Source organism: Eleutherodactylus coqui, chromosome 11 (assembly GCF_035609145.1).
Source record: "Eleutherodactylus coqui strain aEleCoq1 chromosome 11, aEleCoq1.hap1, whole genome shotgun sequence".
Taxonomy (NCBI): Eukaryota; Metazoa; Chordata; class Amphibia; order Anura; family Eleutherodactylidae; genus Eleutherodactylus; species Eleutherodactylus coqui.
In genome coordinates this window covers 86,038,605-86,110,693 of record NC_089847.1, presented here as the reverse complement: position 1 = coordinate 86,110,693, position 72,089 = coordinate 86,038,605, and the positions used below count along the sequence as shown (strand labels likewise).

At 46.3% G+C, this 72,089-nt stretch overlaps 1 protein-coding gene across 1 annotated transcript; it reads left to right on the top strand.

The window, feature by feature from the left end:
* Window positions 1-28,002: 28,002 nt before the first annotated feature.
* Window positions 28,003-41,895, top strand: LOC136581738 (GTPase HRas-like; the record flags this gene model as incomplete). Its single annotated transcript, XM_066582362.1, has 4 exons — window positions 28,003-28,208; window positions 36,087-36,246; window positions 38,488-38,612; window positions 41,226-41,895. Coding segments are annotated over 3 exons (486 nt in total), but the record flags the coding sequence as incomplete, so codon positions are not given.
* Window positions 41,896-72,089: the final 30,194 nt, after the last annotated feature.

Genomic DNA, 72,089 nt, shown 5'->3' with positions numbered 1-72,089 from the left:
GCGCCATCTTGTTACACGCAAAAAATTAGGTTCTGCTCCATCTTTCTGTGTTTTGCGTAGCAAATGCCCCTCATAGAAGTCTAAAGTCATAGGTGCGCAAATATGCCAGGGGAATGCGTAAAACACTGTGCAAAACTGCTAAAAAACACATCTGGACTTCATTAGGATAAATAGCCTTTTAATCCATGGAAGGGGGTGTCACGTGACCTGGCCCTGTGTGCACAAAAAGTACAGTACTAGGCATGACTGCAAATCAACCTCAACAACCTTGTTATGTGCAAATACGTTGCATTGGAGAGAGCTTTTGCGTATACGCTCATGTGAAGCGGCCCTTAAGGTAGTATTTACTGCTTCTGTATGTATATTCGAAAATATCTACACCACATATACATTACACATGTACATTATTCCCATCAGTGTGAATAATGTGCAGCAGATATTACAAACATCACCACTTCTACTATTCTGCTCCCTGTTAGGAGGACCCAGCGGTGTTTGGCCAACTGGCTCAGGAAGCACCACCTCTACGACCATCCGAGAGAGACTGCGGTTCCAACATGTACTCGGCCGGGGAGCCTACGGGAAAGTCGTGCTGGCAGAGGACACCGCTACCTGCCAGCAATTCGCAGTGAAGGTCATCAGGAAGAAAGCCCTGCTAGCGGAAGTGGAGATGGCGGATGTGATGGTGGAGCACCGTGTTCTGCAGCTTACGATTGGGAGTCCCTTCCTCGTCCATGCAGAATTCGCATTTCAGACCAAGGTATAGTTGTTATCGCACATCTGCAAACTCCACCGCTATGTGCCCCGTAGATGTGGACTTTGTAATATAACGTCATACTAACCAACCTCCTTATATGTGTTAAGGACCGCTAGGTCACATTAACCTTTCAAGTCTTGGGTTCCAAATCAATTCGTATCCGCTGCAGCACGGAGGCCAAGAACCACACCAGAGTCGGTTTCTAGTTCTCCTCAGATACGGAGAGAGCCACGGCAAGTATATAGCTCACTCTGCTTAAGGCGTACATACTCTGAGCGTTTATTGACTGAGTATAGTTCTAAATACAGGAAAGGAATACGTCATCATTAGTCATGGGGTTAATTTCATTGGGTTAGAAAAAACATCAAGAATTGTGCTTTGTTCAACAATCAGCGCAGTGAGAATAAATATGTGAAATGTCCTTCAAATGATTACTCCTCCCGGACGTTATCCCGTCCTCCCTTGGAGTTTGGATGATCGCAGCGTCTTATCAGCACGATTTGCTCTTTTCCCATAGCTCAGGAGTGGGGGAGTCTCTTCTGATAGCGACTGTACCAGGCAAATGTTCTCGGATGAATAGAAAAAAAACAAATCATTAGACATTGCACCGAATGCCATGCTCTGCAAGTTATTTCTGCTTTAATTATTGTTTCACTACACACAAGCTTATTTACATCTTATAATGCTCCATTTTGTATCTAGTGGCCATTTTGAGACAGATTCTTCCATTGTATGGACCTGTACCTTCTCATATGTCTCTTCTACATTACAGACGCACGTTCTACTCGGACTGGAGTATCTGAGCTGCGGGGACCTGGACCAACTCCTGCAGTCGAAGGGACGGCTCGATGTCAACAGCACCAGATTCTACGCTGCAGAGATGGTGTGCGGCATCCAGCACCTCCACGCCAAGGGGATCATCCACAGAGATCTGAAGCCCGAGAACATCCTGGTGGCTGAGACGGGCCATGTGAAGATCACAGATTTCGGTCTTGCCTTGGAGAACATGCACGGAGACCGAACGGCCACCGATCATGCTGGGACCGAAGGCTATATTGCTCCTGAGGTGAGAGGAATAGACTCTTTATACTATTTTTTGCCATAAGTGTATTAATGTTCTTGGGTCATGGATCCTGGAGACAGCAGTCCAGGGATGGTATAGAGGACTGCGGTCTCAGCGCTCGCCTAGTGCAGTGCCCAGATCCCATGTAATGATGTAAAACTTATTTCCCAACTTACTGTTTACTGTTTATGGCAGATGGACGCCGGAGAGGAATACAACGCCGCCGTCGATTGGTTTTCATTTGGAGTCATCATGAATAAAATGATTACTGGCGAGCGTGAGTATAAACCAAAACTCTTTAAGGAGTCCACCTCCGGAGCGAAGAACATCATCTTACAGGTAAGAGTGTTACTTTTATTTCTTTGAGTTCTAATGTTGTAATAATTTGTGATGCTTTTATTGCCTTTTCTAGTCAGATTCTTGTAATTATAGTCAGTAATAACAGTGACATTTCTCATTTCAGCTCCTCAAAAAGAACCCGGCCAAGCGTCTCGGAGTCAACAGAAACATCCGAAAGCACCTGTTCTTCCAGCTGATCGACTGGGACTCTGGAATCCCTTAGAGTGCCCCCACCGCACATCCCTGAGGTAAGTAAATGAGCAGAATTGTACTAGATCCTGGATGGTGAGGGACTCCCTCCCTGATCTACTACTGATTGCCTATCTAGAGGATGGACCATCAATAGTTCACAACTGGAAAACCCCAAACTTCTAATATTGATGACTTATTCTTAGGATAGGTCATCAATATTAGAACAGTGAAAAGTGAGCGCTGCAGCATTTTCCTTGTATATCAGGCACAGCGTCATATATCGTTTAGTGGTTATGCCTGGTATTGCAGCTCAATCCCACTGATTCGAATGCAGTCAGCAAACACGTCCGTAGTTTGTCTTACATGGGAAAACCCTTCTCACCATAATCAGAATAGTATTTTCTTTTCTTGCAGTCATCTAAACCTCAACATCTTCAGCCATTCCACCTGGACGCCGTGGAAGCAGCAGAGGCCAAGGACTTCTGCCCATCAGCTAAAGACCAGGCCATGTTCAGAGGGTTTTCATTCTCCAACTTGAAGACCCTCTTGGACTCCGGCTTTACAACCACCAGAGCGAGCGGTCCTCCTGAGCCCCCATGAGTACATCAGGAGAAAAGACACCGTGGGACCCCTTAGGAGTGTGCCAGCAGTACCACCCAGCTGGCGGTAAGTACCGGCGCCACAACATCTGCGCCATGTAGAATCATAGACATGTGCACTATACTAAAGACCTTAAAAATACTGTTTTTTTCTTACCAGTAGATGGATTTCCCCGAACCAATGACAGCAGCAGCTGATGGTGCTGCCACGGGTGAAGGGGAAACACATTGGTGCGCGATGGCCGGCTATTAAGGGGTGGAAGGAGGCCGGATTTTTTTTTTTTTTAAACATCCTGGCAACATACACTGTACATGTTTGACAGCTGTGTGCAGGGTTTGTATGGAGTGGGCTCGGGAGCGGAGCCTGCTCCATATATTGAGGCTGTCAGCTGTCTATAACATCTCACACCCAGCCACAACAACCCTGATTGGAGATAACTCTAATCGCTGTTGTTAACTATTTAATTCTGACAGCGTCATTTAAATGGTCCAATCGAAATTTACATTGCCTGAATGCCCCTCCCCTCCCAGTAATAAGATTGCAGCATTCCATTTGGATGTCTTATTGTTTAAGTGATCAAACGCTCACAAGTTTAAGTCTCCTTAGGAGCCTAAAAAAAGATTCAAAATCAGTTGAAAAAGTTTTTTTTAAATACTAAATATTAAAAGTTTTTAAAAAACCCTTTATAATATTAATTTAAAAAAACTATTTTTAGTATTGCCACGCCTATAAAAGTCTGATCTATTAAAATAGTGTAATTTTTTTGCCTGCATGGTGAACAACACTAGAATTCCACTTTTTTGTTCACCCCATCTCCAAGAAAAAAGTGTAATAAAAAGCGATCAAAAAGTTATATGTACCCCAAACAGTAGAAATAGAAACCGTCAGTTATCCACAATAAACGAGCCTTCACCCAGCTGCATCAACGGGAAAATAAAAAACTCATGGCGGCAGAAAATAATTAGTTTAAGAAGATATTTCATTTTTTCAAAAGTCGCCCAACAAAAGCTACTTAGATTTGGTATCACAATCATACCGACCCACAAAATAAAGTTATCATCTCATTTTTATGCAACCTGTGTAAAAAACACACTTGAAAAATAATATTATTGCTTTTTTTCCATTTAACGCCACTTAGAAATCGTCAGTAAGTTTTTCAGTACATCATATGGTCCACTAATTAAAAAAATAAAAATTGCCCTGCACAAAACAAGCCCTCAGACAGCTACAATGATGGGAAAAGGTCTTGCAATTCCGACCCCAAGTATCAGTCACACTACAATTTACCAAATATATCAGAATATTGCAATGGATTCCTCATAAATTCTAGCGCCCCCTGCAGGCATCCACTTGTCGCTTCTCCTAGGTTTTCCCTTGCCACAGGGAGAACTTACAGGGATTAGCCCAACAGGCCTAAAGAGAGGTTAGTGGCGGCCAAACGCATTTAACCCCGGAATTAGTACTACTATCTATGTTCCCCGGGTCATTGGCGCAGGCCAAAAGCTCACTACTGAGATTTTTCATATTAGCAGCACGACAGGTGATTCCCAGAAAATGGAAATCCACAGTCCCACCTTCTCGGACAATGTGGCTGGAAGCCTTAGATAAAATCAGACATCTAGAAGAGCTATATGCTAGAGATGAGATGAAATATAACAAATATCTGACGGTGTGGTACACTTGGAATCAGCTCCGAGACTCACAAGAAGTGGCCGCATGGGTGGCAGACGGAACTATTCCGCTCCCCCGACCACGCCCACAACTGGCTGCCGCGGGCCCCCTGGATTGGAGAGCTGCCACCTAAACCATTTAAATTAGCAGAAGTGGAACAAGTCGGTCCCCCTTCCCCCCCCCCCCCTTGTCCTAATCCTCTCTCATCCTCCCCCCTCCCCCCCTTTTCTTCTTTCTTTCTTTAACTCTTCTCTTAGAGTGAAAACGCAAGTTGTGTAGACATGTTTTAGATACCTGTTTTATAGGATAACAGTTGCGGATGATTGTAACATGTAACAGCAATAATACTAATCCCGGTGGCCAAGAGGAGGCCCGCCGAGGGCATACGAATGTTATAAGAGATTTAAAAGTATAGAGTTTAACAACAATTTCATTGTAACAAATGTGATTTATTTTGACAAGAAAAGAAAGTTTTATATATAATGCAAAAACCAATAAAGACATTTTGAACCATAAAGAGAGGTTAGTGTAGTGTAGGGTCCCATCTACAAGAGGTCGCCTTGACGTGGCAGATGGGCTCACATGTTTTGATCAAAATGTGTGCTAAGAACCTCACAAGATTATGTGTCAGTAAATACAACAATAATGTCATGTAACGTCAGATATTGAGTGCTTGCAGTAGTGCTGCAGCTGCTTGCATTTGCTTGTATTGTTTCAGCCATTGTGTACATGAACTTGCGCATTCAATTTGTTTGTAGGAAGTGTGGACTACATTTGTTAATGGTTCAGTCTACAAAGATAATACTACAAGTCCCAGCAATCAGCCAAACTGTACTGACAGGACTGGAAAACGTGAATGTCATAGAAGGGGACCGTTCAATTAAAGAAGCTATGCTTAAAAGGGTTGTCTGAGTTAAGGAAACCCCTGTCACCGGGTCCCCCGTTTATCATCCGGCTCTGATCTCCCTGTGACATCACTCTGCATGCTGAGCCCATCTACAAACAAGCTGCAGCAGCCAATGACAGTGCTTGGTGATCATGGCTGAGCGCTGTAATTGGCTGCTACAGCAGGTTTACGGGATATCACAGCTGCCTGTAAACAGACAGCGGAGACCAGAGCTGACCACAAGGGACGAGCAGTGAAGGTGACTACTGATTTGTGGGGACCCAACACCTTGTAATCAGTGGGACCCCACTAATCAGGGGAGAAGTTTCAAACTTAGCACAGACCCTCTAATCACTAAACAGTGAACAATTCTCTGTAAGATCTCTGCTTGCTGTCTGTGAATGGGAATCTCTCTTGTGCCCTGATAGTTTGTTCTAATGTATCAGTTTGGAGTTGAAGCTGTGGAGATCAGAGACTGTCTAGTAAACCCTCAGCTCTGAGAAGTATTTGTACCCCCTGAGGAGACCGCAAGGTAAAACATGTCAGGGTGGCTAAGGGTTAGATTTTAATAGGGTTTTCGTAGTGCTGAGTTTCTAATCTCTACATAGGTTTTTGGAAGTTGACCATCCAGGCCTATATTTTAGGCCGAAAATCACGTAAACAAGATGTAGTCCTGACCAAAGCACGTCTGCAACTCCCGTTTTAACGCCCGTTTTGACGGCCTAGGTTGCGGTGCATATACGCCGCAGCCCCGGGATACCATCAGCTGGGAGTTTAGCTCTGCTAAACTCCAACACCCTTCCCGCCCCATTTCTGCCCCCTGCTGGCTTACAACAAGGGGAGGGGGTGGGAACTTAGCAGAGCTAGTCCCTCCCCCTCTGCTCCAGCCTATGGGAGCAGTCAGCAAAGGGATACTGCTAGACTCCCTCCCACCTCCCTTCTCCAGCAACTGTTATAGGCTCCCATAGGAGGCTATGGCAGTGGCTGCCGTTACAGAACTAACTTTTCTGGCTGGCGTAAAAACGTCTGGCAGGAATGCATACCATATGAGCTATATTTGCCGGCCAGATGTCTATATACATCGGGTATACGCCCATCTGAACTCCTACATTGGAAACCAATGCAACAGATGGGTAGCGTATATCGGGCCGCTGTGATATACGCTCGTGTGCAGGAGCCCTTAGTGTGTATATGCACAATTACACACATGATACTAATTGGTGACTGCTGGTCACATCTCATTGCTACCACCATTTGCCCCTTTATTTTAAATATCTTTCAATGTTGTCTTTGTTTTTTGAATAATAAAGTATTTAGATTATATTTCAGGGGATATGACCGATAAGTGTTCTCTGGGAAATGACCCTCTGATTGTCAGCGTGGTCGTTTTCAAAATTTTTGTTGAACTCCTCCCCCGCGGCCGTTACTCCTCATGACTCCCATCCTCCACCTGTCATTAGTACTTCATCCTCTGCTGTCATCACTACTACTCCCATTCTCCACCGGTTATTAGTACTTTATCCTCTACTGTCATCACTACTACTCCCATCCTCCACCTGTCATTAGTAATTCATCCTCTGCTGTCATTACTACTACTCCCATCCTCCACCTGTCATTAGTTTCATCCTCTACTGTCTTCACTACTACTCCCATCCTCCACCTGCTATTAGTACTCCATCCTCTGCTGTCACCAGAGGCACAACTAGAAGCTCTTGGGCCCCGATGTGAAATCTGTAACAGGGCCCCCTATCTACCATGTGCCATTTATAATACTGGTGTTTTGGTCTCCTGGACCCGGTAGCAATTACTACTAGAGATGAGTGAGCATACTCGCTAAGGGCAATTACTCGATCGAGCATTGTCCTTAGCGAGTACCTGCCCGCTCGGAAGAAAAGAGTCGGGTGCCGGCGGCGGGCAGAGAGCGGCTGGGGAGAGCGGGGAGGAACGGACGGGAGATCTCTCTCCCTCTCCTCCCCCTGCTCCCCCCTGCTCACCTGTCACCCGCGCCGGCAGCCGAACCTTTTCTTCCGAGTGGGTAGATACTCGCTAAGGTCAATGCTCGATTGAGCAATTGTCTTTAGCGAGTATGCTCGCTCATCTCTAATTACTACCTCTGCACCCCCTATAGTTACACCTCTGGCTGTCACTACTACTCTTATTTTCCACCTATCATTAGTACTACATCCTCTGCTGTCACTACTACTCCCAGCCTTCACATGTCATTAGTATTTCATCTTCTGCTGTCATCACTACTCCTGCATCACATTTTGTACGCAAGCTAGAGGTAGTACAATAGGGTACTAGAACCTTCATGCCCACCCGTATCACATATTGTATCCAAGCTAGAGGTGGTACAACAGGGTACTAGAACCTCCATTCCTGCCTATATCACATCTTGTATCCAAGCTAGAGGCAGTGCAATAGGGTATTAGAGTCTCCATGCCCGCCTATATCACAGTTTACATCCAAGCTAGAGGCAGTACAACAGGGTACTAGAGCCTCCATGCCTACCTGTATCACATCTTCAATCCAAGCTAGAGGTGGTACAACAGGGTACTAGAGCCTCCATGCTTGCCCATATCACATCTTATATCCAAGCTAGAGCTGGTACAACAGCGTACTAGAGCCTCCATGCCCGCCCGTATCACAACTTGTAACCAACTTAGAGGCAGTACAACAGGGTACTAGAGTCTCTATGCCCCCCATATCACATATTGTATCCAAGCTAGAGGCGGTACAACAGGGTATTAGAGTCTTCATGCCCGCCCGTATCACAATTAACATTCAAGCTAAAGGCAGTATAACAGGGTACTAGAGCTTCCATGCCCACCTGTATCACATCTTCAATCCAAGCTAGAGGCGGTACAACAGGGTACTAGAGCCTCTATGCCCCCCATATCATATCTTGTATCCAAGCTAGAGGCGGTACAACAGGGTACTAGAGCTTCCATACCCCCCCCCCCCCCCCCGGATCATATCTTGTATCCAAGCTAGAGGCGGTACAACAGGGTACTAGAGCCTCCATGCCCATCCGTATCACATCTTGTATCCAAGCTAGAGGCGGTACAATGGGGTACTAGAGCTTCCATGCTTGCCCATATCACATCTTATATCCAAGCTAGAGGCGGTACAACAGGGTACTAGAGCCTCTATGCCCGCCTGTATCACATCTTGCATACAAGCTAGAGGCGGTACAACAGGGTACTAGAGCCTCCATGCCCACCCGTATCACATCTTGTATCCAACTTAGAGGCGGTATGCTTTTTTTTTCTTCTCATGCACGTATAAAACACAAGAAGGTCTGAATACGTTAATTTTTGGTCTGTGAAAACGCTGTGTATTTCATGGACCAAACCTGTATACTCCCGTGTGAATGAGCCCTAAATGTAACCATTCCCTAACTTGGCTATAGAGCTTAATGCACTATGATGAGGTTTTGCTGGATTGCATACAAAACGTGTAAATGGGCAGGAGTTACACAGGATGTATAATGCACCAAATGGCAGGGCCTCAGCAGACTTGTTATGGTTTATGTACCTTTTTGCCTGGGTAGGGCTGTCACAGTTGTGCCACCACTTGTGAGTTGCTGAACAGAGTGGTGTGGAGGTGTGTTCTAAAGCTTGGGAGCTGAGATGGCAACGGCCACCTCTGCCAAGCGCTGGCTGTGTCTCCATCCTCTTGGGAAAGTGGGCTGGATTTGGCCCGCGGACCTTGAGTTTGACACTTGGCTTAGAGTGTACCTGTTATGTGGCCAAGAAATGAAACATGAAAGTTTTACAGGCTGCAGACTCCCACGGCGCGCGCCCCCCCCCCACTGATAGGCTGCAGCTGTGACCTCTCACAGCTGCAGTCTATCAGTCTCTGCCGGCCAGCGATTACCAGGGGGAGGGGCTACTGCGGCTCTATTCACCTCCGGAGCGCTGGATGCACAGGACCTGGGAGAGGACCTGTTACGGCACTCTGCCCCCGAGCGCCAGGTGGGGTGCCCTGAACTTCCCGCACCCCACTGTCCCTGCCTACTTGCCTCGGCCCTGGCTAACCCACTAACTAACTGACAAGCAACTAGGGCAGACTGGAACAGACCTGACTAGAGGCTAGCAGAACCAATAACTGGCAGTGAGCTCAGGTCACTGCCAGCCTTTTAACTTAAAGCCTCCGCCCAGGGGCGGAGAGTGGGAGGAGCCGACTCTCCCACTGTTTCATATGGAAGGTGGAGGAGAGCGGGCGGCACCCTACGGGCGGACACGCCCATGCTGCTGCACGCTGGCTGCTCCACGCCGTCGGGAGAGCCCCAACAGCACAGCTCCGGGACGCCGAAGCCGACCTCGGAGCGGCGCGCGCCTGCCACGGGACCCAGCGCCGCCCTGCATGGTAACATTACCCCCCCTCTGACGGGGGACCTCCGGGCCCCAGGAAACTCGACCAGGCTTATCCGGAAAACGACGGTGGAACCGCCGTACCAACACGGGAGCGTGAACATCACGTGCGGCCACCCAGGAATGATCTTCTGGTCGAAACCCCTTCCAAGCCACCAAATAATGTAGGATTCCTTGACACTGACGAGAGTCCAGTATCTCCTGGACCTCGTATTCAACTTCATCCCGGACCAAGGTGGGCGGAGGGGGACCGGAGGTGGGCATAACCGAAGGGACAAAAGGTTTCAGTAGCGACTTATGGAATACCCTGTGAATCCTCCATGTGGCTGGCAACCCCAGCTCGTAGGCGAGTGGGTTCACCACACGTGTGATGGCAAACGGCCCCACGTAACGTGGCGCCAACTTCAAGGACGGGACCCGCAATTTGAGATTTTTAGAAGACAGGTATACCTTCTGTCCCACCCTGTAAGGTTCAGACACAGACAGACTCTTCCCACTACGCAACTGCATACGGGCCCCCGCTGCCTCCAAGTTTCTCTGTACCTCTTTCCATACTCCCCGAAGCGTATCTGTGGCGTCATCAGCTGCCGGACAGACCGACGGAGTAGGGATTGCTGTAAGGAAGCGAGGATGCTGACCGTATACACTAAAAAATGGAGACACCCCAGTGGAAGAACAAAGGCGGTTGTTTAGTGCAAACTCTGCCAACGGCAGGAACTCTTCCCACTGATGAGCCTTTTCACTAGCAAACAACCGTAAATATTGCACTAAGTCTTGGTTCTTCCGCTCAGTCTGACCATTAGTCTGCGGGTGGAACGCCGAAGAAAAGGAAAGCGATGTTCCCAGGTTCCTGCAGAAGGCACGCCAAAACTGCGACACAAACTGAAACCCGCGATCAGATACAATATTTTGGGGAACCCCATGTAGGCGAATTATTTCCTTTACAAAAATTGTGGCGAATTCTTTGGCCAAGGGTAGCTTTTTTAACGCCACAAAATGTGCCATCTTTGAGAACCGGTCGACCACCACTAAGATAGTGGTGCACTTCTGGGATTCTGGTAGGTCCGTGATGAAATCTACTGATAAGTGCGACCATGGGCTGGAAGGAACCGGTAGCGGTCTCAGAGGACCCTCCGGAGGACGCCGCCGACTATAATTGCGAGCATAGACCGAGCAACCCCTCACAAAGTTGCGGATCTCCTGAGACATGCCTGGCCACCAGAAGTGTCTGGAACAAAGCTCCAGGGTCCCCTGGAACCCTGGATGCCCGGCGAGAACCGACGAGTGAGACTCATCCATGACTCTAGGGCGTAGGGTCTCTGGCACAAACCATCTGCCCTCCGGCACCCCCGAAGGAGCGTCCTGCTGAGCATCCTGTAGTTGAGGGACGAAGTTAGACTTTACAGCTGCCACCACCACGCCGGGGCCCAAGATATTCTCGGGAGTCATGGTCTCACTATCCGGTACCCCGAAACTCTGTGACAGGGCGTCCGCCTTCACGTTCTTCTCTCCTGGGATATATGTCACGACGAAATTAAACCTGGCGAAGAACAATGCCCACCTGGCTTGACGGGCTGTGAGTCTTTTCGCATTGGCGAGATATACCAGATTCTTGTGATCAGTATATACGGTAATTGGGTGTCTAGCACACTCAAGATGGTGTCGCCACTCTTCCAGAGCCCATTTGATAGCCAATAATTCACGGTTACCCACATCGTAGTTGCGCTCTGCTGAATTGAACTTTCGCGAAAAGAACGCACATGGGCTATAGCCAGACCTCCCACTGACTTCCTGCGACAATACTGCTCCTGTCCCCACTTCAGACGCGTCTACCTCAATAAAAAAGGGTAGTTGTTCGTCCGGCTGTATTAGCATCGGGGCAGTCGTGAATGCCTTTTTTAGACGGCTAAAGGCCTCAAGGGCTGCAGGCGACCACTTTACCAAGTCGGCTCCCTTCTTAGTCAGGTCGGTCAGAGGTTGAGCAATAACTGAGTAATTCCTAATGAATTTGTGGTAAAAATTTGCAAAACCTAGGAACTGCTGGAGAGCCTTGAGGTTGTCGGGTCTGACCCATTGGGAGATTGCTGCTACTTTATCAGACTCCATCTGAATCTCTGTGGGTGAGATCACATAACCAAGGAAGGATACTTGTTTAGAACCAAATGTGCATTTCTCTAACTTGACAAAAGGTTGATACTCGCGTAAACGGGTCAGGACCAACCTCAGGTGCCGCACATGTGAGTCCCAGTCAGGCGAGTATACCAGAATGTCATCAAGATAGATGACCAGAAATACCCCCAGGAAGTCGTGGAAGACTGCGTTCATAAAACCCTGAAACACAGCGGGGGCATTACAAAGTCCAAAAGGCATGACCAGACATTCAAAATGTTCTAATGGGGTGTTGAACACCGTCTTCCATTCATCTCCCTCTCTAATGCGAATGAAATTGTAAGCCCCCCGCAAGTCCAGTTTGGAGAACCAGTGGGCCCCTACCACCTGATTCAACAAGTCAGGAATTAGGGGCAAGGAGCACTGGTTCTTCACAGTGATTTTATTCAAGGCCCGATAATCCACACAAGGCCTTAGTGTCCCGTCCTTCTCTACAAAGAAGAGACCTGCCCCGGCGGGGGACCTGGACGGCCGGATATGTCGGTTGGCCAGAGCCTCCGAGACATAGGACTTGAGGGCTTCATGCTCACGGCCTGACAAATTGAAAATGGCTCCCTTAGGGATGGGACTGTCGGGAACCAGATCAATCCCACAGTCCCACTCCCTATGAGGAGGTAGAGCCTTAGACAGTTTTTTGGAGAATACATCCTGAAAGTCTGACAAACACTCCGGAATGAGCACAGTATCTGCGGAGCACACAGCTATGGTAGACAGGTGATTATGACAGGATGATCCCCAATGAGTCAATTCCCGGGTGGACCAATCAAATTGGGGATTGGGCAGTGCCAACCAGGGCATACCAAGCACCACATCAACCTACATTTTTTCCATAACCAGGAAAGACAGTTCTTCCGAGTGGAGGATCCCCACCGTGAACTGTAATCTTGGGGTCCTCCATCGTACCAAGCCTGTAGAGAGAGGGGTAGCATCAATACTGGTAAAATGAATTGGCGTCTTCAGCGCCACAAATTCCGCCATCAGAGAACGGACAAAACACAGACTTATCAAGTTAGCGGCTGCTCCGGAATCAATAAACGCCTGCCCTGATCGGGAAAAATCCCGGAATCTAACATGACACGGTACCAAAAGTTTAGGAAGTACCTGAAGTCCTAGGCGATCCTCCCTGCAATCGCCTAGGACTCGGAGTTTTCCGCTGGTTCCGGCTGCGAGCGTTGAGACCTCAGTGGGCAGGTTTTCACCCGATGTCCAGCTTTCCCGCAGTAGAGGCAGAGACGATGCAACAAACGGATCTGGCGTCGCTCTTTGGGGTCCAGCGGATCCACCTCCATCGGCTCAGGCACAGAGACTGGTAAGGAGGGTGAGGGACCAGGGCAACCGACCTCCCTGACTCTACTGATCTGCCTGTCCTGCTTCCTAGATCTGAGCCTCCTATCTGCCTTCACCGCTAGCTCCATAGCCTCCCTTAAGGACCCGGGAACGGGATGGGAAATTAACAGGTCTTTAACTGCGTCCGAGAGGCCCTGCAGAAAAACGTCTTTCAGCGCGCTATCGTTCCATGTCGTATGCCCCGCATAGCGTCTGAAGTTGGAGCAATAATCCTCCACACAAGACGACCCCTGCCGCAGCGCCAACAACCGCGAAACCGACCGAGCGGGGTTGGCGAAGATACCCCTGAGTTCCTGAAAAAAAGGAGTCCACAGAATGCAGGCAGGAGGAACCCTCGGGGATGGAAAAAGCCCCGCAGCAGGGACATTATCAGCCCGACCCTCTGAGCCTCCGACCCGGAAGAACGGGACGCATCCGAAAAAACAGGCGACACGCCTGTCGGAAAACAAAAAAACTTGTTCCTCTCCCCAGAAAACACCTCGGGAAGAGGGCACTTGGGATCGGGGCTGGTTGAGGCGTCCGACCCCTGCGACACCCCCCGCTGCTCCTGGGCCACCATGCGGGCAGATAAATCCTGGATCACAGGCACCAGGGCCTGCAGCTGGTTCGTGAGGGAACTGATCGCCTCCATGACAAACAGTTTTAAACGGCCAGGGCCAGTTATTATGTTACGGCACTCTGCCCCCGAGCGCCAAGTGGGGTGCCCTGAACTTCCCTACTTGCCTCGGCCCTGGCTAACCCCAGGCGGACAACTGGGCGGCGGTCCCTGTACTAGCTAGGGACCTGGCCACTACCACGATGGAACTAACTAACGGGGGACAGAGTGCTGACAGAAGAGGCAGGTGTAACAGACCAACAAAACTTACTAGGTAAATCAAGGCTGGAGGTGGAGCTCACAGGCAAACGAAAGGATACTGACAAGCAACTAGGGCAGACTGGAACAGACCTGACTAGAGGCTAGCAGAACCAATAACTGGCAGTGAGCTCAGGTCACTGCCAGCCTTTTAACTTAAAGCCTCCGCCCAGGGGCGGAGAGTGGGAGGAGCCGACTCTCCCACTGTTGCATATGGAAGGTGGAGGAGAGCGGGCGGCACCCTACGGGCAGACACGCCCATGCCGCTGCACGCTGGCTGCTCCACGCCGTCGGGAGAGCCCCGACAGCACAGCTCCGGGACGCCAAAGCCGACCTCGGAGCGGCGCGCGCCTGCCGCGGGACCCAGCGCCGCCCTGCATGGTAACAGGACCTGTGGCTGCAGATCACATGACCAGGCTCTGGTCATGTGATAAACGACGGGGAACTTTCCATTACAGGCTGCCCAGAGACTGCTGCAGAGGTGAGTAGAGAAGGAATTATAATTATATATGTATAGCTGGTATAGGTTATACCAGCTGCACATATATAATTATATACAGGGAATACACAGGTTACACCAGCATGGGACATGCCACTATATACAGGGGGATACACATCCTGTATATAGCTATATGTAGCATGCTGGTGTAACCTGTGTATCTCCTGTATATAATTATATATGTGCAGCTGGTATGGGTTATACCTCTCCTGTATATAATTATATATGTACAGCTGGTATAGGTTATACCTCTCCTGTATATAATTATATATGTACAGTTGGTATAACCTGGGTATATACATGCATTATAATACAGCACGCCATGCTTTTTCCTCCGTGAGTGGAAAACCGCAATTGCTTTCCGCTCGTGTAAAGAAAAAAACGCTTTTCCATAACATGCTATGGCCGGTACATGCTGCGGAATCCGTAGGCGGATGCCCGCTCCATATTCCGCAATGCAAATCCAGCCGTGTGCAGCCGGCCTTACGCTAATTTTACACGAGTGAGTCTGATATTGGGCCGTGAAACTCAAGTTAAAACCAGCTCGCATCACATCATCAGATTCTCGTGCGATGCAGAGAAAACCAAAACATCGCTCCTGTGTATGATTGTATTCAAAAGAATGGGGTCATATTCATGTGCGATTTGTGGTTCTTGCAACGGACAAATCTCACGCAATTTTTGCGGCCGTGTGAAAGTAGCCTAAGACATTACCAACAGGTTTTTACGTAGTCAAGGAAAGGAGTCCTGATGAGAAGGCTTACGTCAAGGGGCTGCATCATGTTTGTAAATTAGCACAGTTTAGGTATAGGTACGGGTACAGATGGAGGGGGGGGGGGGGCCCAGCTGAACTTTTGCACTCGGGCCCCTTAGGCTTTAGGTACGCCCCTGGCCTCCATCGTCATGAAAATTGGGATTCCAAGTGTGCCTGAATGAATGCAGCAGCGGTCATACTTGTGTCATTATTTCACCAGTTCTGCTGCCTGTGAAAGATACTAGAATGCAGCCAATCCTCTCAAAATCTGTGCTGCAGAAAGTGATGAAAGTGGGCAGTAGCCGCCTCACACCTCACCCTCTTGGCATCACCTGTCTGACATTACATCTCTAGCCCCACTTAGACTATCATCTCATTTGTGCCATTATAGCGCATGACCTCGCTGACACCGCTTACAAAGTATCACTCACCTCATCGATGACACATGCAGCTCATTACCTTACAGCAAGAGTTCTTGCCAGTATTATACCATTGTTGTCAGGGGTAAGCTGTACTGGGGAAATGGCAGCAGCAGAGTCTCCCTGCCTCCTGGTCCACTACACAGACACACAACGTGGCAGTGACGCGCTCTATCTTGCTTTCTGACTTTAAAAAGTCCTGAATGTTCTAGAAATCTAGATAGGTAAGTGAAGAACTTGGACAATGCAAAAAATGCACATAAGGATGCAATGCCAAGTTTGGTTAGAGTCCGCTACCAAAAACAACCCTAGCGATGGTGTACCCTACATTTATGGTAGATATGCCCCCATGTGCCTTCTGTACAAGTGCCAGCGTTGTTCTAACATTACCTTGCATTATAACTGGTCATGCAGCTGTGAACTTGTATTTTCTAGGGAAATGAACAAAAAGCTTTGAGATGAGAAGGATGTGTTTGACGAAGAAAGCTGGATACCCTCCGGAAGGACCTGGCGGACCCCCTCCTGGTGCCCAGAAGTTGCTGCTGCTGTTGCCACTCCAGCTATGCTGGCAGTGCCCATTGTGATGCTGCATTACGATACAGGGAGGGGAGCTGATGGGATTAGCAATGTGATTGTATAGCTGTAGTATATAGTAGTTGATGTGTATATGTAAATACGTTTTAGTATCTGTATATCTGCATGGAGACCCCTCTTCTCACACATGTATATGGAGAAGTGATGAAAACCTTTCTGTATTGTACATAATTAGGTCAAAGCTTTAGGCTGTAGATGGCAGCGAACAGACGTGCTAATGGCGGATAGAACAATTTACCCAAAGGGCCTGAGTTTGCAAACCGGAAAAAGACTCCATGTAATCCACCGCCCGCTGGACTATGTTTTACCTCAGAATCATATTGAACATGCTTCCATTACAACTAAGGGTTTTAAGAATTTTTTTATTATAAATAGTTTTTAATATTTTCATGTTTGCTTTTTATTCATTGAGGAGAAGTGTAAAAACGTAACCAAAAGGGCGGCATATGGCAAATACCGCTCTATACCCTTGTACACACAGAGCTGTTTGGGGGGGAGTGGGATGTTATTTACAGGGGTTCTGATGACGTAGATGGTTATAACCTATCCTTGGGATAAGTCGCCAATATCGCGTCCGTGGGGGTCCAACTCCTGGCCACCTCACTGTATACCTATGTGACCTTTATACCACGCACAGTGCAGGTTATTTCGTAGTGGCGGTGCCCAGTTTTGCAGGTCGGTCCCATTCGCTTGGATGAGACTGAGCTGTGCTAAGTCCTTCTGACCAATGAGCGTGACGTCTCAGGCCAAGGAAGAGGCCGTGGTGTTCTCCTGAGTGGTGTGGCCATCTCAAATAGCTGATTGCCGAGGATGCTGGGAGTTGCATCCTTACTGATCTGATATTGATGACTTTCTGTATCTAAGTTCTGGAAAACCCTTTTCACAAAAAACAAATGGTGTCCTGTGTGATCAAGCTCTTGCACAGCATTCATGCTTGGAGCAATGGCTGGTGACAAATTATTACCTTTTCCACTTTTCTGACATTCATCTAAAGTAGTAAGTGTATCAGAAGTTGGAAGGATTTTGGACACCAGTATACAATTTAAAAAAGGAATACAATCATATAGATACAGAACTTTAGTTCTCCTGCAGAGACCTGGTTAAATGATGATATTCTGGCTGCTTGTTGCCACCACTAGGGGGAGCTTACTGCGTGTGGTTTTATTAACGAGACAGTATAGTATGCAGTAGGCTCATAAGGCTGCATGGCAATCAGAATGGCTATGGAATGGATCTAGAACAGAAAAACAGACTTCTGACTTCTATAAAGATCTACAAAATAAAATCAAAAGGGTGTTCAAAGATGGACGCTTCTCCTTTTCAAGCCTGCAGTATTTCAAGTAACAACAATAAAACCTAGTGATTGAACAATACATCTGTATTGTGTTTGGGAATACTCAGCTGCGGTCAGACTGCTCATTCACATGTACACTGGACTTGGCCAAGTGTGTATATATACATACATACGATTGTTATACATGTCAGCCCAGGCAGAATTCCTAGGAGTCTCCCGATTTCCTAAGCCTCTTTACCCAATCACCTCTCTGTTTCGCCCAGTGTCATACTACAGAGGCTGAGCATGTCCCCAGCCCTGGCATCCCCCACACACAAGCCCTCAGCGTGCCAACACTAGCTTCACTATGATGTTAGGACAGTGGTTTTTATTCAGTCTGGTGATATTCATTCACTACTTGGTGGTCATGATGTGGAGGTATTGTTGGTTTTTAGATACTGTTTTGTTCAATAGCCGTATATAGATACTGTATGATGGTAATATTTGTTCTTGGTGTAGCAGCAACAATGTTGTTCATCTTCTCTCTCATGTACTTTATTCTCCATTGTGTCTCCATGTACTACTCTTGCTGTAGGATAGCCATGGCCCTTATATAAGCCACGTCATGAAAAGGCCAATCACATTCTTGCTGTGACCAGAGACTCGTCCTGTGAAAGTCTCTCCCAGGTTGACATCTCTGGATTGTGCATATTGAAATCCGATATGCCTCATCCCTCAGTAGACATCATGGCGCTGTTTGGGTTCCCCCCACACACGGTAGATCATCCGCCGATCTTGTCCACTTCAATGTGTACAGCTGGTTTAAGTTTTAAAAACGCCTTTACCTGTTCAAAAGTGGACAACCCCTTTAACGAAGTATTGATGGCCTATTCTCAGAATAGATCAATAGTTTATCAGTAGCCGACTGTGTTCAGCGCGCTCTACTTCCAGCTCCATTCACTGACCCGTTGACTCTGCAGACATCCTGAGGATAGGACATGGTCTACTACCTGGGACTCCTACAGATCAGCTAAGTCGTTAATAGTTAATTGGCCATCAAAAGTTTAAAGGTAGATAATGCTTTCGCCCAGATACCAATGTGGCTCTGCCAATCATGCATTAATGTATTGTGGTCCCAAGATGAAATGTAAAGCGATGGCCGCATACACGGTGATTTCAAAAATGGTTTTTCCTTTTATTTCCTTCACAGATGGTGATACAACGTTTCGACTTGCGTCTTTTTCAAGTATGCACTCCCCCCCCATACACTGCACATATATATACCAAAACATTTAATCACATATCCAATCACAACCTGTCTTGCCATGATCTCTCCTCCTCCTGCACATGTTGTATGTAATTACTGCCATGGCGCGCCTCCGTGTCAATCCAGCGTCTCCATTTACTTCACTGCAGCTGTGCAGCATCATCATCCAGGGACTTTCAACAAACTTTTTTGTCTAGGGATTTTCAACAAACTTTATTGTCCAAGGACTTTCAACAAACTTTATTGTACATGGACGGCAGACAACAGAGCCTCCAAAAGGCAATATTACCTCATCATTGCAACAAGGAACCACTATATTTAGGAAATCTATTAGGAGATCGCTCCAAAGTACTGCCCCACATGTCCAAATCAGTAGTAAAACATAGATATTCATAAATGCATTTATGCTCGTAATTTGCTATACCCAATAATGGTAATATTCCATAATGGGTATATCAAGACACGCATTATCCACTAGATACTATACAGATATGCAAAAATAAAAATGGCTAAATGCATTTTATATATCAAACATCAAACAGCATATAACGCATATATGTAGATAAATTGAGGAGACGTAAGGTGGGCACGGAGGTCGCCATGTCGGAGAGACCACGTAATATCTATGACAAGACAAAAAAACAATTAAAATCCACATTTAAAAAAATATATATAACAGGAGAAAGATGCTGATACAGGATATAGCTGGTTACAAGAATGGGCCACATTCATATTCTTGGTTCAGACCCTTAGGGGTTAATGTGTCTAATAAATGGATCCAGCGTAATTCTTTTTTCTTCAGTACACTAACCTGGTCACCACCTCTAATTGATGGAGGCACTCCATCGATTACACGAAATTTCAATTGTGATACAGAATGACCGACATCGTGGAAATGGCGCGGGATGGGCAGATCAAGTTTGTTAGTGCGTATAGTACTTTTATGTTGTCCGATCCTACATCTTATCTCTTGGATCGTTTCTCCTACATATTGTAGCCCGCAAGGGCATGTAATTAAATATATTACATATGAGGAAAGACACGTATAGCGATCTGAGATTCTAAACCTAGCACCCGAACGTATTCACAGAGAGGGCAGCACAAGTCGACTGAAAATTTGAAAAAGCCCTATTCACAGACGTGACTTGGTTAAAAGTAATAAATTTTATTAAGTTTTATCTAAAAAAACACGATTGGGCACAACAAAAGACACAACACAAAATCTAAGTTGTAATGGAAAGACGTTAACCCACCAAATAGTGGATAGAAAAATGATTGGTGGGTTTCAAAATTACAACTTGGTATTACTTCTGATACTCCGTATTTCTTAATGTCGCACGTCACTTAGGAATACAGTCTGCATGGGGGCTGTTCATGGATTTCCCAAAAACCGGAACCCCAATTAGATATCTGTAGTTTTATTAATATAATGACAGAATTCGACCAGAGATACTCAGGTTGCGGAAACGTGATGTTCAACCTGAGGAAGTGAATATCTCTGTCAAAAATACTGCCTGGTGGGCTGAAAAGTTTTTAACGGCTCAAAAGGACAGTATGTCAAGGAAATTGATTTTAGTCAATTTTTATTCCTTATGGCCAGTACTCCTACTCATGGCGACAATGTTTGAGCAGAAACTTACAGATTGCAAGAAAGTGATATTCAACCTAAGAAGATAGTTATCTCTGTCAGAGCTTGTTGCCTAGTGAGCTGAGACTTGTGAACGGCTCAAAAGGACAGTGTGTCAGAGATTTTAATTTTGTCAATGTTTTTTACTCATTATAAACAGTACTCCCACTCATTATAAACAGTACTCCCACTCTACGCGTTTCACCACTGAGTGTACGTGGATCCTCAGGAGACTTAGTACTTAGAGAGTAATAATAACAACAATAATGTTTACAAAGTTATGATGGTAAACAATTAGGGTATCACTCCATAGATAGAGTATCACTAAAATATTTAATCCTCAATCAGGAAATGAGCTCTTAGCGTTCAATTTGAGCTAGTAGGGTTTAACCTCGGTGAGGGGATAGATAAAGATTGTAGGTACGAGGTTCATTTCTTTCAAATGTTAAACCCTTCTTCTCTATCAATCCTACTTTCAATAGTCCCATGCCAGATGTAATGGTCAATAGGATCTCCTTACAATGAAAGTAGGGATAAAGAGTACTACATGCATGAGATTACTGGGTTTGGAATTTTGGTCTGGAGGTAATAACTCTAACAGATCCAAATCCCCTATAATTGAGTGAAGGAGGTTTCAAGCCCTAAAGTCCTTAACTACTCATGCAAATACAAGCAATGAGGCCGTTAGCATAGCAGGACAAGGAGTCAATCCTCCCTAGGCACAGAGGAGTATTTTTCCCTACACCCTCCTTTCTTTTTTCTATCTTTTTTCCCCCTTTTCCTCTCTCCCAGTAAGCTCAAGGTTACTGCATGGACAGCAATCCCTACAGAAAGATAGAGTGCTCAAGAGGTCAGAGCATGGCCTCCATCAAGGCGATGGGAACTAACCTATGTCATGCTCTGACCTCTTGATCCCTACTTTCATTGTAAGGAGATCCTATTGACCATTACATCTGGCATGGGACTAATTGTTTACCATCATAACTTTGTAAACATTATTGTTGTTATTATTACTCTCTAAGTACTAAGTCTCCTGAGGATCCACGTACACTCAGTGGTGAAACGCGTAGAGTGGGAGTACTGTTTATAATGAGTGGGAGTACTGTTTATAATGAGTAAAAAACATTGACAAAATTAAAATCTCTGACACACTGTCCTTTTGAGCCGTTCACAAGTCTCAGCTCACTAGGCAACAAGCTCTGACAGAGATAACTATCTTCTTAGGTTGAATATCACTTTCTTGCAATCTGTAAGTTTCTGCTCAAACATTGTCGCCATGAGTAGGAGTACTGGTCATAAGGAATAAAAATTGACTAAAATCAATTTCCTTGACATACTGTCCTTTTGAGCCGTTAAAAACTTTTCAGCCCACCAGGCAGTATTTTTGACAGAGATATTCACTTCCTCAGGTTGAACATCACGTTTCCGCAACCTGAGTATCTCTGGTCGAATTCTGTCATTATATTAATAAAACTACAGATATCTAATTGGGGTTCCGGTTTTTGGGAAATCCATGAACAGCCCCCATGCAGACTGTATTCCTAAGTGACGTGCGACATTAAGAAATACGGAGTATCAGAAGTAATACCAAGTTGTAATTTTGAAACCCACCAATCATTTTTCTATCCACTATTTGGTGGGTTAACGTCTTTCCATTACAACTTAGATTTTGTGTTGTGTCTTTTGTTGTGCCCAATCGTGTTTTTTTAGATAAAACTTAATAAAATTTAGCACCCGAACGTGCATGATAGAAGCGATCTCCCTTCACCATGTTGTTACATGCAACACAATTGAGACATGGATAATTCCCAGGTTTAAGGGGAGCAAATGTGGATTGTGTGTTAGTCTTAGTTTTTTTATACAGAGAATGGACAAGCTTGTCCTTCAAATTCTGACTCCTTTTGTATGACATTAACGGAGGATGGAGGAATTCCTCCGAAGTGTTGTCCAAACCCACAATGGGCCAATGTTTCTTGAGGATAAATTGTATCCTCCTACTGATGGGACTATACGTGGATACAAAAGGTATCCTTTCAAGCTGTCCCCTTCTATCCTTGGGTATAAATAATGTCCGCCTATCTACTGTCCTTGCCTTGTCTGCCGCATCCTTTACCAGCTCCACGGGATATCCCCTCATCAGAAATTTATCACACATTTGATTTAATCGAAAATCGATCATTCTGTCATTTGTATTCCTCTTGACCCTGAGGAGTTGACTCCACGGTAGTGACTGGATTGTGGACTGTGGATGAAAACTATTGTAGGCCAATATGCTATTCCTGTCTGTAGGTTTTACATATAAATCGGTTTCAAAGCCAGTATCCTTTCTAGTTACAAGGACATCCAGAAATTCTATATATTCCAAAGAGTGCTTTAGTGTAAACTTGAGTTCCGGACGAACCTGATTCAGTTCATCATGAAATGAGGACAACTCCAATTCTGAGCCCCTCCAGATTAAGAAGATGTCATCTATATAACGGTGCCAGGAGACCACCAGGGGCCAGTGGGCCGACGTATACACATGTTGTTCTTCAAACATGTCCATGTATATGTTTGCATACGTCGGCGCCACATTCGACCCCATAGCGGTCCCCTGGCACTGCCTGTAGAATTTGTCCAGGAACACAAAGTAACTCCTAGATAGAAGAAACTCTAGCAATGTCAAAATGATATATTCACTCTCTGCCGAAAAGCCTGCATGCATAATTTTATGTCGTACTGCATCTATACCTCGTTCATGTGTTATACAAGTGTACAATGAGCATACATCTAGTGAGGCCAGAATAACATGTTCTGTCACCTTTATGTTGTCCAATTTGGACAGGAAGTCCCCAGTGTCCCTAATATATGACCTGCCAGATGTTGCAAATTTATTTAGGATTTTATCCAAAAATATGGAAATATTGGAAAACATTGACCCCTGTCCCGACACAATTGGTCGTCCTGGGGGATTAATCAGGGTTTTATGTATCTTTGGCAGTACATAAATTGTAGGGACACTGGGGAACTCCATATACAGAAAATTATAGAGTGCCTGGTCAATATTGCCCTCCGCTAGGGCGTCCATCAAAATTGATCGCAAGGATGCTTGATATTGTATAGTAGGGTCCCCGGGTAGCAACTCATATACTTGAGTATCACTTAATTGCCTAAGAATTTCATTTTCATATGTGGATGAGTCCATCACCACCACTGCCCCGCCCTTGTCCGCTGGCTTGATGGTGATGGACTCATCCACAGACAGGGCCCGCAGGGCCTCACGTTCTTTCTTTTTCAAATTCTGTTTACATACAGTTTTAGACCCATACTGACGTAATTTCTGGACATCACGGTTAACTAATTCCACAAATGTCTCCACCGCAAAATTCGTGGATGGAGGTGTAAACCGGCTTCTGTTGCGTAGTCCCACCTCCTCCAACCGAAAAGTTTCAGAGGAGGGGGGCAATGCATCGGGAGAAGACCCTATCGGCTCTGATGTCCGATGTGCAAAAAAGGACTTGAGTCTCAGACGTCTAAAAAAGCGCCTGAGGTCCAAGTCCAGGTCAAACCAATCAACCCTTGGGGTCGGGCAAAATGACAATCCCTTACACAATACATCATGTTCTACCACTGTTAATTGTTGAGAGGAAATGTTCACAACTAGATTTACTTGGGATCCAGCTGTGTCCGTCTGTTGTTGGAGCGTGTCGTTCTGTTGATCAGACCTCTTCCTTCTCCTGTGATGTTTGCTGCCCCCTCTCCGTAGGGGCCTATTGTGTGTTCTTTCTTCTTTCCACGACCCGCTGCTCCTTGACCTAAAAAAAACGACTTGTTTGTTAACATCACTCATGGCATCATCGGTGGATTCAGACCCAGCAGATGTAAAGCCAAAATTGGCTGTGTCCGGGTCCTGTCTCCTTTTTATCGATCTCCTGTTGCGTTTAACTCTGCGTGTCTCAGAATTGCCCTTCGTGAAATGCCAGCCATATACTTTGCCTCTATCATAATCGTCCAGATCTCTGAACCATTTAGTCCGTTTCACTGACTCAATATCCTCTCTGTATTTTGAAAGTGAGGTATCTATCTTCTTTATGACCAGACCCCAGTCCTCTGATGTAGTCTTCTGTTTAATCTGGTCCTCTATTGCTTTAATAGACACAAGACATGCAGCTGCTTCAATTTGTAAATACTCAACATTCAAGAGCATAATGTCCAATGAAAACCTATTTGAGATGCTTTCAAATTTTTGGCAAAATTGAGCATTATCAGGTAATAACGTTGGCCTCAGGTGTGAACGTAGACCACGCGATATCCGTTTAACCTTATAATATTCTGCCAGCGTGACCATATGCAGATTTAAAGAGATATAACGTCTTTTCTCAATTTCCCATTTCCTCTGCAAGCCCTCCAATGACGGAGTGCTCAGGAAGGTACCATCAAAACTTGTGCCAGCTAATATCCTGGTAGAATCAGCATCAGAAAACCATACCATCTGTGTAGACTCTGGAACACCGCTCTCCAGACCAATATCCTCCATAGTGTCCAAATCGTAGGTGCACGCTAACACGGATCCAATGCAATCAAGTATGTAAATGGATGTCAGCAGCACACTTTTAAACACCCGCAAGGGATGGACACACAAATGCAAAAGCCAGCTATATCCTGTATCAGCATCTTTCTCCTGTTATATATATTTTTTTAAATGTGGATTTTAATTGTTTTTTTGTTTTTTTGTCTTGTCATAGATATTACGTGGTCTCTCCGACATGGCGACCTCCGTGCCCACCTTACGTCTCCTCAATTTATCTACATATATGCGTTATATGCTGTTTGATGTTTGATATATAAAATGCATTTAGCCATTTTTATTTTTGCATATCTGTATAGTATCTAGTGGATAATGCGTGTCTTGATATACCCATTATGGAATATTACCATTATTGGGTATAGCAAATTACGAGCATAAATGCATTTATGAATATCTATGTTTTACTACTGATTTGGACATGTGGGGCAGTACTTTGGAGCGATCTCCTAATAGATTTCCTAAATATAGTGGTTCCTTGTTGCAATGATGAGGTAATATTGCCTTTTGGAGGCTCTGTTGTCTGCCATCCATGTACAATAAAGTTTGTTGAAAGTCCTTGGACAATAAAGTTTGTTGAAAATCCCTAGACAAAAAAGTTTGTTGAAAGTCCCTGGATGATGATGCTGCACAGCTGCAGTGAAGTAAATGGAGACGCTGGATTGACACGGAGGCGCGCCATGGCAGTAATTACATACAACATGTGCAGGAGGAGGAGAGATCATGGCAAGACAGGTTGTGATTGGATATGTGATTAAATGTTTTGGTATATATATGTGCAGTGTATGGGGGGGGAGTGCATACTTGAAAAAGACGCAAGTCGAAATGTTGTATTACCATCTGTGAAGGAAATAAAAGGAAAAACCATTTTTGAAATCACCGTGTATGCTGCCATCGCTTTACATTTCATCTTGGAACTTCTGGATCTGATCGGGTCAGGATCTGTAAGGTGGCTTTTGCATTTGTGTGTCCATCCCTTGCGGGTGTTTAAAAGTGTGCTGCTGACATCCATTTACATACTTAATGTATTGTGGTCAGTAGAGATGATTTAGGTACAGATTTTGATATTGAGATTGTAGATTCACAGCAGATTTCACTCCATTCATCCCAAGGAGTGAAGTTCATCATGTATGAATATACCCTTATAATCGTAAAGCGGAAAAGTTGAGTAGTTGCTCATAGCAAACAATCAGGTTTTTCCTTTTTTTGGCTATACTGTATTTATTAGGCTCTTTTACATTTACATTTTGCATAGTTTTTTTTTCTGTTCTGTGTGTATCCATAGACCTCATTACCTTTTATGCATGCCAAAACACTATATTCCATGTGTCAGTGCAATTCAAGTGTATTCCCTAACGAAAAGGAAATGTCACATGAGATAAGACTAAACTCTTGCTGTTTTGTGAGTTAGTATTATACCAGGGTTTATTGTATAGGTGTCAGTAATTGATTCGGTGGTTTTCATTCTTTGTCATACACTTCTGCCATACCTGAAATTAACCACAAGATGTCGCTGTGCACTATAAAACATCTATCTGTTCCCTGGAAGGTTTTTTACTAACATATAATTTTTATAAGGTTGATTTTTAAACAATGAAAAAGGTGACTGTACAAACAAATCTAACAAATGTAGCTGCTAACGTATAAACAAGGAAAAGAGCATGTTAACAAAACATAGTCAAACAAGGTGGAATCAGTTTCCTGACTGAGCAGATATCTTATGGCCCTTTTACACGCAACGATTATCGCTGAAACAACTTAATGACTTTTTTGTATAAAATGCTGAACATTTATATGTGCAGATAATCATCTGTAATCTCTCCATTTCCCTCGTTAGCTGAAGGGGGGCGGGGTGTTTATGTGATAAACTCTGGCCAGAGGACTTTAATTAGTGTGAAGAATCTGCTTTGTCTCCTACTGACATGAGTAAACAAGTAGTCTGTCTTTAAAATGGCAAACAAACACCTCTCCACTCAAGTGATTAAAGGGGTTGTCCCGCGCCGAAACGTGTGTTTTTTGTTTTTTTTTGGTTTTTTTGTTTTTTTTTTTAATTTCCACGGTGAAACAGAAAATAAACTATATGAAATATCTTCAAAACGAGAGCTCATAAAAAAAAAATTTGTGGTCCTATTCGTGTTCAGCACACCGAGATGATACAGATTAGGAGCTTTTTATGTCAGAAACCGTTTCAGTGTTAACCAGTGTAATCATTGCATGTAAACGGGCCAGTGTTGTCAGCAGTGTGTGTCTGTCTGTCTGTAATATAATGTATGCATATATGTGAAAAAACGTTTGCTCCAAAGGTTGTCAATAGCCAACGTCAAAACATATACTGAACATAACCCGGTTTCCTCGAAAATAAGACAGGGTCTTTATATTATTTTTTGCTCCATAATATTCATTTTTTTTACATGGACAGCTGGTTGGGCACTATTAAAATTGTTTTTTTTTTTATTTAACTGTAACTTGGACTTATTTTTGGAGTAGGGCTTATATTTCAAGCATCCTCAAAAATCGTGAAAAATTTATGTTGCATTCTCAAAAATCCTGGAAAATCATGCTAGGGGTTAATTTTGGGGTAGGTCTTAATTTTAGGGAAACTGGGTATATCATTTTGCGTTACTTTACAGTGCTTCTACAAATGCAGCTGCAGACGAGTTGGGCTTGACTAAATTGCGTAGATTATGAAATGTGTCCTATTCTTCAGTCTGTGGTAAGTAATAAGTAAGGGCATGTTTTGGTTTCTAACTAACCCGTACTTTACCATTTAACATTTCAGGATTCCTACAGAAAACAGGTTGTCATAGATGGAGAAACTTGTTTGCTGGACATCCTGGACACAGCAGGTCAAGAGGAATACAGTGCAATGCGGGACCAGTACATGAGAACAGGAGAGGGATTTTTATGTGTATTTGCCATTAACAACACCAAGTCTTTTGAGGATATTCACCAGTACAGGTGTGTGACCCAGAACCTCAAGTGACACTTAGCCCATAAAACCTTTTCACCACCAATACATTGCAGCTTGAAATCCTCAAGTAAGGAGCTCTGTGAATCTCCTTGACTTTGCCTTCAATGTTCCTCTGCACATACCACCATTATACAAGCCACCATGCGTGAATGTACAATATAGATTACCCATGCAAATGCTATAGGGCCCTTGGCGAGCAAGAACCAGATCATGGTTGGTCCCATGCCCTTTGCTGCTTGGCAATAGTTACTGCAACGTTCACAGAAGTGCCGCCCGAAAATCTGTCCAAAGGTCATAGAAAGAGGATGGAGAGTGAAAATAGTACCGAGCCCTTCTGTAGAGGTTGATATCACCAAGACCTTCCTGCATTCTGCAGAAGTATATCAGCACATGTACTTATTGTATAAGGTAAAGAGCCTTAAAATTGGCGTGACGTGAGAATATTTGGTTACAATATAGATAATCTCAGAAAACCGTAGACTAATCTTGGTCCTGCCAATGTAATACTAGGCATGGACACCCATATTATTAATGGCCCTGAAAGTGACCCTACATATTGGATATGATCTAATGTGGGGCGGAGCCTGAACGCTGAGGAAAATGGCCGTGTGAGAGTGCAGCTCCTCCGGCAAGACTCCTCTGCAGGACCTCTAGCAGCAATCAGCAGCGTTGAGATGAAGAGAGTCGGGAGGGAGAGGGGATCGGAACCCTCAGGGACCCCGCGGACGAACAGAGGGCAGTCCGACATGCAGCGGTATCTTAAGGAAAAGGGCCCCCGCTCTCCGCTGTTTCCAGCAAAGATGGCGCCGGCTCAGCAATCGGCTGCACCTAACAGTAAGGAGGGGGAGGAGGGAGCAGCCTCGGACAGTGAGGATGGAGAAGCAGTGTCCAGGGGCTTCATGAAGGAGCTCCTCACGAAAGCACTGAGCCCCATTATGACTGAGTTAGGAGAAATTAAAGAGGACATTAAACATCTAGGTAGACGAGTAGAGGACCTGGAGTTGTCCTCCTCTGCCATTATTACACATGCCACGGAAATAACACGCACCCTAAAAGAACATCACAACCATATCAATAGAGCCCTCTTGATGCAGGAAGATCTAGAGAATAGAAACAGACGGTCTAATATACGCATCAAGGGGCTGCCAGAGACATGGGCTGCGGACTGCCTTAACAAGGTGACCAAAGAAATCTTTGCACTCCTCCTCGGAGCGGAGAGAGCGGCCCCCATTGTGATCGAAAGAGTCCATAGAGCCCTTAGGCCCCTCCCGGCGTCTGCGGAGCCACCACGGGATGTCATTTGCAAAGTCCTCGCATTTCAAGACGCCTTTGCAATCCTAAGGGCTGCCAGAAATCACAGGGACTTGAAATATTCTGAGGCCCCTATTCAGATTTTCCAGGACTTGGCCCCGTCAACCCTAGCAAAGCGCCGCCTTCTCCGTCCGCTTCTAGAGGCATTGAGAGAAAGGGGGATTAAATATGCCTGGTTGTTCCCCTTCGGCCTGGGCATCACTCACAAAGGCCGGCGGCTGAATATCCGCGATCCGGAGGACCTCCAGGCCTGTTGGCAGTTCCTTGAGATGGAGGCACTGGACCTTCCATGCTGGCTCCCCCTGCCTGAGCTGCCAAGGTTCACGAGCCTACCTTCAACAGCCGATTGGAACATGGCGCCCCCAGCTAAATCACCCAAGAACAAAAAGAAAAAGAGTCGTGACCCCACACCGGCGGGTGACTGAGGAACTTTTCGGGCCCATTTGTCTCCTGGAGAAGTGGCCTCCCCCGCTAGGCCTCTGCTTGCTGGACTGAGACACCTGTGCCGTAGCAGAGCAGAGTGACTTCAGCCCTTAACAGGGCAAACAGCAAAATTGGGGTCTACCCCCTATTGTTACTCAATTTTATTACCTTGTCATTTCCACCTAACTTGTTGAGATGCATTGTCTTACCGTCTGTGGAACTTCGGTAGTTTTACTAACCTCCAAGCTTTTGACTTGTAGGCTTATAGTACCCATCTGCTCTTTCTCTCCTTCCCCTTCTCCCTCCCCCTCTACTGTTTTCGCTTAATCAAACGTTACTGTTGATTTCAAGTTGTAAATTTTTAAATGGTCCTTAGGAGTCGCCCAGGGCAGGCTTAGTGCATTTCGGTCCCCATCTGGTTAACTGAGAGTTCCAGTGGTCACTTCTGTGACGGCTACCGTTCTGCACATCGCCCCCCACTGACCGTCCTAGGACAAATTGGTCTTTTCCATTTCTCATACTTTGCATTTATATTGCAGTGTTTTTATCCCTTCTGTGTATTCCTACCCTCCTTCAGTGTCTGACCCTATCCCCCTCTCACAACCGTCCTCCCCCTTCCGCTGATAAAGTGTTTTCTGATTTGCTAAACATTCTGTTCCTTCCCACAATAGTGAGTCGCCCAAACTGACGATGATCCCGCCAGTACCTACCGGGGACGACCGCTTCCGCCTTTCCTCGTTCAACGTGAAGGGACTCAACTCTCCTTTTAAAAGACATAACGTAGCACAACTCCTGAGAAAATACGGCACCAAGATCGCTTTCTTGCAAGAGACCCACTACAAGGAGGGTAAGTGCCTTGCATTACCGGGTAGACAGTTCCCACAGGGCTTCCACAATCCTCATCCGACATCTGCCTCAAAGGGAGTCTCTATCTTATTCCATAGGTCAATCACATTTAAATGCGATGCACAGCACACTGACGGAGAGGGTAGAGCCATCTTCTTGAGAGGACGCTTAGATAATTTTAAAATTACCTTGGCTAATTTATACACCCCAAATTCGAATCAGGTGACGTGGTTGTTAGGACAATTGGAGACCCTTAGGGAATTCGCAGAGGGCCCCATCATTCTGGGTGGAGATCTGAACCTGACGTTAAACCCCCTGCTCGACTCATCAGTCGGACGCTCCCAGATCTCACATCCCAAGCTGAGACGCCTATTACGATGTCTCTCAGAAATGGGCTTGGTGGACGCCTGGCGTCAGTGCTCACCATCCGCGAAGGACTTCACCTTCTTCTCCCATGTTCATGCCTCTTTTCAAAGGCTGGACTACTTCCTCATAGCCTCTAACCTTCTCCCACTGCTAATAGACTCCTCTATCGCCGCCACCACTGTGTCCGACCACGCACCACTACACTTAGATCTCAGACCCTTTTGTAACTCACCTCGGGAGTGGAGATGGAGGCTGAACACCTCCCTCCTTGATTCCGCAGACGACAAAGCTGAGATTGAAAGACAATTAAAGGAGTTCTTCGAACTCAACATGGGCGGGGATCAATCGGCCCCAGTGGTGTGGGAGACACACAAAGCGTTTATTAGAGGAGTTCTGATAGCTCTCGGATCCAGGAAAAAGAAAAGCCAACAAAAAGAAATAGACGACCTACTGAAACGTATTTCCAAATTAGAATATACTACTAAACTCTCTGCCAGCAAAGAGAACCTTTCCACACTCGCAGACATCAGAAAAGAACTTAATCTCTGCCTAGAAACAAGATTTAACAAACGATGCCTATACCTTAAACATATAGCCTTCGCCCAAGGAAACAGAGGCAGCAAGTATATGACTGCCATGATTAAAAAAGCCCGCTCTAGGAATCAAATTGACTCAATAAAAACACAGTCGGGCACTCGAGCCACTTCCTCTATAGATATCGCTGCGGAATTCCAACAATTTTATTCCCAACTTTATAATTTACGACCGCAACAGGACCAAAACGACAACAGCGAGATTAGTAAACCAATAGAGGATTTCCTAAAAAAGCTACCCCTTCCCAAATTAGATTCAGAATTAGCCAACCAACTCATGGCCCCCGTAAGGGAAACGGAAGTTGATGGAGTACTGAATTCCTCCCCCCCAGGCAAAAGCCCGGGCCCTGACGGTCTGCCCCTCATTTATTATAAATCTTTCCGCACCACGTTGGTACCACACCTCACAGAAATGTTTAATGCCCTCCTGAGTGGCGGCAGCCTCCCGAGACAGACTCAAGAGGCCCACATCACGTTGATCTTGAAAGAAAATAAGGATTCGGAGTTGTGCGGCAGCTACCGTCCCATTTCCCTAATTAACCTGGATGCCAAGTTATGGGCTAAACTCCTTTCTAAGCGTATGGAAGCCCTCATTCCTAATCTGGTGGATAGGGAGCAGGCCGGTTTTGTGAAGGGGAGGGAGGGGAGGGACAACTGCATCCGTGTCCTTCACGCAATGCAGTTCGCCCATACAAACAGAATCCCACTCGCCTTAGTAAGTACCGATGCCGAAAAGGCGTTTGATAGAGTCGACTGGCAATATATGAAAGCAGTCTTGCTACACTACAATTTCCCCCCTTCCTTCGTCGCGGCCATCTTCTCCCTATACGCTGAACCGTTTGCTAGATTGAAAATAAATAATATTCTCTCACCCCCCTTCGAAATAAAAAATGGCACGCGCCAAGGTTGCCCCCTGTCTCCCTCCCTCTTTGTCTTGGCACTGGAACCTCTGCTCCTACAGATCAGGGTGGATCAGGAGATACGGGGACTCACAGTGGGGGACTGCTCTTTGTCTGCAGCCGCTTTTGCGGATGATATCATTTTTTTAATCACAAACCCGGAAACGGGCCTTACCAGACTTGTTGCCTGTCTGGAACAGTTCGGAGCCCTTTCGAACTTTAAAATAAATTTTAGCAAATCTACGGTTCTGAATGTCTCGATCCCGAGAGCTCGCTGTGCGACTCTAATGGCGGACTCCCCGTTCTCCTGGTCCAACACTGCAATAGACTTTTTGGGAGTGAGACTGACAAGGAGGTCGGATGACCTTTTCGAAGCCAACTTCCCACAATTAATTACTAAAGTTAAAACCCTGCTACATAATTACGACCTCCCCTATATCTCCTGGTTCGGGAGAAAAAACATAATTAAATCCTACATACTCCCATTGATCCTATATCAGATCCGGTCACTCCCGATCCACCTGCCAACTAAATTTTTCAATACCCTCCGCAAGATGTTTACCAAATATATTTGGAGACAGAGGAGCTCCAGGCTGCCGTACAGCCTTTTGATAAGAAGGAGGGAGGAGGGAGGGATGGGGCTGCCGAGCATCTCCGACTTCTATACCGCATCACACATCAGCTACTGGGCGAAATTGACCATGCCATCGGGAGACCCCCTGCTGTTCCGGATGATTAAAGCTATATATGGCCCCACCTTGTTGGAATCATTATGGTTCCCCAAAAAGTCTGTCTATAGGAAAAGGGGCTACTGCCTGCTTCTGAGGGGCCCCGCCGAGGCATGGGATTCCTATGCAGAGGTGTTGGCGCCATCTCCTTCCCCAATCGCCCCACTATGCACCCTCCCAACACTGATGGGCCTCCCGTCAGATCCCTGCTCTGCCAGTCTCTGGCAAAAACTCAGTAGTAAATGCGTAGGGGAGCTTCAATCTCTATCCCATCTAAACCCTAGGGAGATAGTGGAGACTCTACTGCCCGACCAGCCACTGCTTTACCTTCAGAGTGCTCAAATGGGGGGTGTAATCAAAGACTTCAAGAGAACCCACACATCTACAAGACCCCACACGGCATTTGAGAGGGCGGTGGGGATGGGCAGCACATCCGCTGGACGAATAGCGTATCTTCGCAAGCAGTGCTTCCCGCCTTCCCTATCTTATAAGCCAGCGTTCCTCTCCTCATGGGAGAAGGAGCTTAATATAACTCTATCCTCCTCGGACACCCAGCTAATTCTAAAACTAGCACATGGACTATCCTCATGTATAATTAACCAAGAAGCACACTATAAACTACTAGTCCGCTGGTATAGGACCCCTCAGTGGCTAGCCGACCATAAGCTTACATCCACCAACAAATGCTGGAGATGTGATAATGGCCCAGGTTCATACCTACATATATGGTGGACCTGTCCACTCTTGTCGACCTTTTGGCAAAAGATAGCCGACTCCTTGAAAAGGATCCTACCCAACTTTACACTCACTCCTGAGGCAATGTTTTTGTGGAGGCCCTCGGGGGAATTTAGCCCATTGAGGCACAGACTACTAGCGCATGCAATTGACGGAGCGAAGGCACTTATCCCGCCTCTGTGGCTGCAGAAGTCTCCGCCTCTTTTTTCCCAGTGGAGAGACAGGATGGACCGGACCTATAATCTGGAGGAACTCTCCAGCTGGTCAAATGGCTCACATGAAAAATTCTTGGAGATATGGGGCCCATGGCGTAAAATACGCTCTGAGATCATCCCCCAGACCCACGGAGAGGAGGAGGCGGAGGCCGGAGTCTCGGCCTAAGTATATCTGGAGAGTTCCCTTTTCCATTGAGAGGAAATGCACATACAGAATGCTCCCTAGCCCCCACCCCTGATCTACCTTTCCCCCTTCCCGTCCTGCCCATCGTCCCCTCCCTCCCCCCGTCTTGTTAGTCATTGTTTGTCCACCCGCTCGCCGAGTTAGACTTATACTTAGGCTTAGAGAATAGCACTGGATTCCCTGCAATGTGTGGCGTATTCCTGTGAGCTGTTCACTAATGGATCCAGGAACTCTGACTCGCCTGTTTGTATATGCCATGTACGTTCTTGTTAAAACTCAATAAAACTTTGGATTTAAAAAAAAAAAAAAAAAAAAAAAAAAAAAGGATATGATCTAATGTGTATCTGCAGATTTGTTGGTGATATGTCTGCGACTGTCCCATTGATTTGAATGGGGTTTGTAAAAATCCATGCACTTCCTGGATATATGGAACAAAGAGTTTTGCAACAACTCTGATGTAGTTGAATTTTTCCTAACTGTTCCTTGACATCTGATCAGGGAAACCAGATGGGTAGGTTACATTATAAACCCACCCAGTCATTGATGATATACCACAACAGTAATGTATCTGGTAGACTCTTTTATCTCAAGCACTCCATCTGCCATTGAACTAAGATACTTGGTCAGCTGAACTGCGTGAAGAAGTTTATAACGTGACTGCTGTCAGTCAACAACAACTTCTGTATGTGTAGTCCCCATAAAGGTCTTACCCCATTTGGCAACCTCTTCTTGGTTTGAAGCTACTGAACCTCAGGGATTAACTAAATTCACTAAATAACTGCAATCAGATGCCAACTGCTGGGGAAACCTAATATTTAGCTGATGAATGAGCGACTATGTAATACACGGCCATGTTCATTATCTTAGAATGGGACCCGACTTTTCCAGTAGCTTGCTCTGCTCATAAAGGGTGCTCACGTGTGGGGAACACTTTGATGCCCACATCCATGCCTTACTGGGGCATCAGGATAAACTTGTAGTCTAGAGTCTCCAAAGCAGGGGTGTAAAAACTCCTTTTCACCGAGGGCCGTATCAGCCCTATTGCCTTCAAAGGGTCATTTGTAATTGTAAAAGTGTATAATAGTAGTGTTCCCCATAGTGACCACAGTAGTAATATGGTCCCCCATTGTGGCTCCAGTAGTAATGGTGAACCCCATAGTGGCTCCAGTAGTAATGGTGTTCTTTATATTGGACCCAGGAGTAATAATTTACCCCCATAGTAATCCCAGTAGTATTAGTGACTCTTTTGTCTTGCCCTCCCTTCTCTATTGTCTCTGGCCAGGGAGCATCCATACAGGCATTCCATTGGTCCGATCTGCAGCTGAGTCTGTGACCGCTGACTTCTCCCCTTGGCATCTGAACTGCATACAGGACGGCGCCCTCAGACATTGGAGGAAGAGGTCAGCGGTCACTGACTCTGCACTGCCCCACCAGGCCAGAGATGCAGGCTGGGTGAGTGGAATGCCTGCTGGGTCACTGTCTGGCCTTCAGGCCTCAAGTTTAACTTGTGTGCTCTAAAGCCATCGGTTAATGTTAATGCAAGTCCTTTTTAATATTTTACACAGGGAACAAATAAAACGGGTAAAGGACTCTGATGATGTTCCAATGGTGTTGGTGGGGAATAAGTGTGACCTCCCAGCTAGAACTGTGGAGACCCGACAAGCCCAGGACCTGGCCAGAAGTTATGGCATTCCTTACATTGAAACCTCTGCTAAAACCAGGCAGGTAGGAGCAGGATGTATTTTGCTTTATTGGTAATGAGATACAATCTGACTGGTATGGATGACTGTTTTACTGTTTTACCGATGGCTGTAAGTCTTTGTTCACACTGCTAGAATTTTCAAACCATGTCTGGTCCTGTACAGCTAGGAAAGGAGTCACACTTTTATTTATCCATCGACCTAAGTGCAAATTGAGGGACACTTGGGAAATAGTGACCTCCATAAGTAATTTCCAGCTGTCATTCAATAGGAAGCCTTATCAGGGAGCGACAAAAAAAACTGAACTTTAGTAAAGCAACATTTGATCAGCTGAGAATTACTCTTGGCAACATCAAATGGGACAACATCCTCAAAAATAACAGTACAGGAGACAAATGGGAGAAGTTAAAAAACATCCTATTAACCTTCTGTGAGCAGTTCATACTCCAACCTCATGTGGCTCAACATGACCATAAGGGGGCAATAAGTAAAAGCCTTTAAATGACTAAAACAAGTGGACAGTGAAAAAGCGCTAAAAAAACCTGAAAAAAACAAATTATGTAAGAAAAAGATAAAACCTGCAAAGGAGGAGGCAGAAAGACTTATTGCCAAAAAGAGCAAAAAAACCCTTAAACTACTTTTCAATTACATAAATGGAAAAAAGGATTTGCCCTGAAAGCACTGGCCCTTTAACCCCTTAAGGACATGGCCCCTTTTTTTTGTTTCCTCCATTTTCTACAGTGTATACAATGCAACAAAATGACTATTCGCCCCTCCCCCCAACCAAGGGTTCTAATAGAACTAAGTGACATGATAAACAGACCGCTATTTCTTACATCTTGGGACTCTAATTAGACTGGACAATCACTGGATTGGCACATTGCCAATGTGGTTCAAATATGCAAAAAGGGGTCAAGAAGGGAATCTGGTAACTACAGGCTGGTAAGTCTCACTTAATTGGAAAAATATTCAAGGGGTTTCTGAGAGATGCCATCCTGGAATACCTCAAGGAGAACAACGGAATAACTCCTCACCAGCATGGGTTCATGAAGGGTCGATCATGTCAGACCAATCTGATCAGCTTCTACGATGAAGTAAGCTCTAGGCTGGACCTGGGAGAGTCTTTTGATCTTGTATATCTGTATTTCTCTAAAGCATTTGACACCGTGCAACATAATAGGTTGATATACAAAATAAGACAGCTCGATCTGGGCGAAAATGTGTGCATCTGGGTTAAGAACTGGTTCAGAGATAGAAAACAGAGGGTGATAATAAATGCTTCGTACTCCGATTGGGCCACCGTCGCTAGTGGGGTGCCACAGGTTCAGTATTAGGCCTCATGTCCACGGGGAAAATCAGGCCCGCTACGGATTCTCCATGGAGAATCTGCAGCGGGTCCCTTCTGCCCCGCGGACATGAGCGCTGAAAATAAGAATAAATCAGAATTAACTCACCTCTCGCACGCTCCGGATCCTTCCTTCGCTGCCGCGTCATCTTCTCTGCGTCGCGGCCGGATCTTCTTTCTTCGGCCCGGCGGATGCGCAGGATGACGTCGGTGACTTGCCCCGTGCATGCGCCGGCCCGAAGCAAAATGATCCGGCCGCGACTGAGAGAAGATGGCGCCGCTGCGAAGAGAAGAAACGGAGCGGGTGAGTAAAATCTGATTTTTGTCTCCCGTGGATCCGGACGGCTTCCATAGGCTTCCATAGAAGCCCGCGGGAGCCGTCCCCACGGGAGACCCGCACGAAAATGGAGCATGGTCCAGATTTTTTCATGCTCCATTTTTTTTAAAATCACTTTTATTGACCATCCGCGGGTATTTATCTACCCGCGGGTGGTCAATGCATCCCTATGGGGTGCGGATCCGCGGGCAGGAGAAGAGTTAAAATCTGCTGCGGATTTTAATTCTTCTTTTGCCCGTGGGCATGAGGCCTTAGGCCCCATTCTGTTCAATATATTTATCAATGACCTGTTAGAGCGGCTGCACAGTAAAATGATACAAGATAATACAACGGAGGACAATGTGCGGCTACAAAAGGACCTAGATAAGATGGGGGATTGGGCAGAAAAATGGCAAATGACGGTTAATGTTGATAAATGTAAGATTCTCCACATGGGCAGGAGAAACAGATGTTACCAGGTCTTTCTGGCAGGTTTTATACAAATCTGTATACAGGTGTGTGTGTATATAATATTATTCTGCCCTTCCAACTGGTGTCCTGGATTGTAAGTGGTCTTGTACCTTGGTGTCTCCTGTATCTCGCAGGGAGTAGAAGACGCCTTTTACACACTCGTGCGAGAGATCCGGCAGCATAAGTTGCGGAAGCTGAATCCTCCCGATGAGAGCGAGAAGGGATGTCTGAACTGCAAGTGCGTTGTATCCTGACCCTGGTAAGCAAGTCGCCAGCCGCTGTTTTCTAACAAAATGTTCATAAATGCTCCCCACATTCCATAAATACAGAATTTTGTTTTAAAACCTTAAGTTGACCCTCTGGCTTCTGCACAAAATTGTATCTCAGGACAGGAGGAGAATGGTATATTACCTGCTGCCAGATTTAGGCCCCATTTTCAGCCTTTCGAGATGGCTGATGCAAACGTCAGACTAACACTACCAATGCACTGTGGGGATTAGATAGACTAATAATGTACTGCACATGCTCGGATTGGCCACAGCAGATCACGTGATCAGCACTGGTCAATCAGCAGATCACGTGATCAGCACTGGTCAATCAGCAGGCAGTACAGAGTGTGCCTTAGCTAGTGAGAAAATTGCTGCAGCCGTCTTTGATGCCTGAAAATGGGACTCAAGACTTGGGGATCGGAGGGGCAGCAGAGAACTGCAGATAATATACCCTTTTGTCCCAGGATAGAATTTAGTCTTAAATCCAAAAGGGTCACTTTAACAAAAGTACAGTTTAATGTAATAGATTCATTTGGCCACATAAGGGAGCTATATAATTATTCTTTCTGTGGAGAAACTGGACCGATTTATCAACCTGTTGCTGCTGTAAAACACAGTGCGTGCGTGTGTGCGTGCGTGCGTGCGCACCATAGAAACATACTATATGGATGCTGTGGGATTCTTGGAGAAAAAAAGCCCAGTGGTGGTTGCAAGGACTTGAGCGAAACTCCTTATATTCATAGAAACGTTTTTTTTCGTAAATAAGAGGGTGGAAAATTGGCCCAAAGTTCATGAAAATTAGATTGGAAGGATAATTGCAACACCCCAGAGGGGTTACCCTGGGCACCTGGCTAACATGAAGAGCTGGGATAAGGGATAAGTGTTGTCTCGTCACGGTGGTACTTACCAGGCTCTGGTCCCTGAGGGATGACATGTTGCAAAGGCCAGAGCAGGATTGCAGGCCAGTTTCGACACCCCTATGATAGAGAATGCCAATAAAAGGGATGGGGGGGGGGGGGGGGGGAGTAGTTGTACAAATCACTTGTGACGCCACCATTCCCACACACCGGTATTCTATGCGGTGGAGAAATGAACCCAGAGACTTTAGTACCTCGGGTCCCCAGGAACAGTTAGGGCCCGGTATTACTTTTACTGAAGAATAACTCGTATAACAGATAGTGCAAGTACAATTCACTTTACATGGTAACAGGCTACAGCTCAGAGACCGGGAGGATACAAAGGATGAATACGGTCCATATTCTCTGTATGTCACTGCTTCTGGATTGGGAGCACTCCAGAGGAGGAAGGGGGTTGGGGTTACTCCCCAAACACTTTGGCAGACAATTACTAAAGGAGGCTTAGCCAATATACACCATGCACGGTAGATACGGAGGTGGATGTACGACTAGTTGGTATTCCACCAAGCCCTGATTCTGACTTCCATTTGCATCTAGTGGGAATTTATTAACCGGCTCATTCTGTGTTGAGTGTTTTGTTCAGAGTATAGGTACTTTTAGTGATAATAATAAGTTATTTTTTAATTGTTTTTATAGTACAATCAGTGATGAAGTTTAGTAAATTCAGACTATTCTTGCCCCAGTGAAACCAGTATAAGTGACAGACTGCTGAAGTCAGCATGTCTGTCACTATACTGTGCTGCCCGCAGATAGACATATAAGGGACTGACCGGGTTCCCTTTTAAGAAACGTCTATGGTCTTAAGATTAAATTGTCAGCTATTTATTGTGGCTACTGCTTTTGCCCATTTTGCCCATGTCATAGCATGAAATAGTTTATGGAGAATAGATATACAACGGGTGGACAAAATCTAGAAATGTGGTATAACATGGATGCATTAAAATCGGTCTCTGCATGTCTTATTTAGTATGATTTATAATCCCATGTAACTTAAAGGGGTTGTCTCGCGAAAGCAAGTGGGGTTAAGCACTTCTGTATGGCCATATTAATGCACTTTGTAATATACATCGTGCATTAAATATGAGCCATAAGGAGTTATTCACTTACCTTCCCTGCGCTGGCGTCCCCGTCTCCATGGCTCCGTCTAACTTCAGCGTCTAATCGCCCGATTAGACGCGCTTGCGCAGAAGGGTCTTCTGCCTTCGGGTCTGTTCGACAGCAGCGGCGTTCTGGCCCCGCCCCTTCTACGCATGATCGCGTAGCTCCGCCCCGTCACGTGTGCCGATTCCAGCCTCCTGATCGGGCGATTAGATGCTGAAGTTAGACGGAGCCATGTACATGGGGACGCCAGCGCAGGGAAGGTAAGTGAATAACTTCTGTATGGCTCATATTTAATGCACGATGTATATTACAAAGTGCATTAATATGGCCATACAGAAGTGCTTAACCCCACTTGCTTTCGCGAGACAACCCCTTTAAGTAGAGGTAATATGACACAGATGCTGCCGGAGCAACAGGTTCAATTGGTCAGGGGTTTGAGCCACTTAGCTGCTGTTACCAGCTGGCTCCCAAAACCACCCAGAGCAGAGCAAGAGGTGAAGTAAACACTAATTTGGCAGGAAAGCTCAACCATGTTGTTGTTATAACACTACAGTTTTCTTTTTTTTTTTTTTTTTGTCTTGTCAGGATCGCAGGTCACAGTCTGACCTGAATGTGTTCCCCTGTTCTGCTTCTCCGGCCAAGTGCCAGATACCCAGGTGGATAACTATTAGAAGAGATTAGAAGACATCAAGCCTTCTGTGGAGACGTCTGTAAACCGTCAACCATGATTACCTGGGTATTATATTTCCATATCCAGGAATGTATTGCCTTCTGGATGTGCTGAGTGTATACCACAGGTAGTATTAATGCCAACAAAAGGGTTAATGACATGACTGTTGGCAACTCAGCGGATCTACAACTTATTAGTCATTATGGTACTAATATCAGTATCATTCCTTAGAGGTAAATCTGGATCTCTGGATGAGCAACCTGGTCCTGCATGCAATGCCCATATTTCAGCCGAAGGGCCCTTTAAGGAATACGTCATGTCATTGATTACAAGGATCTGTTTGGCATGCTCCAAAGTAAAGAATTTTACCTTGACATGTCTGCTTATGTACTTCTTGATTAATGTCCATTACAATACCAAGAAGTAAGAAAAAAAATTCAGACCTGAAATAGTCTGAAAATCTGCAAAATTTAAGTAAGATCCTAATTTAAGTATTCAGTATGATGTGTGTGACATGCTGATTGGTGCTTGAAAAAGAACCATAGCTGCTGTGAAGTACAAGTTATTTCCCCCACGATATCTATACAGTAAGAAATAAAAATCATTTGTGATAACTATATTTACTCTTCCGCTTTTTTTCATTAGTGTACTAACTTTTCATGAACCTTTATTGCAGATTGTTTGATTACATACAAGACTGTAAAATTGTAAACTACGTAATCTTCATGTATGTTCACTCAGGGCAGCTATACACATTAGATGGCCGTCTGCTCTGCCGAGTATGCATGCATTCGAAGGGTATGTTCAGCGGAATTCGGCTCTGATTCCCACCTCTGTAAACCATGCATTTTTCTATGGTTTTTGGCACAGCTTGGCACGTGCAATCTGCCCTGTCAATGGGCAAAACCCACGCGCGGAATTCCAATGCAGAAACGGCATCTGAGAACTCCATTGGCATTGACGGAGGAAATTCCATGGCGATTCTGCTGTTTGAACATATCCTAAGAGTAGAGGGAAGAAAAGCCTCTGGCAGCTGCTTATCTCCCGAATACAATGAAACCGGCAGTTGAAATCCAGCTACCCAATCCTTATTTCCCCCAACATCTGCCATCAATGGAGTGCTGGGGGCTGTCATACATATTAGATGATTGTCCGGACTTGCTGAAATCAGCAGGTTGGGACAGTATGCATTTAATGATGATGGCCACTCTTATTGTTGTATCTTGGGTTATGGTTACAAGGCTTGTTGACTCAAAACAAGCTCTACTCTAGATATCATGGGTGAGGAGACTTTTGCTTGAGACTCTGGTTAGCCATTCGTTTAAAGGCTCACATCTACCACTGTAGTAGTAAAGGGATAACCACATTGACTGGCAAAATCGATGGGCTGCTGCCATCTTTGGAGCAGAACCAACATCAATTAGCTGAATGAATTGGGGGCTGTCATATTATCGAGGTTGTCTTTGATAGACAAGGCCTCTATAGAGAAAGCAAGCTTTATAGAAGACAGGCTCAAGCATCTAATATATGGGTAACAATTGGGACCAAACCTTTACATAATTTGTAGGCATTATATATACTTGTAGCTATCTTGCAAACTTGAAATGCAATAAGTTCCTCATGTGCTGAGTCAGGATATATTTTTGGGAAAGCAGAGGGTAAGTATTGCCCTCACCTAGAGAGGTTCTGTAGTACACAGTTTGGTTCTCGCACTTGAAGATGAAGCCCTGGGTAAGCCCCAAGGAATAGCTGTACACTAGGAGGCCACTGCTCATGTCGTGGTGGATATAAGGAAGTAATCTTCTGTATTACAGGTACAGAAACGGCATAGTTTGGAACTGGACTTGCTTATACCCACCATAACCTGAGCACTCCAGCTGGCATGTGCAAGTACCAGCCGTGATCTCCTCCTACATTGATTAGCAGGTTTCTTGGCCTATCCATCTATATGCAGTGCTATAGGAGTTCAGAAGTTGTAGCTCTTGAAAGCGTTTTTGGTGTCCAAATCATCAGTTGGTTTTCTCCAAAAATCATCCAGTACACATTTACCATAGCCTTTCTTTTTTTGCCTCATTTACACAAACAACGTATTGGGAAATATTTTTAATGAGTTTTCTGGACAAAACCTATGGATACAATCCTGAGGTTAGGTTAGCGGTTAGTGCCCTATGGGAGTGAAGCCAGCTTAGGGCACTTCTGCCATCCCCTCTGACTCACATCTGGGCCACTGCACTGATAAAGCGCTCGGAGATTATGCCTCGATGGGGATTCTCAGTGATTTACCATTAATGACCTATCCTGAGGATAGATTATCAATAGTTTTTGCCCAGAATATATCTTTAAAGGGGTTATCTGTGTTGAAGCTTCCATATAAAAGCTTCTTCTCCATGAACCAACATAACAAATTGGCATATACACCCCTCCTCCGGCTCCCACTGTGTCTCTCTCCGCCGCTCCGGGTCTCCCATCTGACATCATATTTACAGGCTGCTCCATCCTTTTTATGGGACGTCACAGGCGCTGCCGCCAACGACAGAGCTCAGCAGTAGGTGGTTAGAAAATTGCAGGACAGTCCAAAACAGGAGTCGGCGGGCTGGAAGGATGGCAGAGAAGAACTGCAAGTAATCTATCCCCAACCCTTCTGGTCCCGGGACAGAATTTTAGTTCCAAAACGAAAGTTTGCTTTAAAGGTATATTACTAATTAAAACCACATATTGAAATATTTTCAAATTGAAGATTTCTTTTTATTCTTCTCTTCTGTACATGATTATGGGAGCCATCTTGCATAAGCTTCTCTTAACAGCATTGAGTTATATGCTTACAGGAAACACATGAACCATAGGGTCTTGTAGTCTAGAGAGGTTTTATTAACTTCTATGGAAGAGTGTTCTAGGCATGCTCAGTGACCAGCATAGGGCTGACTTGGAAGTAGGTGAGCCTTGATTGTCACTTCTTGTGAATTTTAGATCCTTTTATGTATAGGTGTTACTTGCTATTATAATCTTGCCTGTTATGATAATGAGATGACTACTGAGAAGTAATCTATACAGAACAGGAAGTCTCAACACTACAAGATTTCAGGATGGTTTTAAATATAATGACATGGAAAATTAAACTGTTTTATATTAAAAAATTAAATTATGCTTAACATAAAACTTAGATTTAAAAAATTGATAATTTCATGATGACGCAATCCCTTTAAGGCAGGAATTACTGTATCTTTATTTTTTGGTTGTTTTTTCTTTATACGTTTTTAGTACTTTTTTTTTCTTTTTTTTTAATTTTAAACAAATTTTGCAACAAGTGTCAATATATTGTAGTATTCAGTATTACACCAAATGCACGGAGTCACTGACAGAGTGCATTGGGTCTCTATAAGGAGCAGGCACGACGTGAGGAGGAGAAGCTGTATGCAGCACAGGATGGCTTCTCCTCATACAGCGCATGCATCCAGGCAGGAATATATCTGATGGATGAAATGGCTAATTTAGACCAAAAAAGAGAAGTAGTTATTAATAAACTATATTCTGTACACTGCAGTACCTGCACTACATATGACAGTGCAAGATCACTGATGGGAACCACTAAAACATAACTTTTATTGATAGTAAATTAAAATTGAACGGGGACTACTACCTAAACACAGACAAACCTATAATAATCCAATACTAGTGATGCAGTAGAGCAAAAGAAATTGGGACAGAGAGTTGTCTATTTCCCATCGAGGCCCAAAAATGTCAGTATCCTTCAAAACCCTTGTTCCTTGATAATGGAGCAGGAATTATAGTGGCTGGCCTTGACTGCCACAGGACACCACAACTATATGACAATGCGACTCTATTTAGAAAGCGTGTGCTAGAAACAGATACCTCTAATTTAACTTATTCTCCGAATGGGTGGGGAGACTGTTAACCCTTTGCAATCCAATTTTAGATTCAAGGTTTCCTAGGGGGCTTTCTCTTTCTGCCATTATACAATGGCACCATCTGCTGGCTAGAGCCAGTACTGCGGTATGGGAGATGCTGGAGAGGCCCCCGACAACAGAGCGGCCAGTGATCTACAGTAAGAATATCCTGCTAGACGTCTTCCGACATCGCAGCTGTACAGCCTTCAATAAGAATGTCTTTAGACGTCAGACAGTGGATTGGAAAGGGTTAATAATAACCGGATGTACTGTCACATGTCAAACTGAGAGGTGCCAGCGATGATGTAGCAATGTATCTCACATTATTTAGTAGGTGTTTTATTTGAACTAATGCCAATACACAGTGTGTCGTGATTTTAAAGCCACTGCATTTTGATGAACAAGCTGCTGTGCACATCAACATTTGCACCATAGAGAGTCACAACCAACTGCGGATTGGGCTCATGATTTCATAAGGAGTCTGTTAATGTGATTCCAGATCTCCTCACTAATCCTCCTCTGTGCTGGCAGCTACATAAATAGCAGTGTATTCGTTAGCTATTCATATTTAGATACACTGTCTCACTGGTCTATAGCCAATGGGTGTTATCCCACATAGCTATCTCGCTAACTAATGAATACTAATGTGTGCTGTATCTGACAGCCTGATTAAACGTCATTGTCTGAATGCTTTCCTGATAAGCCAGCTAAAACATCATTGGGGCTGAAACCTGTTTAGGAAATTTAGACCGATAGTAAAGAATCATAAGGCAGCTCAGCACCAGCATCTAGTTTCTATGCATTAGGCCGCCTGCACACGGGCGGAAATCCCGCGGCGCGATTTCCCGCGGGATTTCTGCCATTAAAAGCCTACATAGGAGTGCGTTACAATAGGCACTCCTATGCAGACGGCCGCGCGAAATGCCGCGCGTCAAACAAACCACGGCATGTCCTATTTCTGTGCGGGGCTCGCAGAGCCTCGCACAGAAACATCACTCACCCGGCCGCCGGCTCCGGTCTGCGCATGCGCCGGCAGCCAGCACATGAAAGAGCCGGGGCCGCCGGGCGCGGGTGAGTACGCGCTGCTCCCTGCAGGCGCTGGGGTCGGGTCCCGCAGCAAGAATTCTCGCCGCCGGATCCGACCCGCCCGTCTGCAGGCGGCCTTAGTTAGCGGGATAGCTATATGGGATAACACCCATTGGCTATAGATGTGTACATTGGGATAAGTACCCAAGCAAAGGTGGTTTCTGGGCAACTTTCCATTTTGCAAAGTTGAAAAAAAATGGAAACTCTTGTTTAAGCCCTCCCCACACAGGCATTTTTGTACAGCGTTTAGCGCTGCCTTTTTAGCGCTGTAATAAACGCTGTACAACACTCTTATTCAATTTAATGGGGCTGTTCACACAAGCGTCAAAACACAGTGTCTTCAGCGCTGCGCTTTGACAGCGATGCATGTTCTATCTGTGGCCGTTTTCAGCCGTGCGTCGTCCATTGAAATGAATGGGCAACGGTTTCAGTATTGATGAAAATGTGGCACAACTTGTACTATGTTTTTGGCAGTGCTAAATGCAAGCACTAACTGCACTACCTAAAAAAATATATCAATACTCACCTAGCTGCCACCCACGGGGCTGTCAAGCTGCTCCCCAGAGCTCCAGGCAGACTGCCGGCCACTTATCGCCGACAGGGCATCTTTTGCTAGTGACGGGGTTTGAAGAACCTGCCTCCAGCAAGAGATTGCTCTGATTGGCTCAGCCAGTGCTCGTGAAACCAATCGGAGCCAGCGATCGATGAACCAATCACAGCCATTCAATGAATGGCTGTAATTAGTGCATCCAGAGCTGGTTGTGATTGGCTGGGCACGCTGACATTCGGCGGGCTCAGCCAATCGGAGCAATCTCTTGCTGGAGGTGGGGTCTTCAAACCCCATCACTAGCAAATGATCCTTTGTTGGCGATGACAAGTGCCCGGAGCTCTGGAGAGCAACGACGGGAACCCGGACAGGGCCAGCTAGGTGAGTATTGTTTTTTTTTTTTCAGCATCCTTGGCTGCGTTGAAAACACAGCCAAAACAGTGTAAAAAATGCATGACAAGGCTGCTGAAACCACAGTAAACCGAGCGTTGAAAAATGCTGTGTTTCTGCAAATGCCTGAGTCCAGCTCCCTGTGTAGACAAAATGTAAATGTGTTATCTCTCCGTTTAGATGGAACGATTTAATTGTTCTGTTTAAACTCTGGCAAACTACTGAACGACGAGCAGAATCGTGAGGTTCGCGCTCGCCGTTCAGTTTCAACCAGCATAACCACCAGCGCGGCTCGTGTACTTATCATGCTGTTTAAACACTATTTTCAGTGTTTCATTATGGAATGTGAATCGCTGAGCGATAAATGCCCGAGGACTGCCCAATTTTTAATGACTGTCATGAAGTCTAATTGGGCTGCCTGAGCACGAATGAGCTGGTGATGAAGTCCCCCATCCTCCGGCAAGCATGAATCATGAGATTCTTGGCCCGTGTAAAAGGGCCATAAATGTGTTTTTTGTGTTTTTTGCTTTTTTTTCGTTTTTTTTTTTAACTCTTCCCCCAACTGTTTCTCCTTTCGCAGCACTGTGTACTGCTGGTAGACTGCATGTGTCTAAATGAAAATGTTAAAGGGGTTGTCCCGCGCCGAAACGTTTTTTTTTTTTTTTTCAATAGCTCCCCCGTTCGGCGCGAGACAAACCCGATGCAGGGGTTTAAAAAAAAAAAAAAAACGGATAGTACTTACCCGAATCCCCGCGCTCCGGTGACTTTTTACTTACCTTGCGAAGATGGCCGCCGGGATCTTCACCCACGGTGGACCGCAGGTCTTCTCCCATGGTGCACCGTGGGCTCTGTGCGGTCCATTGCCGATTCCAGCCTCCTGATTGGCTAGAATCGGCACACGTGATGGGGCGGAGCTACGAGGAGCAGCTCTCCGGCACGAGCGGCCCCATTCAGAAGGGAGAAGACCGGACTGCGCAAGCGCGTCTAATCGGGCGATTAGACACTGAAATTAGACGGCTCCATGGGGACGAGGACGCTAGCAACGGAGCAGGTAAGTGAATAACTTCTGTATGGCTCATAATTAATGCACAATGTACATTACAAAGTGCATTAATATGGCCATACAGAAGTGTATACCCCCACTTGCTTTCGTGGGACAACCCCTTTAAATGGAAAATTTTTAAGATGCTACTTTATATAACCTACCGGTATCTATACAATGGAGCTGCATCAAAAATTGCATATGTGATTCCAGGGTTAAAGAGTAGAGATGAGCGAACGTGTTCTTCCGAGCTTGATATTCGTGCGAATATTAGGGTGTTCGGTATGTTCGTTATCCGTAACGAACACCATGCGGTGTCCGGGTTACTTTAACTTTCTTCCCTGAGACGTTAGCGCTTTTTTTTGGCCAATATAAAGACAGGGAAGGCATTACAACTTCCCCCTGCAACGTTTAAGCCCTATACCACCCCCCTGCTGTGAGTGGCTGGGGAGATAAGGTGTCCGCCTGATATAAAAGTCTGCCCCTCCCGCGGTTGGATGCATTCTATATGCGCTCAATGGGGCCAGCGGCAGCAGCGCTGACCCCATTGAGAACATATAGAAGACAAATCCTTCTTCTCTGGCACAGCCTGCAGGAGCGCCGCAGATCATCTAAAAACGTAAGTAATGCTTTTTATTCTTTGCTCCACTGTATTGCCGGCGTATAAGGTGACAGTTGGGGGGTCGTCTTATACGCCCGGTCGCCTTATACGCCGGTATATATTTTTAGTGTAACACATTTCTGGATGAATTGCAGGAAAGGGGTTATATATTTAACCCCTTTCCGACCATTCATCCTGCGATCGCGGGCAGCCCATTGCATTCAGTGGAACCTGCTGTATTGCCGCTCCATTGAATTCAATGGGCAAACATCGTTCTTCTCTGCTACAGCTGTTACAGCTGTGCCAGAGGAGAACGATCTTTATGCTGACAGTGGGGGGGGGGGGCACTCTTGCCGCTATTGTGGCTTAATAGTGGGACCTGTGAACTTGAGATGCAGCCCACCATGTAGCCCCTCGCCTGCCCTATCCGTCACTGTGTCATTCCCATCACTTTCTTGAATTGCCCAGATTTTCACCCATGAAAACCTTAGCGAGCATCGGCGAAATACAAAAATGCTCTGGTCGCCCATTGACTTCAATGGGGTTCGTTGTTCGAAACGAACCCTCGAGCATCGCGGGAAGTTCGTTCCGAATCACGAACACCCGAACATTTTGGTGTTTGCTCATCTCTATTAAAGAGATACGATATTACATTTGATTCAACCAGAAGTACAATAGAGTTGGCTCTTTTTATGCTGTTTAATGCCCGGGTGTTTTTCTTTTAATTGTGCAACTACTGTTCAAATCTTATAACTCTATAATGCAACAGAAGATAAATAAATGATACACAAAATAGTACACATAGATCAGATTACAGCTGTTGCCCATAGAACTCTATAGAAAGGAGAGGGGAGAGAGAAAAAAGAAGCATCTGCAGTGAGAGACATATAAGCACTGCTGGCTCTAGTAAGGGTTCCTTTACATGGGCCAATTTCTAGCCCATGATGAGCATGAATGAGATAAGTCAATTGGCTCCCCTTTAAAAAGGCCTTCACACAGTCTGATGCAAACTGTATGGGGGGGGGGGGGGGGACCAATAGTTTTCATTGCAGTAGCACATCCCTGTTTACATGGGGAGATGTGCTGCTGCCAATGATGACTTTCGCAGACACATAATAGATACAATCAGCTGTCCAACAAGTGTTTGCTCATTTGTTGGCCGATGGCTGTCCTGTTTGCAGGGAGCAATAAGGGAGAATGATCGCTCAGCCAATTATCAGGCCATGTTTTATGTGACCCCAGTGCCTGATTTACAACTACACTGCTTATTACTGCTGTATAATGTCCTCCATGTTATTGCTGCTTCTGAGGGTGTGCAGTATCTCTACTCACTAACTCAGGGAAATTAACAGTTAGTCATGGAGTCTATTGAGGAGGAAAATTAGAAAAAAAACCTGCTGCATTTCTACATGAGGAATAACACTATATTTGGCCATTACATGATTTGCATTTTTCACCAAACATTCACCTGAAGCCACAAGTACACATTAAATATACTAGGATCATATTGCACGTATACAAGATGAAAATCTTCTCAGAGAGTATTGTAGATAATTAAAATATTGGATTTCCATCTGTAATGTTCTATGCATTTTGATTGTCGTCTTAGGCCTCCCAGACACTTGTGTTTTTGTAACGCTGCGTTTTCTGTTAACGCGATTGTCAATGGGACTTTCTAATGTTAAAAACACAACGCAACTTGCATTTTTGGTGCATTGGGTTTTTACCATTAGAAAGTCCCATTGACAATCGCGTTAACAGAAAACGCAGTGTTACAAAAACGCAAGTGTGTGGGAGCCCTTACAGAGGAAAAACATTCTGAAAGACCATATTTCACTGCATTGTTTGCTCATGTCAAAAAGGTTTTCAGAATTATGCATCATTTTTATAAAAGACTCCAATGTAGCCCATAATCCCAGTGATGGGTTTTCTTTGAATTTAAGTTTAGTTCTAGTGAAGTTTTCCATACTCGTGCCATGGGTATCCTTATCCAGATCCATGAATTCATAGAGTAGATGATTTTTTTTTTAAACCTTCCCCACTGCCAAATAAAATGTGTAAAGCTCTGCGTCTTTAGTATGATGGCGTTATGCATATAGCTATATGGATTTAACGATCATTACTTCTCTCAGTCTTTTGGACCATATTCAGACAAATATGTTCAAATAGACAGAGAAAACATGCTAAATTGTCTATATACCTTAGGAATGCCTGCATTGGTACCATATTTTCTGTGTTTTTTTTTTGTTTTTTTTTAATATCTCCAAGTTCTGTTTTTGTTCAGAATGTCCATATTTTGTAGAGACTGGCTTTAGGCCAATTTGTTATTCGGAGTCCTCCCTGCCAGTATTAAGCACAAAATATAATTTTCCCTATGGATGTACAGTAAATACACATTTCACATTTTTTCATGCCGTCATTAACTGAGACTTCATTTACAAAAGTGTTTGGTGTTCCATTCATCACCTCTGTCAGCAGTTATGTCACCGAGCAATTACTTACTGCCAAAACAATGGACACATCGGTCGGCATTGGGATCACTGTGGCAAATCTAACTCCATGTTGTGATTCTCATTTCTAACAGAATGCAACACAGATGTCAACAGGCCTTAAAGAGGAACAAATGTCCAGGATGTGCTATGCAATTAAATACTTTGCATATTCGAAAATATGGTTGGAATATGACCATGCAAATGTAAGAAAATAGGTTGCCGCCATATGCATTACATACTTTAATCTCTCTATTCTGCATCATGCAAATGTGCAGATAAAACGATCATCCGAATAAAGCCGTAAGATATCCGTCGAGATTGAATAGCCGTTGTCTGAACACTCGTCTGGCCTATAGTCTTTTCTTCCTGCTGCCCCATGGACATGAATGCTCAGTTTGACTGAGCGTTTGTGTGTTTTCCCATGGGGAGAGTGGAGAAAGCCAAAGCCTGGTACCTCTGATGTTAGCTTAGCTCTACAAAGAACAAAAGGGTTGGGAGTTGGACTCCCATTGTAAGAAAGTTGGGAGGTGCCCATACATATAGAGCAGTTAGCTGGCCGCAACAACATTGATTAGTTTGGACGACCTATAACAGTTTATCTGGGTCTATGCACTGCAAACGTGGAGCAAAATGATTGTCCATTATTTTCAACGATAATTCGGTTTGAACCAGGATGTAACAAAAAAGTAACATTTTATGACTAACTGACCTTTGCTTTTTGTTTGATTCGAAAAAGTGTTCTATATAATGCTTCTGCCGGGTTGCCAACCGTCCAGAAATTCCTCGTCCTCCATAAAAATATGTGACTCTTTTCTCAGTGGCCATGATGCATCTGTGTATTTTGAGGCTGGTGGAGCTTCAGCAGATTATTATGGCTGTAATTATCACTTTACAGTTCAGACAATTCTGGCAATGAGTTCATATCTGTATCTCATCTAAAGACCTGTATGACTTATAATCTTTACCATTTTAGTATGGTTTTCAGATATGTCCATAAAAATGTTGACTGCCCACTATTTTTTAAGAATTTGTCCAGCAAAAATGAAAAATTCCAGTTGTCAGACCTGTGCTTCTGTCTGGCAGAGAGGATACGGTCATTGATATCAATGGAGGACCAGATGGAAAACCCTAGAGCAATCGGCTTTAGATATGAAGGCTTTTATTTTTTTTCACGTAGTGCCTTCAAATGCACCTGAAGATTTACACATTAGTTTAGCATCATGCATTAAAAGGAGGATCTTATAATCGCTGCAGGCAGTTTCCAATGATGCCGTGTCTAATATTTTTCTCCAACTAATCCTATTTTTAACTTAAAAAAAAAATTGAAATGACATTGCATTGTAATGTGCATATTGATAACATGTTCGGCTCACCATTAGGCCACACAACTGAAAAACTTCACTTATTGTCTTCTGAGGACCTTTTTATCTCAAAATTGGTACATTACTGAAAAAGTGGTAATATGTTTTACAGTCATGTCACAACTGTCACTGACCAGCAAGACCTCTTTAAAATACCTTTATTGGCTCAGATTAAAATGTACCGACAGCAAGAGTCATAAATCCAACACTAAGGATAATGTGAACACTCAGTGGTAGCCATATGCAAAAAAAATAATCACAGATCCGCATTAATAGTAGATACAATGATAGGGGATCAGGAGGTTACATGGCACACCCTGGGTCAATGTTATTGACCTTTTAAGACCCTAATCCTAGACCCATGCGAGAAAGCAAAGTGAAATGAGGGCCTCATACAGGAATCTCCTGTAACACCTTAAAGCATTCCTATAGTGTGACTTCTACCAAGTTGGTAAAAAAAAAAACCTGTATTATACTGTACACATTAAGGGTGCATGCACATGGGCGGATTTGAATTGTGGAATACGGAGCGGATTCTGCAGCAAATACCGCCCATGGCATGCTATGCAAAAGTGATTCTTCCTGCATACAAGCGGAAACCAGTTGTGGTTTTGGCTTGCGGGGTGAAAAATCGCAGCATTTTCCTGGGGTGTCCGTACGGATGGCTTCCAATGAAGTCAATGGAAGCCGTTTACTCCGCGGCCCGTTTGCAATTGACATTGCGAACAGGCCGTTGGAAAAGTAGGAGTTTAAAAGAAAAAAATCTGTACTGCGCATGTCCAACAGCGAGCCGTGCGGACCATCCGCAGTACAGAAAGAAGAAATAGAAAGCAGGTACACGCAAATGCCACTGCTGCTATGGCTGGAATCCCCCCCAACCCTGTGTGAACGTGACCTAAAGATAATGGCTTCAATGGGAGCCGTTCCACCCCCTGGACGAGCCGTGGGATAAGCTGAAGTTTAAAAAACTAACTGTACTGAGCATATCCAACGGCGAGCCGTGCGGACCATCCACAGTACAGAAAGAAGAAATAGAAAGCAGGTACACGCGGATGCCAGAATCTTACCCGCCCGTATGAATGCGCCCTAAAGAGAAGGATGCATACATATTGACTGCAAAATATCTCTATATATCACATGTTCACAGGTAATGTTCCAACATATTTTCTAATAGAACAGGTTCATTAGGGGACAATATTCAATACTGAACATACATGTATGGATTTACGTTGTATAAAAATACTCAAAAGCAGACGGGCCAATTAGACTCCAATCAGAAAATCTAGCAAAAATGAGTGCAGTTGGTAAAGGCCATTTGAGAACTTTTGACTCCTGGCAGCGCTATACTTGGGGTACCCTGTGGTTGAGGTGATAACTTTGCTCTCATAAGGCTCTAGGGTTGGGATCATATTTGGTGGACCATTTAACCTACTGATCCCCGATGACTGTATCTATAGGGGGTTGGTGATTGCCCCATATTTGTTGCTTGTTTTTAGAGCCCCTTTAGCTACCACTGATAACTGGATGTCATTGCTGTCTGACCTATTGTATATGGTTATTAACCAAAAGTAGTATTGGTAGGTTTAAATCAGAATTAATAAACTCACATTTTAAGCAGCTTTGCTTGTTGGTGACCGTCTCTAAAAACCATACTGAACAACAGTCCAATCTCATTAACCCTTTTGATACCACATGCTCTTGGCAGAGATGTATATTCCTGTTGTATTCCGTTCCAATGAACACAGTGAATGGATTCCAAATGTAAATTGTATTATATAATGCCTTCCAAATTTGTTCTGAATTCCTGTAAGAATATAAGCTAAACTTGTGTTTTGTTTTTTTTATTTATTGTATACATTATGCTGAAGATTTTCATTAAAGTTCTGATTATTGAATAATGGTGTTTTTGTGCTTTCCATGGCTCACAAATACTTGTGGACTAGCAGATCAGTTTGGGGATTTTAGTGTCCTTTAGTGTTACTTTATTTCATTAAAGAGTTAAGGTACTTTTACATGGAGCGATTAGCGGTTTGGATTCCTGCTACGTAGTGATAAAAAAAAAAACTTATTTGTATAGCGCCAACTAATTCTGCAGCGCTTTCAGGTAATTTATTACCGCACCAAGCCGGGTACTCGTCTTACTGACCTTTAGCCCCTTAGTGACGAAGCCTGTTTGCGCCTTAGTGACGGAGCCAAATTTTGGAAATCTGACATGCGTCGTTCAACGTAGCATAACTCCGAAAAGGCTTTACATATCCAAGTGATTTTGACATTGTTTTTTCGCCACATGTTGTACTTCATTTTGGTTGTAAAAAGAGACCGATCTAATTTGTGTATATTTATTAAAAGTACCAATATTGGAAAAACTTTGAAAAAATTTTCATTTTTTTCACATTTTCAACTGTAATATCTCAAATATGTCCAAACATACTGTACAAATTTTTGATAAGATCTATATTTCCATCTGTTTACTTTATTCTGAATGCACACTTGAAAAACGTGGGGTTTTTTTTGTTTTTTTTTAACCATTTATATTACTTTTCAGCATTTTGGAGGAACACTTTGTTTTCCTGCACCAAGCCAAGTTTGCAAAGGCTCATGAGTGTCAGAATAATAGACCCCCCCCCCCCAAAATGACCCCATTTTAAAAACTACACCCCTTAATGTATCCACTGAGGGGTGTCATGAGTATTTTGACCCCACCAGTTTTTTTCAGGAATTAATTCAATTTAGAGGAGAAAAAATAAAATTTCATATTTTTGCAAATATGTCATTTTAAAGACATTTTTTTTTCCTATAGTGCCCATGAAAATGAGGATTTACACCCCAAATGGATACACCCATTTTTTCCGTGTTCAGAAACATACCCATTGTGGCCCTAATCTTATGTCTGGATGCACAACGGGACCCAAAATGAAAGGAGTAGTCCGTGTCTTTCAGAACATAATTTTTGCTTGAAGACGTTTTAGCCCCCCTTAGCACTTTTTGTAGAGCTCTTGAGCGGCCAAAACCAAAGAGACCGCCCACAAGTGACTCCATTTTGAAAACTAGACCCCTTAACGAATTTATCTAGAGGTGTACTGCCCATTTTGACCCCAGAGTTTTTGAATTAATTCAAGCAAAGCAAAAGGAAAAAAATGTGATTTTCGTTTTTTTGGCAATTCTGTCGTTTTAAAAACTGTTTTTTTTTGTACAGCACACACATGAATGAAGACTTGCACCCCAAAATGGATACCCCTGTTTGTCCCGTGTTCAGAGACATGCCCATTGTGGCCCCAATCTTATGTGTGGATGCACAACGGGGCACAAAATGAAAGGAGTAGTCGGTGGCTTTCAGTACAGAAATTTAGCATGAAGGTGATTTAGGCCCCATTGCCCACTTGTAGAGCCCTTGAGCAGCAAAAACGACAGAGAACCCCCACAAATGACCCCATTTTGAAAACTAGACCCCTTAACGAATTCATCTAGGGGTGTACTGTATATTTTTACCCTACAATTTTTGAATAAATCTAAGCAAAGCTGTAGGAAAAAAATTACAATTTTCATTTTTTTGGCAGTTGTATCAATTTAAAAACTTTTTTTTTTGTACAGCACACATAGGAATGAAGCCTTTCACCCCAAAATGGATACCCCTGTTTGTCCCGTGTTCAAAAACATATCCCTTGTAGCCCTAATCTACTTACAGGGCCCATGGCAAGGCCTATAATGGAAGGAATACCCGTTGGATTGCAGGGCACAACTGAATAAATTCAAGGCCCCATTGCTCATTTGTACGGAATAAAAATTGACTCCCTAAAAATACCCCCCCCCCCCGCGCCCTTTTTGGCGTTCCCCAAATTTTAGATAAAAGTAATAATGTGAACTGTGTGGTATTTCCGAAGACGGGTAATTACGGAGGCTGGTTGGGATGGGTACATGGGGAAATAAAACCGTGTATCCCCTCTCCTCTCATGCTTTTTGGGGGTATTTCGTGACCTCAGTAGCGGGTATGGGGTGTAAAAAGTGGCGCTCTGTGAGTCTTCGTAAGCTTAATGAGGTGCGGCGGTCTCGCACAGAAGACTCTCAACAAGGTGCTCCTGGAACTGCAGGAAGGCGAACGTTCCCGGGGCTTCTTGTAAATTGCGTATTACAGGTAGCCGTCTGAATAACGCCGGTCTCACGCAGCCGTAGGTGGAATCCGCTTGCCGAGGCCCGCAGCGGATCCCAGCTGTGAGCCCGGCTGTGACCCTGCGTACGGCTGCGTAATGTACTGCGCATAACTGCCTACTCACACAGGCGGTCATGCGCAGTACCTTTTTTGGTTTGTATTTCCAGCACCGTCGCTTAGCGATGACACGGGTACCCGCAGCCCGTATACAAGGTAGTTGCGTATGGGCTGCGGGTATATCCGCGACCATGGAGCACAATGGGCTCTATGTTGCGGATATCTGCGGTAAAATAGAACCTGCTGCGTTCTCTTTTCTGCGAGTGAATTATGCAATTCCAACCCACTAATGTGAGCGGAATTGTGTAATCCAATGCGATTGATCTGCATATTACCGTGTATCAGATGCATGTGGAATCCGTAATTCCTATCCGGCCATGTGAGACTGGCCTAAGGTAGATCGCTACCTTTTTTTCACGTGACCGGGGACCGCTCAACGAGGCCACCCGTCACTGCTCCAGGCTCTCGGTGACCATTGGTCGCTGGGAGCAAGGAGATTTTAAATTTCCTGGGCTCCCCGACTCCTGCATATGTGTCCGGTGTTTTGCCGGCGGTCGCATGTGCAGAATCCGGGAAAGTTCACAGGGGAAGATCGCGTCGGGGTGCAAATACGGAGGCCACCGGTAAAAAGTTTCATCTCCTCTCACCGATCGCATCGGTGAGGGGAGATGAACCTTCACCTTTTTTTTACTTTTACGTGATCGCCATTATCCATTGGATAACGGCGAACATGTGACGAGGAACCGCTCACCGCGGCCCCTTGTGAAATCTCCAGGCTCTCGGCTAAGTTTTGTAGCCAGGAGCAGGGAGATTTTAAATTATCCTGGCAATCCACGGCTTTTGCGCATGTGCCTGCCATTGTGGCGACGGGCGCGTGCGCAGAAGCTGGGCCTTAGGTACGTCATTTCATCCTCCCTCACGGATATGATCCGTGGGGGGAGATGAAACATAAGCTTTTTTAACTTTTTTTTAAACTTTTTTTTTTTTACTTTTACACTTTTTTTTTACTCTACATGATCACTGTTATCCATGGAATAACAGTGATCATGTCCCTGGTGACATCCCTTTTCTCCGGGCTACACATGGCAGCCAGGAGCAGAGGGATTTTGAATTTCCCGGGGCTCAAGCCCGTCTTTGCACGCACCCGATGATTGACATCGGGCGCGCATGCGCAGACGGGGACTTTGGGTCCCAGGTCATCGGGACATCAGGGAGGACTTAAGTGAGTATTTTCACCTCCCCTCATGGATCCGAGCCATGAGGGGAGGTGAAACTGACACTTTTTAAAAAACTTTTTAAACTTTTTCGCGATCGCTGCTATCCAATGAATAGCGGCGATCACGTGCCCGGGGACCGCTCACAGCGGTCCCTGGTAAAACCTCCTGGTTCCCGGCTACCTTCAAGAGCCGGGAGCCAGGAGATTTAAAATTTTCCGGGGGCTCCCGGGCTTCTGCGCATGCGTGTGGGGACACCGCGGACAAGCCGGGTGAGTATTTTCAGCTGCCCTGATGGATCCGATCCATCAGGGCAGCTGAATATCTGACTTTTTTGACACTTTTATTTACTTTATTGCAATCGGCGCTATCTATTGGATAGCGCCGATTGCAATGCCCGGGGTGACTGCTCGCATCCTGGGATGACAGCTCCATGCTGTCGGCTACCTGCGGGCACCCACAGCATGGAGCTGTCACGTCCTCAGGCAAGTGGGCATTAATCCTAAGAGGACGCATAAAACTACGTCCTCTAGGAATAAAGCCTACTTGCTGAGGACGTAGAATCCTGATAGGGCCGTCGTTAAGGGATTAAAAAATGGAAGACTGAGTAAATCTTGAGCCGGCTACCTGAACCACATGGGGATTGAACCCACAACCTTCAGGTCATGAGCGAAAGCTTAGGACTGCTTTTCTGCAGCCTTAACACTCTGCGGCACATAGTGAGAATCTGAAAGATTATCGTTCAGTCTAAATGTATGCAGCAAAGTCCATCACTTCTCATTTGTCCAGCTTGTGCATTCAGAAAACTGAACAACGTATTAAAGGACGGCCTGCTTATTATCAGTTATTAACTACTGCCTGTTTACTGTGAATGGAGGCAGAATTATCCCAGTCCCATTAAGTCAACGATGCTTGTTCCTGTGTAAAAGCACTGGAACGGTTATCGCTGGGACAGCCTGTAGGACATCATTGGCCCGACAGCTCATCCCGTGTAAAAGCACCCTAACTAAACTTTAAAATGTTTTCCACAAATGAATAGTATGAAAAACCAGAAATGCAGCAGTATCCTCGTGTACCTGGTACTTTCAGTTTTCATCTGTACTGCTTTTCCCGCGTCCTTTTGGAAATCTCCTAGCGGAAGGGCCATGTATCAGACGGCTTCCATGGACTTCAATAGAAGCTGTCTGTGAAAAAATGGAGCATGCTGCAATTTTTCCTCCACTTGCGGAAAGCGTAATTGGTTTCCGCAAGTGCGGAGAAAGAATCGATTTCCCATAGCATGCTATGGGCGCTATTTGCTGTGGATCCCCACTATGGATTACGCAGCAAATATCCGGCCATTGGCAGGAGTCCTTCTATTTTGGGTTTCATTTTTTTTATGCATACAGCTTTAATTCATGCTTCTAGTGTGTTGTTTTTTTTTTTTGTTTTGTTTTTTTTTCTAGCTCATTTTTGTCTCTGGTCGGCAAAATTAGCATCTGTAATTTTCTAGTCCAGTTCTTGATTCTAGACTTGTAGCTCATTTTGCCTTTTCCTTTTTTGCTTTTCTTCTAGTTCAGCTCTGCTCTATTTGGTTTTCTTCTCTCTGAATCCTAGTGAACACCACAAGCAGGATCACCAGAGGGGCTAGTGGGAGCTTGGTCAGTAGCAGGAACAATGTTCTGTCTCTTTACCTGAGTCGGCATCGGCAACCTGTAGGTCATCTGCTCTTTGGTGCAATAGTGGTGCATGAGACGGTTGGGTGGACAGATGTAGTTATACCACATATCAATGCTTCAGGAATAACTTTACTTGAACTTGAAGAACAAGACTGAAATCAATCTTGCACAACAATGGTAGTACAAGCTATGTTTATATCAATAATATTAAAGGAATGCAGTCTGATATCGGCAGCAGAGAACGGCAAGATGGTGACTGTGCACATGTTCCTCAGGATTACACGATGGCAAAGATCAGTTTGTAATATACTTACATTCTTTTTGTTTGCTTTGTCAGTGAAAATCAAGTTTGAAGTGGCGGCCACTATGGGATTCCCTTCCAGCACCTTTTCAATCTACTGCTGGTCCTTGGGCATTTTGCTTCACTAGTAACAGGGACACTGCTAGTTACTACATGCAACACGGGCAGGCATTCAGGTGCTGAGTCACTCAAACTCAGACAAACCCTAAGTCTCAGTTTCCTGCCTTGTGCCCTTGATCCCAATAACTGGGCTAAGTGATTTCTTGGTTTACCTTGCTGACATCCATCACTGGAGGCTTACATCTGGCCAACCCTATCCAATTACTTCCCTGTTATATGCACAAATGCTTTTGAGAAAGCACATCCTCTTGTGGTATTGCTAGTCATTCATGGCTGCATAGTATTTGTAAATTCTGGATCTTGGGTACAAATGGACCTCTCCACCACCTCTCATAAATTCTTGATTGGGCTCATGTGAGTACGTGTTAACCACCATTACTACTAACTCTCCAGATTGCTACTCTGGACAACTTGTGCCCGATGCATTATCCGACTGGAATATCCCATCATTTTGGGGGTACATGAAGTCCCTGAGGGGCTACAAAAGGTTACTAAGCAGTGAAATGTATCTGGTGCTGGTTAATGATGTGTTTTAGGTGGACCAGTTGACTTAACCTATGCCAAGAGAACCTGTCATGTCTCTCTATTATGAAAGGCATGCAGAATGTCAAGTCTGAAAGAGGACAGATTGATTATTTCCATAATCTCATAAAGACTAGAGATGAGCGAACGTGTTCTTCCGAGCTTGATATTCGTGCGAATATTAGGGTGTTCGGGATGTTCGTTATTCGTAACGAACACCATGCGGTGTTCTGGTTATTTTCACTTCCTTCCCTGAGACGTTAGCGCGCTTTTCTGGCCAATTGAAAGACAGGGAAGGCATTACAACTTCCCCCTGTGACGTTCAAGCCCTATACCACCCCCCTGCTGTGAGTGGCTGGGAAGATCAGGTGTCACCCGAACATAAAAGTCGGCCCCTCCCGCGGTTCGCCTCAGATGCGGTGTGAGTTAGATGAGGGACAGTGCTGTTTGTACCGGAGCTGCTGTAGGGAAAGAATTGGTAGTTAGTGTAGGCTTCAAGACCCCCCAAAGGTCCTTATTAGGGCCACTGATAGCTGTGTGTTGGCTGCTGTTAGCAGTGGCAAATTTTTTTTTCTCAAAATCGCCTCTGCAGACCGTTGCACCTGGCATTAGGGACAGAAGTGCTGCATAGGCAGGGAGAGTGTTAGGAGTGAGTGTAGCCTTCAAGAACCTCAACGGTCCTTTCTAGGGCCATATTTATCCGTGTGCAGTACTGTCCAGGCTGCTGTTAGCTGTGCTGCATTTTTTTTTGCTTCTCAAAATCGCCTCTGCAGACCATTGCACCCTCCATTGATACTGCAGGAAAAGAATTGTATAGGCAGGGCGACAACACAGTTGTTATTCATTGAATATACGCAGTGCTGCCTTTTGGTGCCAAAAAACTGAAAACAAATCTATTTGTCCAGCCTCTGTCCGTCCTAAGGGCTGTGGACACGTGTGAGCTGCGTGAACAACATTGCTAAATCAGACGCACCCAGCTACGCTTTACTGCTGGCTTCACCATTTGCTTTCCTTAATTGGGAAAAAAATACCTGCTCTCCAAGAGTTATAATAACTCTGCTACCCTCACGTTCTGTGACACATAAGCAGGGACACAGCACAGTTATTAAACTTCTCATGTTCATTGAATATACGCAGTGCTGCCTTTTGGTGGAAAAAAACTGAAAACAAATCTATTTGTCCAGCCTCTGTCCGTCCTAAGGGCTGTGGACACGTGTGAGCTGCGTGAACAACATTGCTAAATCAGACGCACCCAGCTACGCTTTACTGCTGGCTTCGCCATTTGCTTTCCTTAATTGGGAAAAAAATACCTGCTCTCCAAGAGTTATAATAACTCTGCTACCCTCACGTTCTGTGACACATAAGCAGGGACACAGCACAGTTATTAAACTTCTCATGTTCATTGAATATACGCAGTGCTGCCTTTTGGTGGAAAAAAACTGAAAACAAATCTATTTGTCCAGCCTCTGTCCGTCCTAAGGGCGGTGGACACGTGTGAGCTGCGTGAACAACATTGCTAAATCAGACGCACCCAGCTACGCTTTACTGCTGGCTTCGCCATTTGCTTTCCTTAATTGGGAAAAAAATACCTGCTCTCCAAGAGTTATAATAACTCTGCTACCCTCACGTTCTGTGACACATAAGCAGGGACACAGCACAGTTATTAAACTTCTCATGTTCATTGAATATACGCAGTGCTGCCTTTTGGTGGAAAAAAACTGAAAACAAATCTATTTGTCCAGCCTCTGTCCGTCCTAAGGGCGGTGGACACGTGTGAGCTGCGTGAACAACATTGCTAAATCAGACGCACCTAGCTACGCTTTACTGCTGGCTTCGCCATTTGCTTTCCTTAATTGGGAAAAAAATACCTGCTCTCCAAGAGTTATAATAACTCTGCTACCCTCACGTTCTGTGACACATAAGCAGGGACACAGCACAGTTATTAAACTTCTCATGTTCATTGAATATACGCAGTGCTGCCTTTTGGTGGAAAAGAACTGAAAACAAATCTATTTGTCCAGCCTCTGTCCGTCCTAAGGGCGGTGGACACGTGTGAGCTGCGTGAACAACATTGCTAAATCAGACGCACCCAGCTACGCTTTACTGCTGGCTTCGCCATTTGCTTTCCTTAATTGGGAAAAAAATACCTGCTCTCCAAGAGTTATAATAACTCTGCTACCCTCACGTTCTGTGACACATAAGCAGGGACACAGCACAGTTATTAAACTTCTCATGTTCATTGAATATACGCAGTGCTGCCTTTTGGTGGAAAAAAACTGAAAACAAATCTATTTGTCCAGCCTCTGTCCGTCCTAAGGGCGGTGGACACGTGTGAGCTGCGTGAACAACATTGCTAAATCAGACGCACCCAGCTACACTTTACTGCTGGCTTCGCCATTTGCTTTCCTTAATTGGGAAAAAAATACCTGCTCTCCAAGAGTTATAATAACTCTGCTACCCTCACGTTCTGAGACACATTAGCAGGGACACAGCACAGTTATTAAACTTAGATAATTCATTCACTAGAGGCAGTGGGGCCTTTCATTTTCCAAAAAGGGCAAAAATTATATTTGGCCTGCAGTCTTGCGCCAATTTATTTCCTGCCTGTGAAATCAAATCACTGGTAATGCAGCATGCTGAGGGGTAGGGGTAGGCCTAGAGGACGTGGACGCGGCCGAGGACGCGGAGGGCCAAGTCAGGGTGTGGGCACAGCCCGAGCTCCTGATCCCGGTGTGTCACAGCCGACTGCTGCGCAATTAGGAGAGAGGCACGTTTCTGGCGTCCCCACATTCATCGCCCAATTAATGGGTCCACGCGGGAGACGGTTATTAGAAAATGAGCAGTGTGAGCAGGTCCTGTCCTGGATGGCAGAAAGTGCTTCGAGCAACCTATCGTCTACCCGCAGTTCTGCGCCGTCCACTGCTGCCAATCCGAATCCTCTGTCTGCTGCTCCTCCTTCCTCCCAGCCTCCTCACTCCACTACAATAACACCTGCTCAGGAGCGGGAACACTCCCAGGAACTGTTCTCGGGCCCCTGCTTAGATTGGGCAGCAGCGGTTCCTCTCCCACCAGAGGAGTTTATCGTCACTGATGCCCAACCATTCGAAAGTTCCCGGGGTCCGGGGGAAGAGGCTGGGGACTTCCGCCAACTGTCTCAACAACTTTCTGTGGGTGAGGAGGACGATGACGATCAGACACAGTTGTCTTGCAGTGAGGTAGTAGTAAGGGCAGTAAGTCCGAGGGAGCAGCGCACAGAGGATTCGGAGGAAGAGCAGCAGGACGATGAGGTGACTGACCCCACCTGGTGTGCAACGCTTACTCAGGAGGACAGGTCTTCAGAGGGGGAGTCAAGGGCATCAGCAGGGCAGGTTGCAAGAGGCAGTGCGGTGGCCAGGGGTAGAGGCAGGGCCAGACCGAATAATCCACCAAGTGTTTCCCAAAGCGCCCCCTCGCGCCATGCCACCCTGCAGAGGCCGAGGTGCTCTAAGGTCTGGCAGTTTTTCACAGAGACGCCTGACGACCGACGAACAGTGGTGTGCAACCTTTGTTGCGCAAAGCTCAGCCGGGGAGCCAACACCAACAGCCTCACCACCACCACCATGCGCAGACATATGATGGCCAAGCACCCCACAAGGTGGGACGAAGGCCGTTCACCGCCTCCGGTTTGCACCCCTGCCTCTCCCCCTGTGCCCCAACCTGCCACTGAGATGCAACCCCCCTCTCAGGACACAGGCACTACCGCCTCATGGCCTGCACCCACACCCTCATCTCCGCTGTCCTCGGCCCCATCCAGCAGTGTAGTTCAGCGCACCGTTCAGCCGTCGCTTGCGCAAGTGTTCGAGCGCAAGCGCAAGTACGCCGCCACGCACCCGCACGCTCAAACTTTAACCGTCCGCATAGCAAAATTCATCAGCCTTGAGATGCTGCCGTATAGGGTTGTGGAAACTGAGTCCTTCAAAAGTATCATGGAGGCGGCGGCCCCGCGCTACTCAGTTCCCAGTCGCCACTACTTTTCCCGATGTGCCGTCCCAGCCCTGCACGACCACGTCTCCCGCAACATTGTGCGCGCCCTCACCAACGCGGTTACTGCCACGGTCCACTTAACTACGGACACGTGGACAAGCACAGGCGGGCAGGGCCACTACATCTCCCTGACGGCACATTGGGTGAATTTAGTGGAGGCTGGGACAGAGTCAGAGCCTGGGACCGCTCACGTCCTACCCACCCCCAGAATTGCGGGCCCCAGCTCGGTGCTGGTATCTGCGGAGGTGTATGCTTCCTCCACTAAAGCACCCTCCTCCTCCTCCTCCTCCTCTGTCTCGCAATCAAGATGTGTTAGCAGCAGCATGTCGCCAGCAGTCGGTGTCGCGCGGTGTGGCAGCACAGCGGTGGGCAAGCGTCAGCAGGCCGTGCTGAAACTACTCAGCTTAGGCGATAAGAGGCACACGGCCCACGAACTGCTGCAGGGTCTGACAGAGCAGACCGACCGCTGGCTTGCGCCGCTGAGCCTCCAACCGGGCATGGTCGTGTGTGACAACGGGCGTAACCTGGTGGCGGCTCTGCAGCTCGGCAGCCTCACGCACGTGCCATGCCTGGCCCACGTCTTTAATTTGGTGGTTCAGCGGTTTCTGAAAAGCTACCCACGCTTGTCAGACCTGCTCGTAAAGGCGCGCCGGCTCTGCGCACATTTCCGCAAGTCCCACACGGACGCTGCCACCCTGCGCACCCTGCAACATCACTTTAAGCTGCCAGTGCACCGACTGCTGTGCGACGTGCCCACACGGTGGAACTCTACGCTCCACATGTTGGCCAGGCTCTATGAACAACGTAGAGCTATAGTCGAATACCAACTCCAACATGGGCGGCGCAGTGGGAGTCAGCCTCCTCAATTCCTTTCAGAAGAGTGGGCCTGGTTGGCAGACATCTGCCATGTCCTTGGTAATTTTGAGGAGTCTACCCAGGTGGTGAGCGGCGATGCTACAATCATTAGCGTCACCATTCCTCTGCTATGCATCTTGAGAAATTCCCTGCAAACCATAAAGGCAGCTGCTTTGCGCTCGGAAACGGGGGCGGGGGAAGACAGTATGCCGCTGGATAGTCAGGGCACCCTCCTGTCTATTTCTCAGCGCGTACAGGAGGAGGAGGAGGAGCATGAGGAGGAGGGGGAAGAGACAGCTTGGCCCGCTGCTGACGGTACACCGGCTGATTGCCTGTCATCCTTTCAGCGTGTAAGAACCGCCGGAGCCGGGAGCCCGCAGAGCGGTAGGCGGGAGGCGGCATGAAAAGGTGAACGGGGAGGAGTGACGTCATCGGGCGCAGCGGATCATGGGAGGGGGCGGGGCCTCCGTCGGGAGGCCCTATATAAGGACGAACAAGCAAGGGAGAAGGCAGAGCGGCGAAAAGAAGGAGAACGAACAGAGAGTGAAGGCAAGAGAGCGAAAACGTCTGGAGAAGACAGCGGAGTTCGGAGAGCGGAGAGCGGAGAACGAAGAGAGGAAGGGCGGCAGCGGAGCGACGAGCGCTGAAGAAGAGTGCGGCAGCGAAGCGGCGAGCACAAAGAAAAGTCCGAGGTGAGCTGAAGTCGGCAGTGTCGGGCGAACGGAAGGAAGAAAGCGGGGCACGGTACTTACAGTCAGCAGCGGCGATCAGAAGGCGGCAAGCAACAAAAGGAATACCGGCCAGGTGTGCATTGACCCAACACCGGAAGAAGTCCTGAGGAGGCGGAGCTACAGCGATTAACAGGAAGTCACTGAAGACAGAAGTAAGGGCCTAATTTATCAGCAGCTGAAGGAATGGAGGCGGTCCTGGAACGAATTCGGGCAGCAGCAGAGGAGAGAGGCCTGGAATGGCTGCTACAGCTATCGAACCAAGGACTCATCGCAGGGGATGGATCTACTTCGAGGACTGCCGACTTGAGGAACGCTGCAACCCAGGACATGAGGGCAGGTAGCGTACAGCCTTCAGGAGCAATGCCGATGGAGGGAAGCAGCTCGGCGATGGGTGCGGGGCCGGCGGCGGCAGCACCAGCGGGGCACACGAAAGAGCTAAGACCGCGGAGGGCCCGTGCACCAGAAAGGTTTAGCCCCGAGCACGGACCCTCGCGGGGAAAAAGGAGGCGGAGTGGCTCCCCGGCCCCCCCACATAGCACGCTTCCCCTGGCAACACCAACAGGCAGGGGAAGCAAGGCGGGGAGAACTCCAGCGAGGCAAAAGAGGACGGCAGGCAGCGTGGGGTCCCGTGCTGAGAGGGGGACGGGACCTACCGCTAGTCGGCAAGCAAAGAGCAGGAGGCGAGATGGAGGCGGCGCTGCAGAGCAGGAGCAAGCCTGCTGCGAGTCAGGAGCACAGCGGCCCGGTACATCGACGGGCCTGACGGCAAGAAGAAATGAGGCGTCTGCAGGGCCAGCAGAGCGGTCGCAGCACAGCGGGGGTCAGGAAGAAGCTCGATCTGGAGGTCCGGCGGCTGGTGGGCCCACAGCTCCCACGCGGCCAGGTGAGTCACACTCCATGTACAGTTTGTCTTGTAATTTTAGTAATACAGAAAATGTGGGTAGTAGGTATACGAGGTTTAGTAATGTTAGTAATGTTAACCGTGCAGAAAATGTAGGGGATATGTTTTCCATGCCTAGTAATGTTAACCTAACTGAAAATGTGGGGGATATGTTTACCATGTCTAGTAATGCTAATATCGCCGAAAATGTGGGGGATATGTGCGGGATGCCCAGTTATGTTAATCGGGGGGGAATGGCTGGGAGCAATGTTGGTCAACAATCTGGGACTAGTGGATCTACACCTAGCGTGTGCAACGATGCATCGGCAATGCTGGGTTTCATTGTAGAATTCTTGAGGCGTCAGGGGGGGGGTGGTAATCCATCGCCTGTCACGGCATGGAGCTCACCATGCAATGCGTCATCCAGCATAGAGGAAGGTCGGTTGAGACTCCTAGCTGGGGGGACTGGGGCAGGACAGGCGATTGGAAGCAGTCAAACCCCTCTTACAATAGAGAGAGGAGCCACGGCAACATCATTTGTCGCCGGGGAAAACCTACAGACAGAGGCAATAATGGGGGCCTCAGAGGCAGGGGCAGCTGCAGGCGTCACGGTGGCAGTACAGACAGAAAGAGATGGGGAGGGAGTAAGGTTAGACGACAGAGCAAAGGGCGAAGTATACGTCTGCTTTGAGGGACCTCTGGGGGCGCATCTCAAAAAAGAGGTGAGAGAGAAGATTTGGAAGGACGAATATGTTGAGATATTCTCCCTCCTCCCCTTGGAAAAATTTAATTTGGACAAGGGGAAGAGAACGGACTTTAAAAAAGAGGAGGAAGAGAAGAGGAGATGGCGCTTAATTCCCCAGACGTTCGCTAATTGGCTACAAGCGTTTGCCATTTTAGCCAGCGTGATAGGAGAAAAAGCGCCGGAAAATTGTTCCGGCCTTTTTTGCTACATGGACTCAATAGGGGAGGCTTATAGGGTATACGGGGGCCAGACATGGCTACGCTACGATGAGCAATTTAGGCAGCGTAAGGCAGTGCGCCCATCTATCAGATGGGAGCACAAAGATATAGGCCTATGGTTGAGAGTAATGGCCCCCGCACGATTTGGACAGCCCTTTCAGGGAAATGCCGGGTCATTCGGCCTGGCCACCAGTTCAGCAGGGGGCCAAGGCAGCACAGCTGGGGGGAGCAGGCTCGGGTACTGTTGGCAATACAATGAGGGACAGTGTAAGTATGGGGCAACATGCAAATTTCGGCATGCCTGCTCCCATTGCAGTGCAGGCTCCCACGGAGCGGCACGGTGCTTTAAAAAAGGCAAGGGAAAAGGGCCCGGCGGTTTTACAAAAAGGGACGACCCCGGTGATTTTGGAAGAGATGTTACCTCATCTAAATAGGTACCCTGATAGAGAGAAGGCGGAATTGCTATATAAGGGTTTCAGGGATGGGTTTCACATCCCTGCCCCGTTGCATGCGGTCCCCTTTTCGTTAAAAAACTTGCGATCAGCATTAGAGTTCCCGGAGGTGGTGTCAGAGAAGTTAAAAAAGGAGTTACGGTTGGGGCGCATGGCAGGGCCTTTTAAAGAACCGCCAGTGCCAGATTTCGTGGTGTCTCCTTTAGGGGTGGTCCCAAAGAAGGAGCCGAATAAATTTCGGCTTATACACCACTTATCTTATCCAAAAGGCGCATCGGTGAACGACGGAATAGACCAGGAGCTTTGTTCGGTGGTGTATACCTCGTTCGATGCGGCATTGCAATGGATACGAAGGTACGGGAAGGGAGCATTAATGGCAAAGGCGGACGTAGAATCCGCGTTTCGACTGCTCCCGGTTTTACAGGAAAGCGTGAGATTGTTGGGGTGCTATTGGGAAGGGGATTACTTTGCGGATCGTTGTTTACCCATGGGATGTTCCATCTCGTGTGCATACTTCGAGGCGTTTAGTTCCTTTTTAGAATGGGTGGTGAAGGATGCGGCTGCGGTGCAATCGATCATTCATTACCTAGACGATTTTCTGTGCGTGGGGCCTGGGGGATCGCCCGTGTGTGCGAGCCTGCTGGGCACTTTACAATGTGTGTCAAGGCGATTCGGGGTGCCGTTAGCTCCCGATAAGACGGAGGGGCCCACTACGTGTTTAAGCTTTCTGGGCATCACCATCGATTCCATTGCGATGGTCTGTCGCCTACCCAAGAATAAATTGGATGATTTACGGGAGGAGTTGCGCGCGGCGCTAGGAAGTAAGAAAATTACGCTAAAAGGGCTGCAGTCACTGTTAGGCAAACTTAACTTTGCCTGCAGGATTATGCCCATGGGTCGGGTGTTTTGCAGACGGTTGGCGTCAGCAACAGCGGGCATTCGGGCACCCCACCATTTCATTCGTTTGCGGGCCAGCCACAAGGCAGACCTGACGATATGGGCTACCTTCCTGGAAAAATATAATGGCAGGTCGGTAATCATGGGCGAGGTTAGTAACAATGTGGACTGGGAGCTATATACTGACGCGGCGGGCAGCACGGGATTCGGGGCCTATTTCCAAGGGAAATGGTGCGCGGGGGAGTGGCCGGAGAAGTGGAAGCAGGAAGGCTTGATACGGAACTTAGTGCTATTGGAGTTATTTCCAATAGTGATGGCCATCATGCTGTGGGGGGAACACTTTCGGGACAAAAAAGTTAAATTTCACTGTGACAACTTGGGGGTGGTGCAAGTTATTAACACACTGTCGGCATCATCCCCCCCGGTGGTAAACTTGCTGCGGCACTTAGTGCTCGAAGCATTGTCGTTAAACATGTGGATAGTGGCGGCTCATGTACCCGGTGTTGACAATTCAATTGCGGATGCTCTCTCTCGGTTTCAGTGGGAGCGGTTCTGGACACTGGCGCCGGGTGCAGAGAGGAAGGGAAGAGAGTGCCCGGATCTAATTTGGAGCATGGTAAGCGAGCAGTGAGGGGCCTGTTAGAGCGGTCACTGGCTCGGCGAACCAGGGTAGCGTATAGCGCAGCGTGGAACGAATGGGAAGAATGGGTGAGAGAGGAGGGGGGCGCGGAATCAGAGGAAGACAGAGTAGGTATGCTACTAAGCTGGTTGGGTAGAAGTGCGGAAGGGGGTAAGTCAGTGGCGCAAGTAAACAAATTTATAGCAGGGCTAGCATTTGGGTTCAAGTTAAGGGGGTTGGGGGATGTGACAAAAAAGTTTTTAGTAACACAGGCGCTGAAGGGCTTCAGGAGAGGTAAGGAGAGTGTAGACACTAGGCGACCAGTTTCCTTTGACATATTAGAAAAATTGGGTAGAGCATTGCATACGGTGTGCGGAAGTGAATTTGAGAGACGATTGTTCAGGGTGGCTTTTTCTCTGGCATTCTTTGGAGCATTCAGGATAAACGAATTGGTGTCTCCAAGCAAAAAGAACGGGGGGGGGGGTTGCAGGCTGAGGACGTAAGGTTAGTGGAAGGGAGGTTGGAGTTGCGGATCCGCCGGTCAAAGACAGATCAGCAAGGTCGGGGAAAGATTATTAAATTGGGCGAGGTGCCAGGGGCTCTCATGTGCCCCAAGAGGACATGGGAGCAGTATAGGAGAGGGTTAGAGTCTAGAACAGGCCCCCTGCTGTGCCATGAGAATGGCCAATTTTTATCTCGCTTCCAATTTGTAGCTATATTTAAGCGGACACTGGAAGCGGCAGGGTTCGATAAAGAACAATTTGGGTCACACTCATTTAGGGTGGGAGCAGCGACAGAGGCATCAGTGAGAGGTATGGGGGTGGAAGATATAAAAAGAATAGGTCGATGGGAGTCCAGACGTTTCGGATCCTATGTACGCCCTCACCTACTTTAAGGCTAAAGGTCAGGGTGAGGGTGGGAGGGGGGGGGGGAGGGGAGGGAAAAAAATAGTAGGAGCAACCGTTACTAAATTATGCCGGTAATTTTGTTTTACAGATGAGCGTCCAGCGTTAGTGTGGATCTTAGGCCATTCTTATGTCTTCTGGGGGGCGGAGAGAGCGGGAGCACGACCCAACGGCAGGCAATTACGGTTCCCTAAGAACGAAGCAAGGATAAGGTGGACGGGCATTAGAGGCATGTCCTGGGGCGCGGTTTTGGAGGAGGTAGAAAGGAGGGTGAGAGGGGATAGAGCGCCGGACATATTAGTCATTCATGCAGGGGGTAATGACCTGGGGAAGAGGAGATTTAGGGACCTATCGAGGGACATTCGGTATGACTTCCTTAGGTTACAGGAGTCATACCCGGGAATAGTCGTGGTTTGGTCGGAGCTAGTGCCGAGAAAAGTATGGAGGGGAGCGCGGTCAGAAAAGGGGTTGAACAGGGCGAGAGTAAAATTAAACAAAGAAGTCTCTCGTTTTGTGGGCGGAAAAGGGGGCATAGCAGTGCGGCACATAGACCTAGAAAAAGGCACGGGTAACTATTGGAGGTCAGACGGCGTTCATCTGAACGACATAGGGATGGACCTATGGATGGAAGGATTACAAGAAGGTATCGAGCGAGCGCTGGCAGTGTGGGGAATGGCGGCGCAGGCTCAAGGGGGTCGAGCCTCGCTTGCGGTGGCGGGGGATGGAGAGGGAACCTTGGAGCCCGTATAGAAGGTAGTGAGGGGAATGGGGGGGGCTAACTAGCCTCCCCCCCCCCCCCTTTCCCCCCCGTTCCTCTCCTTTTTCGAGTTTGGAACCTGTCGCCTCCAGGTATAGGGCGGACCCCTGATAGGGGGAGGAGAGGCTAGCCAAGCCTGGCTAGCCGGCCTCGGGGTCGGTAAAAGATGGCGGCCGGAGGTTAATGGGGAGTGTCGTTGGGCTCCCGAGTCTGCCGACCTGCGGCGGGAGGAAATAGTTAAAAAGTTCGTGGGG